The sequence below is a fragment of the Pholcus phalangioides genome, unplaced genomic scaffold (assembly GCF_987345545.1).
Source record: "Pholcus phalangioides strain wild (caught in Gottingen) unplaced genomic scaffold, Ppha-v1.0 ptg000010l_1, whole genome shotgun sequence".
In the NCBI taxonomy this organism is placed as follows: domain Eukaryota; kingdom Metazoa; phylum Arthropoda; class Arachnida; order Araneae; family Pholcidae; genus Pholcus; species Pholcus phalangioides.
This window is the reverse complement of record NW_028301603.1, coordinates 1,993,105-2,065,193: the sequence shown is the minus strand read 5'-3', so window position 1 is coordinate 2,065,193 and position 72,089 is coordinate 1,993,105. Positions and strand designations below refer to the sequence as shown.

General features: G+C 39.2%; 1 protein-coding gene across 1 annotated transcript; it reads right to left on the bottom strand.

Moving 5' to 3' along the window:
* Positions 1–40,625: 40,625 nt before the first annotated feature.
* LOC149080744 (vitellogenin-6-like) lies at positions 40,626–71,813 on the bottom strand. Its single transcript, XM_089237423.1, has 27 exons — positions 71,765–71,813; positions 69,707–69,727; positions 66,599–66,741; positions 64,036–64,179; positions 62,019–63,233; positions 61,713–61,910; positions 59,740–59,882; positions 57,865–58,048; positions 57,559–57,761; positions 55,605–55,773; positions 55,315–55,488; positions 54,398–54,595; positions 50,796–51,016; positions 50,567–50,673; positions 49,409–49,692; positions 49,176–49,296; positions 48,784–49,060; positions 48,373–48,661; positions 47,886–48,098; positions 47,498–47,785; positions 47,256–47,393; positions 46,361–46,579; positions 45,945–46,221; positions 44,824–44,981; positions 42,734–42,988; positions 42,412–42,610; positions 40,626–41,109 (listed from the first exon to the last, which is right to left on the bottom strand). The coding sequence occupies exons 1-27, from the start codon at positions 71,799–71,801 to the stop codon at positions 40,817–40,819; spliced, it is 6,168 nt and encodes a 2,055-aa protein (XP_089093549.1). The 5' UTR covers positions 71,802–71,813; the 3' UTR covers positions 40,626–40,816.
* Positions 71,814–72,089: the final 276 nt, after the last annotated feature.

Here is a 72,089-nt window from a genome sequence, read left to right as displayed (position 1 = left end):
CAGATAGCTTATTAACAAGAAGTATTCACTTGAGAAACATCAAATTTGTAACAAAGTTTTTATCCTTTGTCAGTGTGCACAGTCTCACCACGTATTCAAGTTAACATTGAATTAGTCGAATTTGACCACAGTCGAAATGCTTGAGTCGACATAAAAAAAACAACTTCCCTCTCTTTATGTTGTATCTTATCTATTATTCGATGAACCGGATTTAGCCGATTACTTGAAATGATTGCCTTGCTTTTATAAGTATCTCGGAACTTGAAGATATTTAATGACTTTTACGTGAAAGTCAACGCGTACGCGCGTGTTTATACGCATAATGAAGGGAGAGAAATTCGATACACACGCGACGAGAATTCACTGAAAGAGAGTTGTTGTTGACGGTCAAGGTGATCGATCACTAAAAATAAGTGCATATCTCTCTCTCTCAAGAGATAAGATAACAAGAAAGAAAGATAGAAGGAAGAAAAATCAAACACAGAAAATTGCGACAGCTTAGAGATAAGTTGTAGAATATTGATAAAAAGTCATGTTTCGCTGCTTTAGACTGAATTTATAACATCTTTTTACACACTAAGCTTTCTGCTGCTGATTATGATTTTGACTACTAATTGACGATTAATTAAATCTCTATAACCCAACGCCATTTTTCATACAAGATTCCCATGTAAAAGAATTCATTCATCCGCAAACCAGTGGGGAAAGTATTTTTGACTTAAAAAGGGTGGACGAAAATTTTCCAAAAAATACATTTTCCAATTTTTAAATACTATGGTATTTTCTGCGTCTAACTGTGTGTTGAAGTTTTATTCTACCTGTACACTATAAATATTTTTAAAATATTTCAATGTAAACTGTTAACAAGCATTACACGTGTTGATGCTTTTCACTAAAATAAATTTTCCTCAAAACTATGTTTTTTGTTAGATAAGGAACATTTTTTTCGAACACCACTCATTCAAATGTCTTGCAACTTTGTGTGTCTCTCAACACTATGGTGTTATATACTTTAGCCCGAGCATTTTTTACTAAAATTATTTAAAACATTTTTATGACACAAAATATGGATGAATTTTGATGATTTTTGAAAAAGTTGCATGTTGTTGGAGTTAAAAATTTCAATTAAAAAATAACCAATAATTAAAATCCTAAAAGCTCGTGTTCGAAGTATGTAACACCATAGTGTTGAGAGACACACAAACTTACAAGACATTTGAATGAGTGGTGTTCGAAAAAACGCGTTCCCTATCTAGAAAAACGCATTTTAGTGAAAAACATTAGCATGTGTATATATATATAATGTGTGCCTGCCAGCGGTATTATATTAAAATATTTGAAAAATATTTTTAGTACAGAAACTTGAACACAGACACAGAAAATTTCATAGCATTTAAAACTTGAAAAATATGTTTTTTGGAAAATTTGCGTTCACCAACCCCCGGTGACAGAAGCATACCTCCGCTCTTAACCCTTTTAAGGTATCCGACTACCTTTCTTGTCACTTTTCTTTAAAATAGTTCTGGAGTGAACTTTGAATACTATTTTTGATATAAAGTGTCTCGAAATGGTGAAAACAGTGACAAATTTTGGTCTATCTATTATATTTTCCATGAAAAAGTCGTTTTTATGTCAAATTGTAGGCAAAAATAATGCGATATTCGAAACACGATTGCAAAAACTTTTATCAATGAAATGCTTTGTGATTTTCACAGTGCATTTAGCTAGTAATGTTGCAGGTTATGAACCAAAATTTGAAGGATTGCAGGATATGTTCATAAATTAAACCAAAATATGTTTAAGTACGTGTGAATGTTTTTGAAATTTCATCCTACATTTTGTCTATAAGACACCGTAATTCACAAAATATATGTGATAGAGCTTAGATTTTGGTTCATAACCTCAACAATATATAGCAAAATATCACATTAAAATTTCGTAAGAATGCAATGCATCAATGTTTACAAATCATGCCACAAAGTCAAGTAAAATGTCAAAAATAGCACTCTTCGTAAAACACCTTTGAAAGTCTTTATTCGCGTATTACTTGTATGTAAAAACGCAACACTAAAGTGAAGGTAACTTTGATTCTAAGCATCATATAAACAAAACAAGGCCCGTTTTGCAATCACAAAAAATAGGGCTTTTATAAAAAATTAAAAACTTAAAAAATTAAAATCCATATTTTCTTCCAAAATGACGTTTTCAGCGTAGTCGGATACCTTAAACGGTTTTTAATTTTTTTTTTTTTTTTGATCCGCATCATAACTACCACAGTGGAAATCACAAAACTTTCTGGAAATTGCCACTTATTTTCAAGAATAATATTTTTCCCGATCTTCGTGAACTGATAAATGAGCCCCTCCCCTGCCCTCAGTATAAAATAATAATAAAAACAAGAAAGGATAAAAAAAATACTTTCGTTTTCTGTTATTTATGCCGTAAGCATAATTGTATACGTTACTGCCAAAGACCGAAATCGGACAGTTCGCGAACTGCCCTGACCGTCAAACCGAAAGATACAGAGGCCACATCGCCATATGACAATATCGGCTCATTGTCCTCAGGGACTGGATAACTCTGGCAATTTATTTATAAAAAAAAAACATAGATTACAAAACATACATTACAATCATAACAACTATAAAATCATGATCCAATTATAAAATCATAATCTAAGTATAAAATCAGTTGCGAGATCACAATCTACGTATACAATCGGAAATCAAGCATATGATCCTATATTACATATTAGATCTTAATTCGAATATAAAATCCTATATAAGTCGATATTGAAATCCATAATAAATCAGATATAAAAATCATAATCGATTTCATCCTCAATTTAAATCGTTCGATTTCCATGGCATTATACTGTTCTTGTGCCATCATTCAGTCTTCTTTATAGTTGATCAGTTTCTTTTTCTTTGTGAACTGCGATTTTGTGCAGTTTGTACTTGTGCTATTGGCTGATATGGTGTCTGTGGGATCACTTTGTCTTCATTGTCTTCTATCCATCTAATTATTTTCTTGACTTTATCCACTCTAGTTTTGTTTTTAAAAATCTCTCTGATCCAGAGTGTGGCATTTTCAGCAGCGGGCACAGCCGTGTGCCGTTAATTTACATGTTGTCAAGTAATGGATGGGAGTGCCCCGATTTCACCACAAAGGCAATGATCTGTTCCTCGTTTTTTGAAGCGGTGAAGGTAATTTGGAAAAGGTCTGTGATTGGTTGTAAAAAATCCAAATTCTTTGCTCCAATTTTTTGCGTTGTATGAAACTTTGGATACTATTTTGTGGACACTTCTTCCAGTTTTGGCATCATTCCATCGTGTTTGCCATTGATCGAGTATTTCTTTTCTTGCCTTTTGTTTTGCTGTAGATGATGGTAATAGTATTTTAATTAATTTTGTGTGAAATTGATTGTCGCTGCTTTGGCTATTGCGTCTGCTTCTTCGTTCCCCCACTCACACACGTGCGCTTTGATCCAAGTTATGCGAATTTGTGGGCTGCCGAACATATCCCTAGCTATGGCATTTATGGTCATCGGGTTCTGTATTGCATCTATACTTGAAAGGCTATCGCTATAGATTATAGTTGCTTGTTGGAATTCTTGAGCTTTTATGGTTGCCATATCCAGCATTCGATGACCTTATGAGCTTTCGCTACTACATAAGCTGATGCTGTTCCGGAGATAGTTTTCGAGCCATCTGTATATATATGAGTTCTTTGGTCTCCTATTTCTTTGTTTTGGTTATTCCTGATAGATACTTGGTGTTGATGCAGGTCTTCCGATGGGTGGATAGTTATTTGTTTTTCCCGTCGCTGATACTCTTCTGGAGCAAAGTTCAATGCACCAATCTTTGCTGGTCGGTGTAGACGTAACAATAGACCCATTTGTGCTTCATAATTCATTCATAGGCTCCAAGGCGGACAACCCGCAATGACATATAGTGCACTATTTGGTGTTGTATGGTACGCTCGTGTGATATATAATAACAAATTACGTTGCGCTGAGTCTTATTTCTGTTGCATGAAACTGCCCGGACCAATTGACCCGGTCCACGTCTGAATTTAGGCTTTCGCCAGGCTTTAGCTTACCCCAAAATAACGATCCTCAAGATATAAATATTCCGAGTCCTTTGATCGTTAGGGTTGTCATAGCTAACTATAGTAATAAATATCCGCGGATGATGTCACTCTCCGAACAGCTGGCTGACGCGAAGATATATTTTGGATAGAGAGAAAATTCAACTGCCCCTGCGGGGAATCGAATCCACGTCCTCTCACTTTCCGGGTGAATACCCTAGACCAGTAGACTACAGAGGCAACGAATATCGCAATCTTTCCTTGAAGCACTGAACGGGACCGTACATGGACGGTCGGACCCAACTCAGGCCAAAGCTCACAGGAAAGATTGAAATATTCGTTTCCTCTGTAGTCTAGTGGTCTAGACTCTAGGGCGTTCACCCGGAAAGTGAAATCCGGTTCGAATCCCCGCAGATGCAGTTGAATTTTCTCTCTTTCCAAAATATATCTTCGAACCAGCAAACTGTTAAAAAACTTTGTATAGTAATACAGGGTGATCAGCGAATAAGCCCTTATTTCAAAATGAAATATCTCTACAACAAAGATCAATAGAATTATGCGGTAAACGGTACGTTTATTAGCAAAACTGTAAAAATGTTGTACAGAAATTTCGAAAATTTAGTTTTTTTCAAAATTTTTTAAAATTTAAAAAAACAAAAAACAAAACTGGAGATTTTGTGGTTCCGAAAATCCTGATTTGTGTGAAGAGAAACCACTGCATTCGCCTAAAGTTACTGCATGGGCTGCGGTATGCGTCATGTGTGCTGACAAATTGTTCCAAAATTGTAACGTAATGTTCAGTAGTAATCGTTTCTCGCACGAAGAAGGGGCCGATAATGTCTCTGGCACATACCGCAGCCCATGCAGTAACTTTGGGCGAATGCAATGGTTTCTCTTCACGCAAATGAGGATTTTCGGAACCCCAAAATCTCCAGTTTTGTTTTCTTTTTTTTAAATTTTAAAAAATTAAAAAAAAACTAAATTTTCGAAATTTCTGTACAACATTCTTACAGTTTTGCTAATAAACGTACCGTTTACCGCATAATTCTATTGATCTTTGTTGTAGAGATATTTAATTTTGAAATAAGGGCTTATTCGCTGATCACCCTGTAAATAGTCATAGTTATATCATACAAATAAAATACGCATGCGTGTGGATAATCGCGAATCGTAGGGCTCGACATATAGGGATTTTTATTGATCGATATATAGGTGGCCGGCCAGAGTCCAGCGAAAGCCGGAAATTCGGACATTAGAGTTAGCTAATTTCAGGCTTTGGCAGTAATATATACACTGAAGAGCCAAAAAAACTGGTTCACCTGCCTAATATCATTTAGGGCCCCGCGAGCCCGCAGAAGTGCCGCAACACGACGTGGCATGGACTCGACTAATGTCTGAAGTACTGCTGGAGGTAATTGGCACCATGAATCCTGCAGGGCTGTCCATAAATCCGTAGGAGTAAGAGGGGGTGGAGATCTCTTCTGAACAGCACGTTGCAAGGCATCCCAGATATGTTCAATAATGTTCATGTCTGGGGATTTAGGTGGCCAGCGGAAGTGTCTAAAGTCAGAAGAGTGTTCCTGGAGCCACTTTATAGCAATTCTGGACGTGTGGGGAAATTGTCCTGCTGAAATTGTCCAAGTCCGTCGGAATGCACAATGGACATGAATGGGTGCAGGTGATCAGACAGGATGCTTACGTACCTGTCACCTGTCAGAGTCGTATCTAGACGTATCAGGGGTCCCATATCACGCCAACTGCACACGCCCCATACCATCACAGAGCCTCCACCAGCTTGAACAGTCCCCTGTTGACATGTAGGGTCCATGGATTCATGAGGTTGTCTCCATACCCGTACACGTTCATCAGCTCGAAGCAATTGGAACCGAGACTCGTCAGACCAGGCAACGTGTTTCCAGTCCTCAACAGTCCAATGTCGGTGTTGTCGGGCGCAGGCGAGGCGTAAAGCTTTGTGTCGTGCAGTCATCAAGGGTACACGAGTGGGCCTTCGGCTCCGAAAGCCCATATCGATGATGTTTCGTTGAATGGTTCGCACGCTGACACTTGTTGATGGCCCAGCATTGAAATTTGCGGAAGGGTTGCACGTCTGTCACGTTTAATGATTCTCGTCAGTCGTCCCGTTTTTGCATGATCTTTTTCCGGCCGCAGCGATGCCGTAGATTTAATTTTTTACCGGATTCCCGATATTCACGGTACACTCGTGAAATGGTCGGACGTGAAAATCCAAATTTCATCGCTACCTCGGAGATGCTATGTCCCATGTCCCATCTCTCGTGCGCCGACTATAACACCACGTTCAAACTCACTTAAATCTCGATAACCTGCCATTTTAGCAGCAGTAACCGATCTAACAACTATGCCAGACACTTGTTATATAGGCGTTGCCGACCGCAGCGCCGTACTCTGATTGGTTCCATATCTCCTTATTTACATACGCATGCCTGTACCAGTTTTTTTGGCTCTTCAGTCTACAACCTCGAAGTGGGAAAAGGAAAAAAAAAACATCCTTTCTTCCTATTCTGTAATCAGACTTTGAATAAAAGCTGACTCCGCCCACTGGAAGTTGATTGACGGAACGGGAGGGAGGGAAGAAAGGAAAACATGTTATCAGGAGAAGGAAATTTACAACGACGATATTGGGGCTTGGGGCAACTGCTCGGGGTGACCGTTATGAGAGAATTTTAAGAACCCGAGATATTTCGGGATTGCCGATATATTATGGTTTCAAGAATCCGAGATATCTCGGGATTGCTGCTGTGAAAGTTAAAGAGGCATTTTGAAGGGTAGAAGTCACAAGGTGACGGTGAACGGTTAAAATCGTGCCGCAAAATCCCTCTGTTAGGCATCCGATTAGCTCTTTGCCTTCTTCAAATAGCCGGACCTCTCTGCCCGGTGAGTCGGGACCACTATTCAACCAACATGACACCCATGCCAAAAAAAATTTGAGCGCAACACCGTCCTAATGTATAAAAGTTTCCCTTAAGGAAAGTTGAAGGTTTGTCTTGGCACATTTCCGGGGATCACTTAGATCGAATATAAGTTTCTGGTTGTGTCATGGGCCAGCCGTGAACATGGCCGTTTCAACAGCATGGGTTTTCGGGCAAAGTGCTGTTCTGGGGCTCATACTTAGCTGAGAGTAACAGCGAAAATATACATGTTTACACACGAAAATCATCGTGTCAAATCTTAACATGTGGGCCCCCAATGGGAACGAGGCCCTTTAACCTGCCCACATACATTCCGATAACCCTTGTTTTAAGGATAGCTTTGCTGATTTCCGAAAGTAGTTTCCCTTAAGGAATAATATATCCGCCATATTTCACTGGAAAGGTGTTTTTCTTCACACCTCGCTGTGGCCCAATTTACCACTTGCCATGGCTACCATTGATTTTAACCCGTGGACCCTTAGACACCCTAGGTCCGCGAAGGGGCCATGTGGCTCTAAGGTTGAGAACCACAGTTCTGAGCAACTTACTCTCCCATTACCTCAAATAAGGCAGGGTTGTGTCGGATAAATGTTAGCAAGGAGAGATTAATAGCAGTGGATTCTTGCTCGCACGATTCAAAACCTGGGCTACCACGCCCTAGTAAACTTGCAACCCAGGTGTTTCTAACCTCTGGGTCGCGACTCAAACTTTTGTCACAAGGGTTTTCTCCGAGAAAACGCAAAAATTCATTCACAGCTAGAGATTTCCGCACTATGGGTCACTACCTAAATTTGATTCTCAGGGGTCTGGGAATCAAAAGGGGGGGGGGGGGTTGTCGAGAAACAGTGTCCCGTGGATGTTGACCGCCTCCCCGCCACTTGTAAATGTGCATATAGGAATATAATAGTTCTGAATATATATATAAGTTACTGCCAAAGCCTGAAGTGTTGGCCACTTCGCGAACTGCCCAGCCCCAGTTTACCCGGCCAATGTTAGAAATTTCTGCGTTTTTCGTAGGCTATATATCGATCCCTATGATTCGGGGTCATTGCCTAGTTGGCGTACTTTTTTGTGTGATAATTAGGGCCCATTTTTATAATTTGCCATACTGAACCATAATTACTATGCTTAGCTATGGCAAGCCCTAACGATTAGAGGAATCTGAATATCGAAATCTTAGTGATCCATATATAGGGGGATGTATATGGGGGATCGACATATAGGGCCGGCCCAGAGGCGGATCTAGAGCTCGGATCTCGGAAGGGGTGATGCTACAAATCGCTAAAAGTAAATAAATTAGATGAACCGTGACCATATGTCCCCATTTTTGTCTCGTATTTTCCGTGATGGTGCCGTTTTACTCTGTTTTTATTTTTTCCCCCATCCCGTCTTTTTTGGAAAATGCCACGGAATTACCCGTTTTTTAGTCGAAGTTATCATGAATTTGTCGTCTAATTTGCTGCTGCAATGTTATCGTATAGAAATTTCATGAATTATCTCATTTTGTTTGGGGAGGGGGGTGATCGGGGTGACCACCCCCGAGGGGCAGCTCGAGCTTACCTACCGCCCGCGTGCGAAGTCTCTTATGCCGCCCTAATGATGACCCTTTCTTTCAAATCAAACACTGCCCAGGCTCTATCGGTTTTAGACCCTGGCAGGAGGATGACAGGGCTTCAGTGAAAGGGACCTTGAAATTAACCTGATTTTTTTTTTTTTTTCAGAAGGAAGCCGCACATCATCGTTTACCGACCAAAATTTACGTGACCATACGCCATGCTTTTGAAATAGAATTTTTCTGGGTTTTTTTTGTGTGTCCCAGGATTATTTTACCATTCTTGTATATATATATATGAGAATAGTCCCGGGTCCTTGTGGGGGGGGGGCGGCATGGGTGAGAGAACCAAAATGCACACTTGCCCCTCGTGATAGAGTACAGGGACATGCAGCCCACTGCGGCCGTACGGGGCGGAAGAGGGGTGCTAAAAAACGAATGGGTGAAAAAAAGTTTCTGGCCCCTAAAAATCAAAGAAAATATTTTCTGTCGGCTCTTGGAGGGGCGCAAAATCCGAGATGAAAGGGCGAAAAACTTTTTTTTTTTGATAAATTGTTAGGGAGGGGCATCACCCCCATGGGTAGGACTGACAGGTGTCGAGCTCGGAGGCCCGGGAATAAATACTTATAATTTTTCTCTTTTTTACGCTCCATAAATTAACTGTAGAAGGGGCTCCATGGAAAATCTGGCTTGGGCACGCGGAAGATTCCAACCTTAGGGTCCCTGTCGCTGGATGTAGGGATAATGGAAGGCAATGGGTAGGTAGGAGGGACAAAAAATAAGTCAGGTACACATTTTTTCTCGAGCCGCCCCGATAGCTTTCATTTGTGTTTCTGGTATTACGGTGAGGAGCCCCGTCTATTTTCTCAACTTTTCTGTTGTCCAGGTATGGCTCAAAGGAGTGATGTCATGTGAATTTTTACTTTGTTAAATTTTGGGGTCTTACCTGCACCCCCCCTTGTACCGTCGCGTATCCCGCCTCTGATCCCCCTCCCCTCATAGATCCATCCCTGGGTCAGCAAAACCCCGAATTTCGGACATCGGCCAGGTCAACTGGGTTGGACAGCTGGCGAAGTCGCCAACTTTGGGCTTTGTCAGTCACAAATGTGTATAATTATTCATAGTACCCATTCCAAATCGACCGTGTTTGAAATCGGCGTATTTTCTGATGGATAATCTGCAGTTTCGCACTGTTTTGAAGATTCTAGCTTCTTGTGTAACTTATGGAAAAGACTGCGGGTATAGTCAACAAAGTTATCTTTGATCACATACGTTATCTTGTTAAGAACCTGGCTGAAACGGCCCTTGTTTCTATCGTCGGAGAAATCCTTGATTAAGGTAGATAATGGACAACGGGCATAGCGCCATGACCGTTCGTGATTATATCGGATTCTGAGAAGATAGTGATAAACCTACGAATAGAAAAAACAAACAAACACTTGAATAGACAAAAAAAGTAGTTCTTTCTGTTTTCTATCACGAACTAGACACGTGAGCAAAGTTAGCGTCTAAACGCTATTCTGGGTAGAAACAGAGGAAATATCAACAAGAAATGACAATACCTTCGATAGCGACCGCCCCGCCTTACGAATTTTATTACTAATTAAGCTTTTATTAACGATTTTCCCTGCCTCGGCTAATGAATGCGGATTCGGCTAACGAACATTTTTGTTGATATAGATCAGTGGTTCCTAAAGTGGGCAACATCGCCCCCCCCCCCCACGAAGGGCGATGGAATGATCTGGGGGACGATAAAAGCTACGAGTGTAACATAGAATTCTATGGGTTCGCTTGAGTCGGGGGGCGAATAGAGAAATTCCTGAAGAAGGGGGTGATGGAACAAAAAGTTTGGGAAACTGTGATACAGATGCAAGAGCTAACATAAAACAGCCGCGTCGTCAGCTAAATTTTAGCGCCAATCATCACCAGAATTGCTGTCACTCAAGCCCGATTAACTTACGTCTAATTCGAAATCCCTTTACAGACAGGGCGTCGATGGGGAAAAAAAACAAAAACATTTGGGGGTAGGGGAGGCTGAAAGTTTCCAGTCGTCCCATGATTTGGAAGGGTACGTTACATGGATTGTTATATTCATTAATAATTAGTGGGAGGGAGGGGGGCTTATCCCAGCACAAAAATTTATTGGGGGGGGGGCTGAATGGCCTCAGCCCTCCTGGTTCCGGTGCCTATATTTACAGATGTACAGCACGCACAACTTTTAACCGAACGATGGCGATAATCTTGGGTTCTAAAAGTTGTAGAATGAAGCGGTTTTCACCAAAAATTATGGTTTGTGATTTTCTACCCGAGTATGTGCAATTCGTCTTGATTCGTCTAAGGCCGGTATTACACTACAAAAGTTTGATAAAAGTCCTATTGTAAAACTTGAAAAATGCAGCCAATGAGGTCAACGGTTGCATTTTCTAGAATGTAACCAATAACCTTATTGGTTAGATTTTTCAAGTTTTATAAAAGGGATTTTATTAAACTTTTATAGCGTAATACCGGCCTAAAACCTATATATTTATTATTGTTCAAACTTCAAAATCTTCGATGTAAACCCTATTTTCCCCATCTTATCTGATTTATCGCATTGCATTTACCCTAAAAATGAAATTTGATCGCTGTAAGTATAAAAATGAGAGAGATATGAGTGAAAATGTGTTTGGGGACGCTCTCAACATTGAGAAACTGAATTTCTCAAGGTTGATTCCAGGGGGAAAAAACACACACCAAACAAGTTTCGAACGATAATAATAATACACCATATGCTACGCGAGTGTTTGGATTTAGTGCTGTTAAAAAATAAATAGTTTTTATTTTATGGAGGTGAAAAAAACAAAAACTTTTTTCTGTTACTCTTCATTTTAGTGACTTTATATTCCGTGATTGAACGAATTATTTATACCATAATTATTCCAAACGATGTCTCACAAAGCGTCTGTTTGTGACGACAATTTCATCAATTTAGAAAAAAAATATAAGAATTTTCCGTCGAACATTGCACTATTTTACATTATAATTTAGTTTCATTTTGAAATTCCTCAATTTTTAATGCTTCAAAAATACGAATGAAACGAAATGCCGGGGTTTTAGTAGAGACGACTCCACCAATAGCCACTACCCTAAACTTGGTGCACACTAAGATGATTTACGCTATTGGGAGAACCGTCATTTATTGATTTTTACCTCCATAAATATGAACATCAATCTAATTGTATGGTATTAATTTGTGAATTCTTTGCACGTTATTATACTTACCATTTCAGCTAATAAATGCGGTCTAAGGAATGAAACAAATTTCTTAAATGGTGAAAAATTTCAAAATTTTGTTGCTTATTTGATTACTCGAATACTTGAAAAAAAATGTTTGAAAAACTGGATGGATGAATTGTTTATCGTATCCGTATACTTAAAACAATAATTGCCCATTTCAGTAAAAAGTTATGAGCTTCATATTTTAACATTTTCACATAATTTGTCATGAGAATTTTTCAATGAATTTCAAATTTATATCTAGTATATGGTCCCTATTCATATAATCGCTCATATCTCGCGAAACAGAGGTCAGATTGGAATGAAAATTAATTCTGTTGGGTTTTCGACTGTGCCGATTCGAATGAAGTAAAAATTAATGTATGCTTCTATTCGTAAATTTTCAAAATATGTTTTGGTAATTCATAACTCATATTTTAAAAAAGACAAATTCAAAACGAGTAATAAAATTATATTCGGCCCATTAGAATCTATCATTTGAAATAAAAATTAATGAGATACCTATATTATTTCAGTAATTACAGAAACAAAATGTTTCTGTTTAACATTACGACACTCAAATACAAATACAACGCCACAACAGGCAAAATGCCCAACGAGTTGGCTGAGAAATTGTTCAAAATTGATGAAGTTCGTTATTTCGGCATTTCTTGAGATACTAAATCCAAATATGGAAGCAAAAATAATGGGGATAACCATTGAACTTTCAAAAGTTAGATCTAGTTTTAACATGTAGATGACCCCTAAAGGAAATAGTAGAACAATAAATAGAACCCAAGATATCGCCATCGTTCGGTTAAAAGTTGTGCGTACTGTACCTCCACTAATAAACAACAATGGATTTCGAGAGCTGAGCGGTCGCTCATTTCGAATCTTGTATGTTTCTTTGAACCTATGGTCACCTATCACCGATAGGCCATATTTGGTCCTCGGGGAAATTTGCCGTAGCCCGAAGACAAAAAAGTGGGCGAGAAAATTTCGGTATTACGGAAAGAAATAATTTAAAAATAAATATAAAATAATCAAGGTGATATATCACCGTGTGTATGCGAATGATAATATGCAATCTTTAACGCATCAATAAATTCCGGTTTCGCCGGAGATGCCCGGGTCCCCTCGGGGGGAGGGGGGCGAAGTACTTACATTGCTTCTTGCAACAGAGCCTGGGTGTCTCGAAGTTCCTCCAGTTTCTCCAGATGTACTTTCCGAATATTTTTGAACCATTTCATGTAAAATTAATGAATTAATTTTTGAGTAATCGAGTTTTTTTTCTTCTGTCAGAGGTCCACATCAGTCTCTACCAAGCACAAATAGATGGCGCTTTCATTCCCAACTCCTCCAAATTGCTGTATGGCGATATGACCGGAGTTGGCGTGTGTGTGTGTCGAAGTGGTCCATCAATGTCCTCAGCAAGGGTGTAGAAGCCGAAGATCGTGGTTGCTCGTTCTCTATATAACTCAGGACATTTTCGTCATTAAAACAATGAATGTAAATACATTCTGTTAATTAAGAAGTCTGTCCTGTTGGAACCATTAGCTTAAATTAGCGGTCTTCAAAGCACGACCCGCGGGCAACATTTGTCCCTGGGAGGGATTTGCCATGGCCCGAAGACAAACTTTAGAAAATGGTTCAAAAAATTTAGGCATTAAGTAAGCAAATAATTTGAAGATAAATATAAAATAAATAATTTTAGAATTAATGCGAGGGATAATTTTAGAATTTATGAAACAAATACTTCCAGAATGAATCGATGAATATTCAGAATTAACGAAAGAAATAATCTTTGGATTTTTGAAGCAAATAACTCTTCGCAATCAAGAGTTATTTGATTCAAATTTAAACTTGCAAATTTTTGCTAGAAATTATTTCACACCTAATAGATGGGGTAGTTGCATAATTATTGATTTGAAAGAAATGATTTTCATAATGAGAAAGGAAATAATTTCAGAATTACTGAAATAAATAATTAAAGAATCATTTTAAGTGATTTCAGATTAAAATTTGTCTCAGACTTCATTAACTTTTAATCAGAAATTAATCAGAAACTTTTTCAGAATCAGTGAAACAAATTATTCAAGAACTTAATTGATTAGTTCTTAAATTGTGATGACACTAATAAAATAAATAATTGAGAACAAATACAAATCTTCAATTGTTTTTGCAACTCGGGGTCCCATTGGCAATTTCTGTTAAGATGTCACTACTACTAAACCAGACATTTGTACCATATTCCTCTGCGGAACTTCTAACAAATTGGTACATGTTGGAATGAGTGTGTAGGTGTAGTGAAACCTGACGTGAAGTTTGTTTCTGTGTAATGCTTGCTAAGTGTAGCGCTGCCATCTGCCACAATTTTTTTCTAACTGTGAGTGAAGTGTAATGATTGAATAATTGTATCGGCCTATTGCTCTCTGTGGCGAGACTTTTCGATGGGGGAGATTGGCTCGCATTTGCGACTCGAAGTTGGGAACCAACTTCATCCGACCACCACTGCGGCGACGGTGGGATTCGAACCCGGATCCTCGCGACGCGAGTCCGTCACTATGACCACTCAACACCACAGTGGCTGTTGAGATGTCGCTGTAAATTATATGAGTAGGCCATTGTAAGTCTGTGTGTGTGGATTCTTACAACTGTAAATATTGTATGCCCGTACTGAGTTGGTCTCTGACCTTGACGCGCGAAGGGAGGGTTCATTTTCTAAGGAGAAGAAACTGTGGGAAAAAACTCTCTAAAATAGTGCAAAAGACGCGAATGGAAAATACCAACCTGCTTCTTTTCCTGCGACCTTTTTACCGAAGAAGATAAATGGAATCGCCCGTGTCGCGCGCGCGTGACGTTCCATGACGTAGCCAGAGCCCAACTCAGCGTGGGTTAGAACCCCTTGATACAAGAGGTTATATTGACTTCAATATATGAAGTCGTCTTATTAGCGTGGGTATAGCCACTAGAATAAGGGCTCCTTATCTAGTCGCCTTAAGCGTGGGTATACAATACCTCAGCTTGAGTTTGTGGTCCGTGAGCTTCGACGGCAATTTCAATTTGGCCCATTTTCATTTTGTCTGGAAGGTTGAAGATCTGTGTTTTGAATAATGATCACAAATTTATTTTAATACACGGTTCTGCTGTTGACCACAACTGTTTAAAACATCTTTTTCAAGAACATCACAGTGAGTTTTTTTTTTTTTAAATGGTCTACATTGTCATTTCCCTGTAAGGGGGGGGAGGGGAATAAATAAAAGTTTGTAAATAGTGGTCACAAATAACATTCTATGACCGTGGCCATTATACAGATTTCAAAAGAGCCCTATTCTCCTTCATCTTGGACTTCCTTAGATCAGGGGCCTCCAACCTTTTTCTGGACGCGAGCGCCCTCACGGCAAGTTTGACACACGAATGCATGAAATCAGTATGATTTTAATCCTTGAATACAATTTGTACAAGGTCTTTAATTGGGATGTTGATCAAGCGCTCGCGAGCACGAAATTTGACGTGAGCATCGAGCACTATGGGGGCCTTCAGGGAGCACCGTGGTGCTAGTGAGCAATAGGTTGGATATATGTCTGAATTAGATAATAATAATCCTTTACATTAGCATAAAAGATGGCATAAAATGATAATATTTGAAGTGGGGGAGGGGAAAGAAAAGAAATTAACATTTTGTCGCGAAACATTGTCTCATCCACAAGTTCGTCACATATTTGTAATGTTTCATTACAAATTTAATTTGTAATGAAACAAATTTTTTATTATATCAATTATTATCAAATATTATATTATATTTAAATTTTATATTAATTTTATATTTTTTATCATACAAACTTTCATTTAAGTATTTTTGCGAGAGATTTCCACCAACTAAACGTGGTTTGCGATGCCATGCTCTAAGGCAGAGGTCTTCAACTTTTTTCCAGTCGCGAGCACTGCCTGTACTTCATCATCAAAACAAGAGCACCCTTACGGCAAGTTTAACATACGAATGCATGAAATGACGGATTCCCATCGTTAAATACCCATGCATGGGTTCAAACCCACCCTCACGGTGTATCCCCCGCCGTGGCCTCCCACATGCTGCAGCAGGACTCCCAGACCAGACTTTTCATGGGTCCCTGCAAAGAGAATTTGTTGTAAGGTGAAAAACTGGGCTCCTGAGCTGGAGCAAAGCCTCCTAGATACTACTCTCTAGGAGGCTCCGGAGTCTCTCTGAAAGGCTTTGCCTGGAGCCCTGTCAGCCCCGAATTCGGGGAGCCATGATTCTCTTCACTCCCCAAGTAAATTCAAGTAAATTTACTAAATTGCATGCTATTGCGATTCAGTTCTGAGCATCTGTCAGACCAGACATTTACCGGGCTCTGTCTCTTCAGGTATATAAGCCCTTTGACTGTGTGGGCCATGCTGGGAAGTTCTGAGCATCTAGCGAGGACGTTTTAACAAATATTTTTCTTGCGTAATACAAGCGAAAAAACCAACTACTATGCTTGCGCAGTGCTTGTTCCACAAAATAAGAAGTTTAGTTTTTATTTGCACTAAACACATTATTTACGTTTGGGGGGAGGGCACGAAAAATCCAGGCCTGGGATTCAGTGAAAGAAGCAAGCCTGTAGCGGCGTGATACCAAGGTGTGGGGTCCCAGCATCAAGGGCGGCTCCTGACTAAACTGTCAATAGTGTGAGACGTAGTTTTGGCTCTCTTCTGGCGTATAAGTTGTAGAATGACCCTGAGAACCCGTCGCTGTATTTTTGAGCTAGATAAAAAATGCTTAAAAAAAATTATTTCTCTCCTACGAATCATTTACAGTTTGAATTTTATTGATACATAGGTGCTAGAACCTAGTGGCTGAGACCGTTTCAGCTCCTTCCCCCCAAATAAATTTTGCGAGGGGGGCTGAGTGTCAACAATAAATAATGAATATAAAATGCAACGCAACGTTTGTCCCTTCCCCAGTGTACGGGCTCGGGACCGGACGATTGGCAACTTCCACTCCCCTTAATGTTTTCTTCATGTTGGTGTCTCTGACTGACAAAATATTTTTTCCGAGTTTTTCTGCTAGAATTCTTCTATTTTTTTTTATTTAGCACCAAGAAGTGTCTAGCACCTTAAAGTTTTTACATAAAGGATTTTAAATAGCAGTGGTTTTCAAAGTGTGCCTCGAGGTTCCTTGGGGTGTCACTGCGAGTTTGCAACATTCTGATGCGTGTCAGTTCCGTGCTCTAATTTTTTTTTCTTTCTCTGAACTGTTCTAGAAGGCCGCGGAGAAACGATGGCTAGGAAAAAGAGGGTTGACAAAACTTCGAGAACCACTTGATACTGTATAAATGGAATTATTGCTCACCTTTTGCTTCAAAAAGATGGTCCAAACACCCAGAAGAAGTCTTATCTTTAACAGTTTAAAGGAAATGTCGAAGCCACTCTGTCATGATCACATAATCAAATTACCCCATATATCCGCCGGTATCAGTCACAAACAAGGAGACAAGTTTTTCTAAAAAAAAACAGCATTCTCTTCGGGCATTCTCTTGGTCCTCTGAATACACGTGTGTCTGGATCTACCCGTCAATGCAGAATTTCATTTATTGTAGATAAAACACGCTTTTACCCTTGAGGCAAAGGAGGGATGCCTGCTGAGACACAATCTAGAAAAAAAGGATGTATGCTCTTTCTTTCTCTACGAAAATACCCTTCCTAAACTGTGGGTGCTCAAGGAGCCATAGCACCCCCGGGCTCCGATACCACTGCTAAAACATATGGTGTCTCCCATCCTTTAGGCAAAAACCGGGAATCTTTGACACAAGAAAAAATTGTGAGAAGAAAGGTGGGCCCTCTGTATGTTCCTTTATAGGTTCCTTTAAAGGTTATATCAGTTGTTTTGGAACCACAGGCTCCAAATTCAAGACGCATTACGAGGGAAATAGGCAGTTCTTTTTTCTTTTGAATTTTTTCCACGTTCGGTATTTGGGAAAAAAATTTAAAATCGATGTATGAGATTTTTATGTCTGAATCAATTCTGTGGGTGCTCTGTCCCATTCTACACGAGAGTGTGGGTTCTCGAGCACCCACAGCACCCTCGGCTCCGACGCCACTGCGGTTTGGTCACTCACAGGCTTGCACACTGTTTTGGTCATTCACATGCTTGCACACTGTTTGGCCACTCACAGGCAGGCGCGGATCCAGGGTTATGTGTTGGGGGGGGGCGATTTTTTACAGAGAAGATATCGATCGGTGAGACCCAACCTAGTGTCCGCAGGTGCCGAACGTACTTAAAATAAAAACTAATAAAAATTAATTAAGAATTAAAATTGTTTAAAACTTTAATTTTAAATGAAAATTAATTGAACATTAAAATTAATTACGATTACATTTAATTAAAAATAAAAATTAATTTAAATGAAAATTAATTAAAAATTGAAGGCAGTTAATAATTAAAACTAAATTAAAATTTACATTGATAAAAATTATATTTTTTCAAATATGCAACATACTTATTTAAAAAATTTCTGGCAACAACTGGTGCTACAATTAATGAATAAGCTGTTTTTGATAATAAATTTGAATGTTTGTGCCGGCTACCCTCGCAAAAAATACCGTACGGAAAAAATGTTGAGGTGCAATGTTTATAGATATGTGCTATATCTATAAACATTGTGTGTGTGTGTGTAAGGAATTCTGATGCACATTACCAGCTAAAAATGTTTTTTATTAACAGCATCATGAGCAATTGTACAAATAAATAAAAACTTTGCAGATGAAAAGAGAGCAGAATATGAAAAGCATGTGAGAAGAATTATTATTTTTTAAAATGTTGCTAATAGAATCCTACTTCTTCCTCCTTCGCTTGATAAAAATTAAAGCTCACAGTTAACCGGACAAAACAATGTGGATAAATAAAAATTCATCCGGATGTATTCGATAAATGCTTTTTTTCCAGCTTTTCAAGTCAAAGTAGAGAGATACTTTCCGTTTAAATGTAATTTTTTTTTTTGATCCCTGTGAAAGTATTAAACGTTTCTCTTTGTGACGTTATGATAACAATTAGGCAAAATAATATGAATAAAATAAGGATCTCGGTCAACCAGAGGAAATGAGTTCTAAGCTAACTCGGATACAAGAAACCTCGTTTAATAGAGACAATCCTTGAACATTTGAAGGAAAAAAGTTATGCAAAGCCCTGACCGTGGCCTCCACATCCTAGAGCGGGGCCCCTAGGCTAAAGCCTCTGGTGGGCCCCCAGACCAGACTTTTCACGGGCCCCTTTATAGTTAATTTATACCTTAAAAAAACAAAAAAATGATGAGAATCATCCCTGCCCTGTCAGCTCTACCCTTGGGGGGGGGGGGGCATGATCTTAACGCACAACAACAAAGTAGTTATAAATAAAATAAATAGGTACTATACGCGCACACACAATGACCCTTACCCGTAACGGGTCGCACTGAGCTTGTGCAAAATTGTTGTGACCGCTCAAACTTTAAATCACCGCATGCTTTCAGGTAAAAAGCTGAACCTATGCGGGGTCCTATAGGGTCCCTAAAGTGGTCCCTCTGTGGACTATACTTGTTTCGCTCAATACCTTGTTCAGTATTTACTCATGATCTGCTTGGCGTATGCACTGAAAAGGTTCGGAACCAATGCTGGAAACTCAAGCATCCAAAGCCGAGCTACGCTCACTCCAGCAGCAACTTTTCGTGTTCCCGTATATGCTTCGAGGACTTGGCGATTGGTGTAGGGAACATTAAGCAGTCTTCTTTCAGTTACGTTCTAGACAGTTAATTTGTCTTTCTGCGAACTATTTTATAGCACACCAAACTTGTACCCTCTCTTAAAATGAAAATAAGTGTACTAAACACAATAAAACACCCATTTATGACATGTCTGTATTTACAAATAATACCTTTAACACTTCCTCATTTACCTCTTATAATTTTCAAACGAGACGATAAAATTAAAAAAAAAAATTAATTACAAATTTCCATCTTTGTACACCCGATTTATGAAACTTTTTGCGTCTGAAACCCATCTCTTTGTCTCTTCAAATAAAGTTTCCCATACTACTACGTATAGAGTCAGACTTTCAATAATCCCTCCATTAATCCGGTGTTTTTAGGCCGGTTTACTCCGAGCATAGAAGAGGAAAACATATCAGTGCGCACGGGTTTATGAGCAGAAGTTTGTTATTTAAATGGGCTTTTTCAATCAATTTGCAGTAATTCAGCGATTTCGTTAACCCAGTACACCCTGGTGTGATATGTACCAGATTAGCGAAAGTCTACTGCACTAATAATTCATATCTCTATTAGTTATAGAAAAATTCAATTCCATCAGCCTTTTTTTTTTGCTAGCATTTTTTGTTTTTTCCCCTCAATTTTTTTTCTTTTTTGCAAACCTGATTTTAAGCATCCGCATGCACCAAAGACAATGTACTATTTACAGGAGAACTAAGCGGGCTATAGCCCAGGGCGGCAAGTTCAGAAGGGCGGCAAATTTGAGGATTGAGTGACCAAGAAAACTAGCAAAATTTGAGAATAGAGCGGCGAAATTTTTATAACCCTCAAATAAACCCACCTCTCTCCAGACAGCAAGTGACCGGGTCAGTGAGTGACCTAGAATGTTTGCATGCACGGGAATGAGCAAAAGTGTGACTTAGAGCGTGAGTAAGAATGTGAATGACCAAATGAGTGACATAAAGAGTGAGGGACCACCAGTTCAGCGGCTAGAGTCAGCCGTCTGAAGCGTATAACTGAGCCCTCGGAAAAAGTAATTTTTCTGAGGCCCCCCTACCTGGCGAGACACGTTTACTTTCAAAAATTTAAACCAGAGGCCCCTCTGCATTTCAGGCCCCCGCCAGCGGGGAATGCGTTAAGACGGCATTGTCTATAGCGTGTGTAAATAACGAAACAATGACCAAAACCAGCAGCAAACACGTGAGTGACCAAAACGGGGTGCAAACATGTAAAAGTGACTAAAAAAGTGACTTTAACACAGGTGTACTTGCAGGAGTGGAAAGGGGGGGGGGAGGCTATAACATAGGATGGAAAATTCGTGGATAGAGTAGTCAAGAAAATTAGACTAGAGTGGAAGGGCGGTGAAATTCGTGTAGCCTACAGGCGGCAAAAGCGTAATTGCGCTTCTGACTGAACATCAAAATTACTCCCTCAATCTCCTAAACTGAATCTCTCGTTCGGTTTCAAATAAACAACTCATAAAGGATGAAAACTTTAATTTTGAACTTGGAACCACCTTAGTACGAGCTTCGGAGAATTACTAATCAGGAAATATAAAATCTTGGAAACACACAAATACACGAAATACTAAATGGTAAATCTTGCTTATTCGACTAGGACGTCAAGATAAAATATGAAAATGTTTTTAAATATGAAAATGTAGCATTGAAAAGTTATTGAAACAAGTATAGACTGTTTTCGATAACAAGAAATAATTGATGCATATTTCAATAAAATATGTAGGTACAAATCTGTCTGCATAATTAAGAAAAATTTAAGAGTAAAAAAACTTCCTAATGAAATTCTAATTGCACGATTTCAAATAATAAATTTGTTATTCAATTTTGTGCAGACTATATATGGTTGTCAAAAAATCCTATTCTATGAAAGGTGTACATTTTTTTGTCTCTCTACACGAGCCCTTAGGCGCTAGGGGTTGCAGCGAAAAGGCAGCAAGACGGCCGAATCGTATGGAATCCCTGTAGCACCTTGGTGGCAATACAATTGACCCTCCTCCGACTATGGCTTCTTTATTTTTTCGACTTTACCAGCAGAAGAAAGCTCAAGGTAGAATTTCTTCCAGTGTACAAATTTTAGGGAAAGGAACTTTGAGAAAAAAAGGAAATTAATTTTAAAAAATTATGGATTATAATAATGTTATATTATAATGTTGGATTATAATTATAATGTTGAAAGCTCTTGGGAGGGGCGATCGCCCTTTCACCTATTGTTTGAAGGTTCTTGGGGGGGGCGATCGCCCCCATCGCCCCCCCCCGGATCCGCCACTGCTCACAGGCCTACACATTGTTTTGGTCACTCACTGAGCTATTCCCTCGCTCTGTAGGTAACTCGTCTTGTCATTCACGCTCGCTCTCGCTCGTATGGTCAAGTCACTCACGCGTTTGCGAACTCTCTAGGTAACAGGCTTGATCACTCGCTGTCTGGGCAGAGGCGGATTTATTGAGGGTAGCACGAATTTCGCCACCCTTCTCCCATTCTACTAATTTTTTTGGCCACTCATTCCTCAAATAGGCTGCCCCTGGGCTATAGCCCTCTTAGCATCCCTGTGGATACGCTGGGTGCGAGCTATTAGCAATGCACCCTGTATACGAAATTGATTTTCTGTGCTGCTGTGAGTTTTCTCTGCGATTCTACAGTTTTAGACCAAATTTTATAAATAACACATAAAATACCGTATAACAAAGTTCCCGCGTCTGGCAATTTGCCCACAGAAATGTACGGTCTCTAAATATTGCGTTTTAAAGAATAAAAAAAGGATAGGAAAAAAACTCATCTAAAGATAAAAATAGATTAAATAATTTCTTTCATTAATAATGGAATAATTTATTTCATCGATTCTGGAATTATCTTCATTAATTACTATTATTTATTTCATTAATTATTGTTATTTCAATCATTAGTTCTAGAATAATTTATTTCATCAATTCCAGATTTGTTTGTTTCATTAATGCTGAAATTATTTCTTTTATTAATGCTGAAATTATTTCTTTTATTAATGCTGAAATAATTTCTTTCATTAATGCTGGAATAATTTATTTCATGGATTCTGGAATTATCCTTGATTTGTTCTGGAACTATCTTTCATTTATTCTGGAACTATCCTTCATTTATTCTGGAACTATCCTTCATTAATTCTAGAAAATAATTTCTTTCATCAATTCTGGATTTAATTGTTTCATTAATGCTGAAATTATTTCACGGATTCTGGAATTATCCTTCATTAATTACTATTATTTATTTCATTAATTATTATTATTTATTTCATTAATTATTATTATTTATTTCATTAATTATTATTATTTATTTCATTAATTATTATTATTTATTTCATTAATTCTAGAATAATTTCTTTCATCAATTCTGGTCACTTTTTAAACTGAAACCATACGATGAACGGTTCATGAGATAAAGGCCGCATTAGCACTTACACGGCACCCTGTATCGTTTTAGGCCCGGGAAATAATCGGAAAAAAAAATGTAAGGCTTCTGGACGGACTGAATAAGCACAGATAATGTTTTGCAAGTTGCATAGTTTTTGCAATTTATTTCCCATAAGGTCTCTCGTGTAATAAAAACATGATATTATGCAAATAGACCATAATAATAATAATAGCAGGAGATAGACGAGAGGTCATTAAACTTGATGATAATTCGTGGAATCGGGGATGCCCTTTTTCTCTACCTCCTCACGATTTATAACATTGTACTGACAAGGAGGTAGAGGCTCTCTCTCGTGTTTTCCAACAACCTTTCAGAAACACGGGAAAGCCTTGTATCAATCACGACCCGCAGTAAACACACGAGATTAATTGATAGAAGAGATCGACGGAAAATGGCAGCCACGTCTCGTCTCCTCAACCTACATTCATATTTTTGGATACGTTTTTGTAACGCGATGGAATCCGTGTCAGTCCCTAAAATAACATCATCGACATAGATTCGTCCCCATAAACATGGAATAATTAATCATTTGTAAAATGTTTACTGGGTGACCTAATATGGTCCAAGTCAATCATACGCTGTAAAGCCTTTGTATGGCAGACATTGGCGGAACAAAAAAAAAATCGTTTCTCTCTCTCTCGCTCCGAAATGAAGAAAAAAATGTTTTTATTTGAAAGTGAGCGAAATTATGACAATATAAGATACGTGACTTGCAAACGGTTTCCAGGTTATTAGGCCGTGGGCTAGGAGATTTTCTTCTTGACGTTTCGCCCACATCTGTGGCAGACATCATCTGAGGTTATTTGGACGTAATTCTCCGCGGCAAGCGAGAATAATTTTTTCCGTTTTTGGCGCACCGAATAAGATGCCATTAAGAATATTTCATATCTTCAATCTTCATAAAGGGTGGTTGATGACGTAAGCATCATCCAAACCCCCCCCCCCTTTTGTCATCAAACGTCAGCAAATCGGAAACTCCCTCCCACCATCGATGCTTACGTAATACTTGAAGCACCCCATTTAAGGCCCCTTTCTCACGGAGCGGATGCGGACGCGGGTCCGCATACCCTTTCAAACGAGCACTGAAGATGCGGGCGAATCGTCCGCATCTTTAGTTCGAAATTCGTGCATAAAAACTGTTTTTTCGCAATTTTTGTAATTATTTTTCTCCTTCACCCCTGATTCAGTGCCCATAGGCAGCCTAGAGGCATTCTTTGGTGGTTTTTATCATTGAGCCTAAAGATGCCTCCATTCCGATCCTCACAAGTAGTCGATGGGAGAAAATATCTTAAAATATTTTCAAAAAATTTTGAAAAAAAATCTGTCTTTTCGGAAAAATATGAAAGAAAATTCCAAAAACATCCAATGTTCGAAAAATCCAATCCAAAAACATTCGATGTTCCAAAAAAAAAAAAAAAAAAATTCAGGAGATATCAAAGAATTTGCAAGTATAAAAAAAGGGAGGGGTTGGGACTTTCAAAATGTCTGTGCTTAGAAATATTCACATCACAATTCTGTCTTAGGCCGGGATTACACTATAAAAGTTTTGTAAAAGCTCTTTGATAAAACGTGAAAAATTCAACCATTAAGATCACCGGTTGAATTTGCTTGAATGCAACCGATGCGCCTATTGGTTGAATTTTTAACTTTTATAAAAGATCTTTTACAAAACTTTATGGTATAATCCCGGCCTCAAGTACGGATTACACTATAAAAATTTTATAATAATTATTTTAAAAAAGCAACTAATATATTTATCGGTTGCACTTGCAATTTATTAGTTGCTTTTTTCAAGTTTTATAAAATAACTTTCATAAACCTTTTAGAGGGAAATCCCATCCTTAGATTAGTCACTTCTGAAATATAAAATTTCATTTTTTTAAGTTTATAGACTAAATATTGAGTAAAATATACTTGTAGGTATTCGGGGGGAACCACCAAAACTATTCAAGCGCTAGGGTCTTCAAACGTCTTAATCCGGCCCTGAGTGAACACGGTACGTCGATAACGTTGTTTAATAAAAGTATTTTTTTTTTAAGTTTAAAAAAATTAACAGATTAAAAATTTAAAAAAATAACAAATATTTAAAATAATATTTCAGATATTTTTAAATAATTTTAAAAATTTAAAAAGAAAAAAATTAAAATTTTTAAATTAAATTTAAAAGTTATTAAAGTATTTAGTCAATTAAATATTCGTAATGAACAGAACTGGTGGTCCCGTCAGTGGCCGTTGTTAGCAGGTTTTATTGTATAAAATTGTGAAATATGGACAAAAGGCAGTTGAAGTTGCTATATCTCAATCTCAGAAGGAAACGAAGGGATACACGTATGTAGGTACATTATATTAATGAGCAGGGACCATCATATGGTGTTTTTAAGGGTATTTATGGCGAATAATTAAAAAAATTCCGTGAAAAATCACCTTCAAAAAGTAGCCAAAGATGCGGACGAATTCGCTCCGCATCCGCATCGTGTGAATAGGTCCGAATAAACCTATTGTCAAAACTTCTATGTGCGGATGCGGAGCCCGCACTTAGGTTTTGACACATGCGGACGACGTCCGGACCCGCATGAACATTTCCTAGGTGCGGAGATTTTTCGGCTCGTCTGAAAGGCGCAGTATATTCCAATTGTTAAAACTTCTTCCGGACCCGCATCCGCATCCGCTCCGTGTGAAAGGGCCCTAATTCTCTCACTTAATTGTGTTGAAAGTTGTATAAAAATGAAATTTTTAGTTGTGTGTGTTCTTAAACTAAAAAAAAAAGAATTTCACTGGGAGAAGCAATTTAAAAAACAAACTAAAAAACTAAACTCACCATGGGCAATTTTACTACCGTCAAACCGAAAGATACCCAGGCCACATCGCCATATGGCAATATCGGCTCATTGTCCTCGCGGACTGGATACCTCTGGCAATTTGTTCATAAAAAAGCATACATTACAAAACATACATTACAATCATAACAACTATAAAATCATAATCCAAGTATAAAATCAGTTGCGAGATAGCAATCTGCGTATACAATCGGAAAAATCAAGCGTATAATCCTATATTACATATTAAATCTTAATTCACATATAAAATCCTAAAAATCGCATATTGAAATCAATAATAAATCAAATAAAATTCATAATCGATTTCATTTTGAAGGGCATTCATCATTTAATTTCATCATTTTCAACGGCAATTTACTATCGAGTGAGTTGTGCCGGAAGTGTGAATGCGCGTACCTACGTAAAAACAGTCTGAGTGCGTATATATTGCTGTGTCTGATTTTTTTTTGTCAATGCTGCCACCTATATTTCAGGAGTGAAATTATTGAAGTGCAATGATTGAATGCTTGTACCATTGTAGGACTGCTGTCCCCTGTGGCGAGACTTAACTAGGCGATCGGCTGTGGCATTCCCAATTTCAGCCGACCACCACCACTGTGGCGACGATGCGAGTCCGTGGCTTTAGGGCCTACTAAAAAATAGAGAGAACTCTAAACATTTTACATTTTTGTTCAAAATAGGTAACAATCATATTTTTGATAATTATTTTGACAATTACAGAACTTTGAATGCAATTTACGTTCCGCAACCACACCCTCAGTCATTAGCGACAAATGTTGCACATCTAAAAGTCCACACACCCACACACACACACACAGTGGCGTCGGAGCCGGGGGTGCTCGAGCACCCACACCAAGGTTTCTGGAATACACACACACACTCTCTTGTAGAATGGAGCAGAGCACCCACAGAATTGTTTCACAAATAAAAATCTCATACATCGATTTTCAATTTTTTTCCCAAATACCGAACGTGGAAAAAATTGAAAAGGAAAAAGAACTGCCTATTTTTTCCCTCATAATGCGTCTTGAATCTTGCTGGAGCCTGTGGTTTCAAAACAACTGAAATAACCTTTAAAGGAACCTATAAAGGAAGATACAGAGGGCCCACCTTTCTTCTCACAATTTTTGCTTGTGTCAAAGATTCCCGGTTTTTGCCTAAAGGATGGGAGACACCATATGTTTTAGCAGTGGTATCGGAGCCCGGGGGTGCTATGGCTACTTGAGCACCCACAGTTTAGAACGGAAACCATTTACTCATTGTTTTCGCAAAAAAACCAACAAAAAATTTTTTTTTTTCACCCTATACACTAGTCTTATTCTGTCTATTTGTTTTATCTATACACGTGTCCAGTAGTTAATTGCATGGTCAAGCACCTACGAAGGGTATTTTCGTAGAGAAAGAAAGAGCATACATCCTTTTTTTCTAGATTGTGTCTCAGCAGGCATTCCTTCTTTGCCTCAAGGGTAAAAGCGTGTTTTATCTACAATAAATGAAATTCTGCATTGACGGGTAGATCCAGACACACGTGTATTCAGAGGACCAAGAGAATGCCCGAAGAGAATGCTGTTTTTTTTAGAAAAACTTGCCTCCTTGTTTGTGACTGATACCGGCGGATATATGGGGTAATTTGCTTATGTGATCTTGACAGAGTGGCTTCGACATTTATGCCGTTCATTTCCTTTAAACTGTTAAAGATAAGACTTCTTCTGGGTGTTTGGACCATCTTTTTGAAGCAAGTAGGTAAGCAATAACTCCATTTATACAGTATCAAGTGGTTCTCGAAGTTTTGTCAACCCTCTTTTTCCTAGCCATCGTTTCTCCGCGGCCTTCTAGAACGGTTCAGAGAAAGAAAAAAAATTTAGAGCACGGAACTGACACGCATGAGAATGTTGCAAACTCGCAGTGACACCCCAAGGAACCTCGAGGCACACTTTGAAAACCACTGCTATTTAAAATCCTTTATGTAAAAACTTTGTATTAATACATAGCAAAAGGTTTTATGCTGGGCAGGGGCGGTTTTGGTGCTAAATATAAAAAAAACAGAAGAATTCTAGCAGAAAAACTCGGAAAAAATATTTTGCCAGTCGGAGACACCAACATGAAGAAAACATTAAGGGTAGTGAAAGTTGCCAGTAGTCCGGTCCCGAGCCCGTACAGTGGGGAAGGGACAAACGCCACGTTGCCTTTTATATTCATTAATTATTGTTGGCGTTTAGCCCCCTTCACAAAATTTATTTAAGGGAAGGAGCTGAAACGGTCTCAGCCACTAGGTTCTAGCACCTATGTATCAATAAAATTCAAACTGTAAATGATTCGTAGGAGAGAAATAATTTTTTTTAAGCATTTTATCTAGCTCAAAAATACAGCGGCGAGTTCTCGGTCACTTTACAACTTATACGCCAGAAGAGAGCCAAAACTACGTCTCACACTATTGACAGTTTAGTCAGGAGCCGCCCTTGATGCTGGGACCCCACACCTTGGTATCAAGCCGCTCCAGGCTTGCTTCTTTCACTGAATCCCAGGCCTGGATTTTTCGTGCCTACCCCCCCCCCCCCAAATGTAAATACTGTGTTTAGTGCAAAATAAAACTAAACTTCCTATTTTTTGGAACAAGCACTGCGTCAGCATAGTAGTTAGTCTTTTCGCTTGTATTACGCAAGAAAAATATTTGTTAAAACGTCCTCGCTAGATGCTCAGAACTTCCCAGCATGGCCCACACAGTCAAAGGGCTTATATCCCTGAAGAGACAGAGCCCGGGCCATGTCTGGTCTGACAGATGCTTAGAACTGAATCGCAATAGCATGCAATTTAGTAAATTTACTTGAATTTACTTGGGGAGTGGAGAGAATCATTGCTCCCCGAATTCGGGGCTGACAGGGCTCCAGCCAAAGCCTCCTAGAGAGACTCCAGAGCCTCCTAGAGAGTAGTATCTAGGAGGCTTTGCTCCAGCCCAGGGGCCCAGTTTTTCACCTTACAACAAATTCTCTTTGCAGGGACCCATGAAAAGTCTGGTCTGGGAGTCCTGCTGCAGCATGTGGGAGGCCATGGCGGGGGGGATACAGGGAATATCTTACGGAAAATCTTGCATTACTAACGTTAAAAAATTAGCATTTCAAGATGAAGGAATGTAATTAAAATATTATAGATATTCTTCTTCGAATTTTTTAAACCATCTATTTCTGATCACCCGAGGAAGAGCCGTCTTTGTCTCTTCTCTGCGTGCGCTTCTGGAGCCATGGTTTCATTTCAAGCGATATTTTTGACTTTCGAAATTAAACAGTGCCGAGTAGAGTAGTGATTCCTGAAGAGGTGTGCCGTGAGATAGGTCAGCGCAGGGTGTCGCTATACAGTATTTCCGAGGTAGAATTCATTGGCAGCTCCTGGCAGGAAATTTTTTTCAGGATGGGGGGGGGGGGGTTTGTTGAATCAAATATTAATTGTTAGATACGGGGGGGGGGAAGAGGTCAATTTTCAAAAACATTATTCTTTTAACTAACTTTGATAACTAGTTCTAATTTTTTTGTCATGCTTTATGTCATCCACACTCGAATACATTGAATTATGATTTAGACGTTTCAGGGCATTATATAAACTGATGGCTCTAGGAGGGGGGGGGGGAGGGCTCCTTTGTGATGATGTTTGTGAAAGAAGACAAAATTCCTAATCCCAATGGGAAATGTTTTGTTATGTCCTTTCATGGTCAAACATATAATTAGCTATTTTCTCAGTGCTTCTTCCCACCCCACTGGCATCTGCGCGTGTTGTCTTTAATTTGGCGGAACTTGCCAGCATACCAAACAAAACCTGTCGTTGCCTTCCAGGCATAACAATCACCATTTGAACCCCCCCCCCCCGAATATGTCACCGACAGATCTCTTCCGCATTTTTAAAAGAAAAAAATGTTTCGACTGTGAAACTCTATCTGTAAAACTATATTGGACTGATGATTTTCGGAGAAAACTAATTTCTGTTAGATTGGGCTGGGGAACTTCCCTAAATTACCATTATAAGGATCGTTAGAGGTGTCACGAGTTCGATACCCAATTCGTCCTTGTCAGAACCATTCCTGGCACAGCGGGAACAACAGAAACGACCACATGACCACAGTAAAAGATTTCCACTGGGGAAGTCCCACACCGAGGAGTTAGCGCACCAGCCTCTCGGTGAGTATAAAAAAGGCTGGCATTCGCAATCGGCAATAAATTGTAGATCCCGGTCTAATTAGCCCTCGCGAGTAGAAAATGACAGTGGTGGACAAATATACGGAAAACAAATATACGATAAAACATTTTATCTAGCTGAAAAATGTTGACCAATGTTTCGCATGGATGAAAATTTTCTCTTATTTCACCCTGCCCAAAACTTTTTTCGTGACGCGAGCTCTTTTCAGTACATTATTTCCATGACGGAGCACCGCACACAAGCCTCTTTCTATTTATCAGATTCACTGATTTGCTTTATTGCCCTGGAGCAACCGGGAGCTCCTGAGAAGTGCACATGGAACCATAAGGGCTCCGCGGAGTACTGGTTGAGAACCGCTGTTATACAGTGTTTCTACAAAAATATAGACAGGAAAAAAATCAAAATATTTTTTTTTATAAATACATTTTCAATTTTTTATATCCTTCAGAGACTAACACACTGGTGTACGGGAGGGGGGGGTGTGTCCCCCCCCCCACAGTACACCAGTGTGAGCACCCACGTGTGGAAAATACTTCCGACGCCCCTGCACACACACACCGTTTTTTGCAAATGACTTAACAGAACAGAATCTACATTTCTCACGAAATGGATTTTTTACCATACAGGGTCAGCATAAAAAAGGTAAATTTTTTTCTATTTCTGTTAATATGTATACGACCCCCCGATAAACTTGAAATTAACAATTTGGAATCACCTATACATAGGGATAGAATTGTCTCAGCCTCTAGTCAATATTTTGGGAACGGTAGCTCTCATTTCAAGACAGGAACATCTAAAGCTAGGTGTCCTGATCCAGTTGTCACTGGGCAAAGCTTTTTGCTGTCATAAGTAAGCAAAACGTCCCATTATTGCTTATACGCATGATGTATGCTACGGATATGTATTTGGTTTTTTCCCGTGGTTATTCCCAAATGATTTCCAGCTTTTCTTTTCCATTCCATCATCGAATAAATTACTTGCGCGTTCCGATCTCTTTCATTTAATTGTTCCCTTCACTTCTGAAGTCCCTCCACTTGTCCGGCATTACGTAGTAATAGCGTGGTAATTGGGGTTGAGAAAGCAACTCGATCGATTTTTAGTAGTCCCATCTATTACCAAATAAATATCTAATACTGTATCATAGAATGAGCCAATTTTTTTAAAATTAGATTTGCCAAATGTGTTAAAAATGCCCCCAAGGAGACAACTAGCAGATGTAAGTTATAAAATATAAAATTTGTATGGAGAAAAGAGAAAGAGCAAAATTTAAAATATCATAAAAGTAAAATATTTTATATCAGTATAAAAATAATAATGCATATTTTTTATAAATTGGGCTTAGATTAGTTAGCGCCTGGTGTACTGATTACATGTTGGTACATCATGTGAAGAATGATGCAAAAAAACTGAGAATGTCAAAAATGTATATCGTACCTCTCATTTTGACACCTAATTTTCATCAGCTTTCCCTCTGAGAAATGTATCGCGAGAAATTTGAATGCCCCACTTCGAAGGGATTTAGAAAGCATATGCTCTTATATGCAGAGGCGGATCAAGGTCGCTTGTGGCCCCGGGCGCAGAAAAAAAAAAAATATTAGACCCTCTAAAATATATAATATATAGACCCTCTTAAAGTCGAAAAAGTGTAAAAGTTAAGGTTTAATACGCACGTATTTAAACGGAATTTCAGAACTATTATTTAGAACACTTCGTGTGTGTGTGTGATCAGTTGGAACCATTTCCAAAGCTAGAGAAGACAGCTTTGAAAAACTTCTACACTACTTTGTGGAATAGGGTTTCCATCATTTCCGCCTGTGAAAACAATAACCACAAATCGCTTGGATGTAGGTGATGATACGCAGGTAGCTTTTTGCAAAGAGAGAACCTCAATTTGAAAATGTCATTCATTTATTTTATTCATTGTATTATGAAAACAAGTTAGTCACTAAAAGTCGATACGTACAGTAATTTTGATTTTGTAGCATTGATACCCGTTGCATTTTTTTTCTTCGATAAATTGATTTTGCAATTTAGAAGGTGAATATTATACGTTTGAAATTTTTATAACAATTAATTTTTAGATAACATAATCAATTACAGTATCTAAATTTTCAACAAAAAAAGACAACACAATACTCAAGGGGGGGAGCGGCACGAGATAGGAAAAGGGTATAGAACCACTAGTCTAGTGCGATAAGTCCATAAGTGTCTCATGAAATGTGACTTTCCTTCTTTCAAACCGAGCACGACTCCGATCTATCGCCATGCGCAATTTATTGTATGCCCATACTGAGTTGGCCTCTGACCTTGATGAGAAGGTTCATTTCTCAACGAGGGAAAAAGAGGGAAAAAAACTCGCTAAAATCGCGCAAAAGACACCGACGGAAAATACTAACCTGCTCCTTTTCCCAGCGACTTTTTTTACCGAAAAAAGATAAATGGAATCGCCCATCGTGACGTTTTATGACGCGAGGCCAACTCACCGTGGGTGTACAATACCACCGAGTGAGTTGTGCCGGAAGCGCGAGTGTGTGTGTATAATTAACAGTCTGAGTGCGTATATAGTGTTATGTGGCTCATACACCGAAGGTTTTTAACAACTGGCTGTTGCGAAGATGAAATTTTGGAAAGAGAGAAAATTCAACTGCCTTTGCGGGAATCGAACAAACGCCCTAGACCACTAGGCTGCAAAGGTTACGGATCTCTCAATATTCCCTTGGGGCTCGTGTGCACTGAACAGGGCCGTACATGGACGGCCGTACCTGACTCAGGCCAAGCTCACAACTGCTGACGCTGCCACCAGATGGCGACTTATACAAGGAGGACGTCACTCTCTGCTGCCGAATACGAAGGTTTTTTAACAACTGGCTGTTCAGTGCACACGAGCCGAAGGAAAGATTGAGCGATTCGTTGCCTTTGTAGTCTAGGACGTTGGTTCGATTCCCCGCAAAGGCAGTTGAATTTTCTCTTTCCGAAATTTCGTCTTCGCAACAGCCAGTTGTTAAAAACCTTCGTATGGTAGCAGAGAGTGACGCCATCCTCGCTCATGCACTACCTGTTCCATTTATTCCACACGGTTACGATTTTTTCTGTTTTCAATTCTGGCTTTGCGCTCAACTACCAGATCAGTCTGGCCAAGATGGCGGCAAGTAAGTCTGTTGGACCGACCAGCTTCTCTAATTAAGGCGTATGATGTCACTTATCTCGAAAAAAAACAACAATCAGAAATTTTTGCGCGTGGTTCGAAGTCTGCCAGCAAGACTAACAGAAAATTATGATGAATTTTGTTAAGAGCGAAGATATTAGTGCTCCAGAATGGTGTAAGACATTTATCTCGAGCTTACATCGAACCCAATAAAATCATTCGAGCTCGAATTTCAATCATTTGCATAGCATTTCAAATGATATTTACATATCCTGTGTTTCGAGGTCGCTTATTGATAGAAATTAGGAGAACGGATCAAGAAACAAATTAATCCAATGTGTCGGATTTGAAATACACTCTATCTTGGTGTTCATCGACCTTTTTGTCTCTGGAAGAATAATTTCCCATGGAAGAATTTCTATATCTCAGGGTATCCTTGAAGTAATGCTCACGTGTGAGGGAACCCTCGAAATTGTAAACGTATTCTAAGAAGCAACTAAAAAAAAATCTCCATAGTGCTGAATGGTTTTTGAAAGGTTGTCTGCATTTGAAGTTGCCAAAAGGTATATGATGATATGATAGTATATGTGAAAGGTGTAGTAAGCTTATGATGTGTTTCAGAAAGTATATATGATCATTATACAGGGTGATTATAAAAAAACTATCCCGACATATGGGCCCCTAACTATCATACCATTCACAGAAACTGAATGAAATTTTGGCATAAGGTATTTTGATGTATGCGCTCAAGAATGATATGGAAAACAACAGTGTCACTTTAACAGTTACGGTTACAGTGAGAAAATTTCGAAAATATCAAATGGCAACACCAAGTTTTTTGTATTGGAATGCGATCTCCATTGTGAAAAACCCTAAATAGCGTTCGAACGGCAACTGTAGCATGGAAATCACCGGCGGTAGATAGGCTAAAAGTGAGGACAACCAATAAGGACAGAGAAGCAGCATAAAATAAAGCATTTTATTGTGTTTTCCACATGACCTTGTGGAGAACTAATCAGGCTGGGATCTCAGCCGAAGAAACAACGGTGTGACGAATGAAACGAACATTAATGCTCTGGTGCACGGCAAAGTCCTTTTTCCTTGCCTAGCTCCGGGGATTTTCATGCTACAGTTGCCATTCGAACGCTATTTAGTGTTTTTCAGTGTGGAGATCGCATTCCAATACAAAAGAACTTGGTGTTGCCATTTGATATTTTCGAAATTTTCTCACTGTAACCGTAACTGTTAGAGTGACACTGTTGTTTTCCATATCATTCTTGAGCGCATACATCAAAATACCTTATGCCAAAATTTCATTCAGTTTCTGTGAATGGTATGATAGTTAGGGGCCCATATGTCGGGATAGTTTTTTTTATAATCACCCCGTATTTAGTAATAAACACTGTAGTTTCTGCTACGATGTCATCCTGAGGGATTCTTGATCATTTTCTTTGTTGATCAAGGGGTACTCCGACGAGTACTGATTTAGAAACATTGATTGATCAAGGTAACCATCGAAATAATATGAATTTTCTATAGAATCCATATAGAGGGATTTTCATCTGGGAAGTGACTCCCATGTGTTCTGGGGAATTGTTTGAAGTTTCCTATACGTTCTCTGATGTCGCCTAAACGATAATGGCACTTGGAAGATCTTGGAATTGAGTATATAAAATGTTCAACGAATAAGTTTTGTGTTTTTGGGTACCACAAAAAAAACCTTCTTAGGATCACACATCATGTTCTCCACAATTATTTGTCAATGCTATTTTCACTCCTTTTTGCGGAACCCGTGCTCTTCAAGGGAGACACGGGTTCCTCTGGGGTCCTCAGGGATGACCCTAATGATTGATAAAACCCTTGTTAACCTTTTATAAGGCCGTGGGAAGTACACTTCCCACCAAATTCATCAATTTTTAAATGCCCATGGTAAGCTATTCCACCACCTCTCATTACAGCTACCGACTAGTAATAACGTCAGAAAAAGTACATGAAAGTTTAATTTATCTAAATAATTTAAAAAAGCAATTAATTAATTAATTAATTAGAATATATTTATAATTAATTTAACGATTAATAAATTATTTAATCAATTTTTAAAAAAATTAATTTCACCTAATAAAATCTAGATCAGTGATTCCCAACGTGGGCGTTAACGCCGCCCGGGGGGAGCGATGGAATATTCCAGGGGGGCGGTAGAAGCTACGGATATAACAGGATCCTATGGGTTTGATTGCGTTGGGGGGGGGGGCGATGGGGAAAAAATATCTGAAGAAGGGGCCGATGAGACAGAAAAGGTTGGGAAACTATGATCTAGATGCATTTCTTTACTTAAATCAATCTGAATCCCAAGGACATTTTAATACGTATATCATTGCTAGAAAAAAAGTCTTTTCTATCCTGCCAAATTATGAATCAAGTTTTTCTAGCGTTGAGAAATTCAGTGATTAATTAAATGTGTTGCGACATGTTTGAAGTGTCATCCAATCAACACAAGAAGTACCTAATCTAAGGAATGGCAGCAAGGAGACCAGGGGAAGAAAAAATTTACTTATCAGATCCCACAAAAGTTGAGCTTATCTCGATGCTGCTCCTTTCCACGGGATATGTAGTAAATTTTTATAACTGGGCATATTAATGTCAAGTGGCGAAATAAGGGATAAGGCATACGTTATGATAAACGGCGTCGACAAAAAAAAAAGTTTCTGTTCGGTTATCAGTGAGTCCACAAGCCAAATCGATAAGTGACCAGGAAAATTGGAAAAAAGAATTGGCCATTGTGTTTACGTGTTTACGAACGCGTTATAGCTGGTCATGTTGTTTCTTGCACCCTCTTCCGATGCACGTGTGAGCCCCCGTTGATTGAATTAGTTGTAGCTAGTTATGATGCGTGTGATTAATACAGGGTGTGCCATAAATTCGTAAACACTTCATAAAAATTGAAGGAATTGGTATATTTGAATGCGGTTTGCAAAAAAAAAAGTTATTCTCACGAAGGGGGATTGTTTTTAAACAGAAAGAAAAAAAATGTTCGGATGTGTTTAGTGCGTAGAGAGAGGGTCTTGCACGTGTGGCGACATCGTCCACCACGGGATGGCGCTGTCCGCGTGAGAGGGAAAAGCGCGCCTGCGCAATAGAGGAACTGAACTTAGCGCAAACCAGACAGTCACACGGTCCGAACTGTGAAGGAAGTGTTGACTCATAAATGTTTCATTATGTTCAAATTGTGTGTGTGAAGGAAGTGTTGACTCATAAATGTTTAATTATGTTTGAATTGTGTGTGTTTGTGTGTGAAGGAAGTGTTGACTCATTCCTTCTACAAGACACGCCAATCCAGCAGGAGTAATTTAACCCGAACCTTTTTTCAATCTCTTCTGCGTCCAAAATATTCGTGAAGCTTGTCATTTGTGGATGAGGTAAAATTTCCTCAATACTGCTTTAACCACCCGATGTCAACATGACAATGTAAATCTTATGTGAGCTCCAGTAACAGGAAAATTCAGAAATGAGCTGTTAATCGTACACCCCCTCCATGTTATGAGACTCTAATACGCATATTTAAAGTGGATTTTCTTTCGTGTGTCGCTCTCTTTCGATAAAAATTTCAACTGTTTTTTTTTTTCTGTGCTATAAAAAAAATCCCTTTCATGACAATAACTTTTGTTTTTCGCAAAGCGCATTGGAATATACAAATTTCTTCAATATTTTCATGAATTTTCAAACTACTTACGAATTTATGGGACACCCTGTGTGTTTCTATACCCAACGGTTCACGAGTTATTTGAGTTAAAACGACTCGAGTTTTCATCCTGTATATGTGGAGTAAATACAGATAGATGTTCAATCTTTTTCATACAGGGTTTTATATAGTATAAAAAAATCGACGAGGGAGTGTTGTAACCATTTTGCCATAAAACTGATCAATATCTCTACCTAATTAGAGAAACCAAGACGAGAGCTCAGTGCTCGGTACTTCACACTAACTAGCAACGACAACATGCGGAGTAAATAAACCTGCTCATGCATAATGCAGTGAGTAGTTCCCAAACTTTTTGAAGCACGGTCTCCTTGCATATACAAATACAAATACAAATACAACACCACAACAGGCAAAATGCCCAACGAGGTGGCTGATAAAAAGATGCCCATAAAAATATGGTTGTCATATGTTTCAAAATTACAGCAACCCAATTAAAAATGCAATTAACACAAATTACAAACAATATATACACATGATAAAATATTATACAATGCCCATAAAGAATACTTATGGTTGTCTTATTCTAAGAATGGATAGCTTCTCGATTTACCCCAACATGTTTATCGTATTTCTTTTTAAACGTGTCAAAGCAGTCAAACCTCGTTAGTGCGTCGCCCGGTTAACACGTCACTCCACTTACCGGGTCACTTTTTGGAAGTCCCAATTGTCCTCAGGCAGGAATTGGAACAGCTATGGCTGACTCCGTTTAACGAGTCACTCCGCATACTAAGTCATATTTTTGCTCTCCCAAGAGTGACTCATTAACGAGGTTTGACTGTATCTCCACAACCGCGCACATGCCCCAGTTGTCAGGGACATTCTAGATTTTTTTTTTTGCCAGCAAATGCGTTGTCTCAAAAGCGCTTTCAGGAAGCCTGTTTGTCTCAGTTTTCATTTGGTGACATTGACTTTTAAAGATATTTATTATTTTTCAACAGTATTTTATTGTGGGATTTTTAGTTACGGCTTTGTCTTTTTTGATCAGTAGAAGCTCTGTAGCAGGCATGGGAATGAATTATATCAAATTAAGATATAGAAAGATAATAACGGTTGTTATCGGAGAGCAATGGCAGGAAAATCCACGTTTTCCCATGTCTGTCAGTGTATAATCTTGTGCTTTATATGTTTTGTGCGCGTAATAAATTTATAAAAAAAACTGATATATTGTGTTTTTCTCTGTGAGGAGCCCACAGAGGAAATGAGGTTTCACCAACCGGGATTTGAATTCGTCAAATTTGGATGCGATGGCAAATCGTCTTGATTAGAGTTTAGTTTTCGTGTGGTTGCACACGATTGCAGGCCAACGATAGCGCGCGAATCATCCTGATTCGATTTTGATCTTCGAGGGAGACGGCCTGCTTCAAAATCCCCTCGAAAGTTTCGTCTGCGCGGGATTGTGCCAAAGATTTCGCCCGACGCTGTGATAGCGGGTCGTCCACACTCGAAAAGTTCGCGATAAGTGTTTTGCGCTCGTGAGAAAAAAAAAGTGTTTTGATGCAAAGTACATTGCAGTTACGTGTAACTGCTTTGAGTTTCTCTTATAGTGATATCTCCGATTGCATTGTGATTATATATATATTTATTAATATTTATTTTATAATTAATCCAAAATTTATCTTTTACGAATTGAGCATTTTGCAAAAGGTCTCTATCTCTTATTTGGCAAAGGGTGTAAAAGAGGACTTGAAGGTGCTCTTCCCAGTTTCAAAATCATAGATCTCAAAAAGGAAATTCTTGAAAGCAAAGAATATGATGAGAAATTTTGCAAAGAGTTTCTGAGCACTATCATAGGTGATAGAAAGGAAGATCAGAGCGGTGGAAAGACGCGGAGGCAATGGAAGAGCAGTGGAGGAAGGATGAGATTGAGGAGCAGCGCAGGAAGGATGAGATTGAGGAGCAGCGGAGGAAGGATGAGATTGAGGAGCAGCGGAGGAAGGATGAGATTTAGGAGCAGCGGAGGAAAGACGCAATGGAAGAACAGCGTATGAGACTAGAGAAATCGGGAAACTGAAAACTGAGTTAGAATCCCCATGAAATGGGAGGACCCAGTTTGAAAACATTACAAGACCAAGTAGAGAGTTCCAAAATCTGATGCAGAGGTTGGATAAGAGCGACGATATAAGTCTCTACCTTTGAGTGACAAGCTCGCCGTGTATCGCTACCAAAGGAGGAAAGGGTCACTCGTGAGTGAAGCCCAGTGGATTTCCGGGCTTATCATTTAGACGAGTGAAGTAATTTTGTGTCTCCCAGTGAGCTATCAGAAAAATTTGACGATTACCAAAGTGTTAAGAGACCTGTCAAAACATAGCATGCTTGTGAGTGGGAACGTCAAAAATTACCAAAGCCAACCTTCTGAAACTTTTATGATAAGTTCGGCAGAAACAAAGAAAGGGTAGATGAAGGATATGGGAAGGTGTGCCCCTGGAAGCAGAAGAAGTGAGAAAAACGACAGACAGAGTCAAGTAAGATGCTACAGACGCGGTAACTTCGACCATTTGAATTTCCGATGCCCCGAGTTATCCAGGAAAGACTATTGCTCAACATCGTTCAACAAGGACAGCGTCAAGGAGAGAATGCCATTTACAGCTGGAAGCTGAAAAAGTTACCCAAAGGAAGTAAAGCTGTCATTTACAGCAAAAAGAATTTGCCAAATGCGAGTAAAGTTGTCAATTACCCCAATAAAAATGTCGAAGGAAAAAGTTAAGTTGTCGATTACAGCCAAAAAATTGTCAAAGGTAAGTAAATGTGCCCACCCCCACTCTCCCTTTCACATCCTCCGGCCCGAGTACATGCAGGCGTACTATTAACAATTAGTCAAGTAGTGAACTGCATTCGATAATTTTTGTTTACGAAATTATTTTTCGCATTATCTGTATATCTATGCAGTATAAAAATGGTAATGCTCTATAAACGCAACATGAACGTAAATAATTTGCGCAATGAGCCTTATCGATATCTTAACGTTAGCGTTGGTAATCATTAATTAGATCCAGCAGTTGCCATCGTCAATGGTTTTTCGCTAATTGTGAAAGTTCGTGTTCTTTTTAATATTATATTCTAATGATAAAGTTCTAAGCATATATATAATATTTTTTTTTTAATATTCAAATGTATTCTAATTGAAAAAATACAAAAGATACGACATATTTTAAAAATAGCTGATAGATGGCAGCATCAACATCCGCGGCGCGTTTTTTTTTTTTTTTTGCGTGGCGAAAACGAGCGTATAGTACCTTGTGTTAACTCTATCTTCCTTCTCCCGTGTTTCTCAGTAATAAGTGTATCTCGTTTCGGTGCAGGTCGGTGCCTAAAGAGGAAAGAAGAACACGTATCTCTCCATGGAAAGCTCCGCCGAACTTTGACCATATGACCCGTACTTTACGGGACACTTTTTTTTTTGAAAATATTTCTTTTCTAATTTAACAAATTCATTCGGAAAAAAAGAAAAGAAATTCAATTGTATTAAGTTGGTACCAAATCCATTTGAGTTATTAAATGAATGACTTGAAATTTTCAAGGGGGGTGAATGCCGCTGCGCCTCCTTCACCAGCCGCACCTGATCCTAAGATAAGAGAAATTCTTAACCCAAATTTCGGTTAGGAGCGAACAATAAGTTCTGATGCAACACTGAAAAAAATCCACAGAAACAGGTCATTTTTTTACAACAAAACGATTTTTTTTTATTGCTTTTGTAGCTAGTTTTATATACACACAGAATTCACTTTTTTCCCCCATAAACAAAAATAATTAATTAATCAGTTCTTAATTGTAATCGACTCCATACATATTTTGCAGCTGCCTTTGAAAGACTCATTTAGAAAAAAAGAAAGAAAGAAAACGTTTTTTAGGCCCGATAGCAGTTTTCAGCAACGTCGACGTCGACCTCGAAGTCCTGCTTCTTGCGTTGGATCTCGTACAGGATGCGTTCTCCGTGGGCTTGTTCCAATTCCTTGGCGGTGCGTTCGCCGGCGTTCAGGCAGTGCACGCCGACTCGCTGCGAGACGGTACGTGTGGGCAGGCATCCAGGCTTGCAGGTTTGGACGGGGCGCACGGTGAAGCACGTCAGTGGGATTCTTCTGGTGGGTATCGAGACGACCTTGTTCTTCAGGTAGAGGCAGCTTGTCTCTTCGGTATCGACTGCGAGAGAATTACAAACGTATATTACGACTGATATATATGCAAAACTTATCGATTCATGGCACAATGGTATGTGCAGTACTGGAGTCTTGCAAATGTATATACATATGCATTCAATGGATTAGAGAGGTTTTAATGTTAATAATATGGTTTCAGTTACACTCCTGTGCGGCTTCTGAAACGCGTTCTAACATAATTATGGCTTCACGACTCGAGTTATCATAGTTAAATGGGAGAATAACAGTTCACTCTAGATGAATGGGGGCACTCCATCTATGAAGTTTTTCTACAATGTATACGGTGTTCCAAGAATACCTCAAACCAGACATTATCTCCCACCATGAATGACACAACAGCCAGGCCACATCTGCATATGATGGTGGTAACAGCACCTTTTTTACCAGAATTGTCTATGCCAATAGGCAAACATACTCCGTCAAAAAAGCATACGCATTCAATGAGTGCAATTCAGTGCAACGAAAAATCTGTGGTGATGAGATGTGGAAGTGCAAGGCCGACAACGATGCCTCCATCTATAGCACGGTATCGACAGCTGGGCTATCTTGGGTTAAAATACGGTTAAATTATCACATTGATTGGATCCTGGATCACTGTATAAAGGTAGTTTGATTCGAGTATGACACAGGCCTAATGAGGTTGAATTACACACAAGGCCCTGATGAAACTGATGGTGGATCCATATTGGTGCAGGAGTGTTTGCATGTTATAATTAGGTCCTATGGTCAAATCGAACCTGTCATTGACAGTGGATTAAAAAGTTCATCATCTTTTTGACAAGCTAGATTATTTCTGTACCCCTCAAAATGATGATCCAGGATGATAATGCCCCATGTCACCAGACTACGATTGTTCGGTTTTAGACTGGTTTGAGGATCATTATTATGGACAATCATAATGAACTTTATCACGAACCTCGTTTTGAAAGGTTCATTCATGAACACGATCCTAAACCTGCAACAACCACGCCAGTGTGAGGATTTATCGGGACTGCGTGGATAGACAACCCTTAAGTCTACCGACTGGTCAGGTCCATGTCAACTTGTTGGTGGTTGCTACTTTCCTCTAGGCTGCAGAAGGTCAAACACAATACACGCCCGTTATCCATCGACAAAAGGAAGGTCGCACACCATATCAAGATGGTCTGTCTGGGCAATCAGCTATCCATTAACTTCTGGCAGCACTTCGGTATATAACCACAACTATTAGTCCCTGGCCTGGCTCCCAATTCCGTCAACACAAAACTATGGAAATAATTCAAACGCGAAGACAGTACACACTCACCGTGTCCCCGTCTATGCTCACGGGTGTATTCTCCCAGCTGAGGCACCGCGTCGCAATCTTCGGATGGGACGACGTATCTGTAGGCGTGTGCGTATTCTCTAGCCACTGCGTAATCGTATCTCAGATCGTAGTCGTCATGTTTCTGTCCATTGTAGTTACCGCACAGTCCGCATAGTTTGGATCGGTAGTAGATCGAGTTCTGAAATAAAGCGAGATGCGTTATGGAGTACTATTTTACTACAGGAATTATTCATTTGATCGCTCTTCATCAAAATGTATCCTAGACATGCATTTTTTCAAGTACTATGTACATCCAGCTTACCACGAAATACACAACTCGGCCATCAGTAACAGCGGCGATTCCATAGAACTCGGACTCGATGGTGTAGAATGATGTAGCCTTATGCACGGAGAAGATTGGTTCACTCCTGTCACTCTTCTCGTTCTTGTAATAATAATAATAGGGTTGCTGCTCGTTGACTGGAACCCTCTGTCCGTCTACGAAAACGGCGAGTTCTGAATCGGCAGTGACTGGGACGATTTCGACCTTGTGATCGCCTAGGATGACCTTGATGGCCTGGAGAAGAGGAACACACATATGTATGAGAAAAATCATTATGAGATATGAATGTGATCGGGGTACTGACTACTAAGAAGCTTCACTTTTTCAGATCATGCTAAAAGTGTCATCTAATGTGGTTTGTGAGTTAGATAATGCCATACGCACACAACAAGGGTGCTCGACCTTTAGGAGAGTGCGGACCACTTCACTGGTTTGAAAACTTATCGTGGGACACTTAAGTAATCTGCAAATGGGCCGCGGCCCACTTGACTCACGTGGAAATGTGGCGTAGGCCGCTTGAGTGGTGTGGAGATGTATCTCGGGTGACAAAAATTATGTGTAACCGCATCGCGGGTCCCTGAAGTGCTCTGGAACTTCAGTGGTGCCACAGACCAATTAAGTTATGGAACTGCGCCGTGGTGCCGCAGTGATATGAAACTGCAAGGCGAGCAGCTTCAGCATTCAACCAATCTTTCGAGATCAGTTGTAAATTTTGCCAGTAGATTACGCTGCAAGAAATGTGATTACTATATTTTTAATACATTCAGCAAGAAGTTATCGAGATTTGCATCTTGCAGTAACCACATGCCGTGTTCGTATATCGATATTCGTGGATACCTGTGGCATTAGTCTAGAGCGCAGTGTTTCTCAAAGTGAGCGTCACGACGGCTCTTGAGGGCATTACCAACCTTTGTCTGGGGGGGGGGAGGATCACGGGGAAGCTGGAGATATTGATTTGTGTGGCTATTTATGCCTTGAAGTGGTTCTTTTATGTGGGGAAAATATGTACCACAAACTATTCTGGGGAGACGCATGTGAACCATGAATTGAGCAAGGGAGCCGAGCGTGACAAAAATTCGAGAAAATTCGTTGGGAATCATTGGTTTGTTGGAATTCGTTGTGGCAAAAATTCGTTGGGAATCACTGGTCTAGATTCTAGACCAGTGATTCCTAACGTGGGCATTTACGCCCCTTCGGGGGCGATGGTAGAAGCTACGAGTATAACATAAGACTCTATGGGATGTAATTGCGTTGGGGGCGATGTGGGAGAAAAAAACTTCTGAAGAAGGGGACGATGGGACAAAAAGGTTGGGAAATTGTGATGTAAACCAAGGGTGCTCAACCTTCAGAAGATTAAATACGAATGTGTATTAATTCCAAACAAATATTTCTTTCAGTAATTCTGGAAATATTTTTAATGAATTATGAATTTTTTTCATACCTTATCAAACAGTTTTGTCCACTAATTCTGAAATTATTTCTCATTAATTCTGAAATTATTTCTCATTAATTCTGAAATTATTTCTCATTAATTCTGAAATTATTTCTCATTAATAATAACGTTAATAACGTGATCCTCACGTATTCCCAAGGGAATCAGCATGATCCGTCCAGGGAATTTGAAATTCTGAAATTATTTCTTATTAATTCTGAAATTATTTCTCATTAATTATGAGGTTATTTCTGAAAGTTTTAAAACTATTTTTTTTCCAAATTTTGGAATAGTTTTTCCCTTCAAAAATTCTACGAGTTCTGTAACTGTGTAAGCCTTTCCTCGGCGGGCCATTGCAAAAAAGCCTTGAGGGCCATATTGGCCTGCGGGATATGCATTGAAATACTACCTCTTCTGTACGTAGTTATAAGTACAATATTGACTGTTTTTTTTTTCTTTTTGGGTACATGCATATCTGTCAGTCTCTTTACAAGTTAATTATATATATAAGTCATATGAAGTAATCATAATTCCCATGTTTGTTTTTTGCGGAGTTTGAATGCGTATGCGTACTTGATGTCCGTGCGTTATGAAAACTCCTAATTTGTTTTTAAATGATGATCATGCGATCACTCACCCTGTTGAACTGCAGGTGCTCGATCGCCTTGGTGAGTACGACGAAGTTCTCGCTGGGTGAACAGTCCTTGGCGAGGACGGCGTAGCAGCTTGTCCTGGGAACATCGTACACGTATTTGTCCAGGGTCTTGATACTGTCTCCATCAAGCAGACAGAAGTCTACGGGAAAGTAACGAGCGATTAGTTGAATGAATGGTACTGCATGTAGAATACTTCCGAGGATATTATGTGTTAGGGTAAATGTAATCAAAAAATCCGGTTATTATGCATATTCGCCGACCATTGCGAATTTGATAAATTTCCCTAAATTTGACATTTTTACCAGCGGTCATGTACAATACCCAAGCGTCGTTGGTATAAACATGGTAAATCGTACTAAATTCGTCATATTAACGGTTACTATGCATAACCGCCATTTCGTCTTGCTGAATATGATAAATCGGTGTCATTGGCGTGATACGATTTATTATTTAGGTGACCGTACTTGTGAGTCAGGGTCTCAACCGGATATAATGAACTCTGATTTAACGATATTTTCAGGACATCTCCGAGATAATCCCTATAATCAAATTCTATTTGACGAATTCTGCAATCGGACCTCGATATAATTAACTCATATTTAAGAAACTTTACATGATATAACGAACATTTTGCGACCATACCCCGATGCAATGATCTGTCATTTAACAAATTTTTGATCTAACCCGATATGATGAACTCTTATTTAACAAATTTAGCTATCGTACCCCGATGTAACGAATTTTCATTTGTTAAATTTTTAAATTTAACGAATTTTTACACGTTTTTGTGTTTATGAATTCAGACCCCAATGTGACACACTCCTATTCAACGAATTCTAATATCGGACTCCGATATACTCATTCCACATTTATCAGATTCACCAATTACACTAGGATATCACGCATAATCACCGGTAAGAGCGATAAATTCCAATTACATATCAAATTAATGAGGTACGCTTGGGTGTTATGTATAATCACCGGTAAAAGTGATAAATTTGTCGAACCCACAGAGACTCTTGTCGATTTTGCATAATAACAGATTTATCCCATTTGCCTAACATAAACAGTACGCAGTACACACACACGTTCTGATACTCACGGTCGTTAACTGACTTCTTGATGTCGAATTCCCTGCTCAATGGATACGACATGAATGGAGTGTATGCTGGTACGAGTACATCGGTATATTGGCTTTCTGATTGAGGTTTCTTGAAATAGATGTCGCCGATTGGTTTGTTGACGGAGAAGTTGGCGTAGAAAGCGAATTCGTCTTCGGGGTTGTGGACGTCTACGTAGTCGTGCTCGCCGTGAGGATAGAGAGCGATTTTGAGCAGGTCGTCGAATTTGTGAAGGAAATACCTGAAGAATTCTGGCACCTGGAAACGTTAAGAGATTTTTATTTCACTCTATTTGAACAACACTGGCAAAAATTTCCGCGTGCAACATTGATTGGGTCTGAATGGTACATGCGCATCTCCGGAATAATATATATGTCAAAACAAAATGCCCACTTACATTCTGGTGCTTAACTTGGAACGTGTATTGGTGGAATTGCAGGTACTTCTCCATGTATTCGATGCAGTGTTCAGGGAATTGGCCCTCTTGTTTCTCTTGGATGCATTTCTGGTAATAATAAGCCAATGGGTTTTCATATTTGGCATCGTATCTTTCGTTTCTGTGTTGGTTGAAGAAGACCTGCTCCTCGCTTGGCTCGAACTTGGTTTCGACGACGACCTGCAATGCACGCAGAATGATTATGGTATCCCATATATTACTACTAAACAAAACACGTGCAACTCGTCCTTCCGCAGAAGAATATGGACTAACGATATATTCACGTGTTATGAATATATCGCAAAGATTGTTTCTGTGTAACGCTTGTTATGTGTGTGGTGCTGCCATCTGTCATCAATTTTTTAAACTATGAGTGAAGTTTAATGATTGAATAGTTGTTTGATCATTTAATCATTTTTGTCGCCCCATGGCCATTTTCTGCACATGAGGGCTAATTAGACCGGGACCTACAATTTAGTGCCGATTCCGAATGGCGGCCTTTTTATCACCGAGAAGTTGGTGCGCTAACCATTGGGTGTGGACAAAGTTTTTCTGCGGTCATGTCTCCGTTTCTGTTGTATCTCCGCGTCAGAAAAGTTTCTGACAAGGACGAACCGTGTAGCGAACTCGCAACACCTTTGAAAACCGTCGTTTGGTACTTTCGGTGAGTATATTATCGACCTGGGCTACCACGTTCTTGAATAATTGTACCGTTGTATGCCGGTTGTTCTCCGTGGCGAGACTTTTTGACAGGGAGATCGGCTCACAGAAAATCAGATATATTGGATTACAATAAACTACAATAAAGCATGTAGAATTATTGACAAGGTACCATAAAAGTGATTTTTGTACTCACCTTGGCGTCGTCGTGGCAGTTCTTTCCGAAGTGGATCTTTGCCTTTCCTTGTGCGACCTTGTTGATATCGGAAACGTCAAGGGTCATAAGCTTGCTGTCATCGTATTCAGGGTATTGGAAATAGCCACTGTAGCAGAGCTGTGTTGGTACACCATAGAGTGGAATTAATTCGATAACTTTTCCATAAGAACAATGAAACAACAAGATACCTATGACCATCATATCACGCAATATTTACTTACCTTGAAACCTTCAGTTTCGTAACGAGCGAATGGGGTTCTCTCAAAGTGCATGTCAAATTTGTGGTATACGCCGCTGATGTGTCTTGCATAGACCGCCAGTAATTGCGAGCGCCTCTCGACATCCCCGTTGGCTACGATCTCAGCCCTGATGACGCTTTTCTGGAAGTCTTCAGTAACACCGGAAAGGCTGAAACCCTGGTAGCCTTCTTCACCCGAGTGTACATCGGAATCGGCATCGTCGGTGCTGTCAAGATCTCTGTAGAAGTCGTATTGGAACTGAACTTCGATCTGGAGGGAGGAAAGCGTTCGTAAAAAGTTCTGATCCCATATATTTCACTTCATGTCATTCAAACAACACGTAAATCATAGAGAGTTTACGCATACTTACGCTTCTGGTTGCATCCCGATCAGCTGGTTCGAATACGATATCAAGATGGTAAGGTTCCAGCTCCGGATTAGCTTGTACCTCGAACAAGAAGTTTCTTGGATCCTGGGTGACGAAGAAATCGAACAGGGACTGGAAGAAGTGACGGTGGACATCGTAATCGGCATCGACGTGGAACCCGACGCCAAGTTCTTCATGGAAGTAATCGTAGGCAACCTGAAACGAATTCTGAAGCAGTTAATACCCTTCCGGTTGATTTGAACGATTTTGAAACACAATAAGACCAGCTATAATGGAGATACTTTTTGTATCTCTGGAAACTGGCCCTCCACAGAGTAGGCAGATGGCCTACTTAATAGAGGTGAACTAACGCACATGTATATGAAAAAAATTTTGGGCCAGTAAAAAACCAGCCTTATTGGAAGGTTTAACTGATTTATATTACAATGATTTTAAAACTGGAATGTGTTCGTGACACACACACACTAACCTGTTTCTGGGATTGCTCGCCGTTCAACGGGTAGTAGGTCTCTTCTTGAAGGACGGGCACGCCGTTTTCGTACGAGTCGACGAACGTGTATGGCTCGGTGTGATAGTGGAATATTTCATGAGGTACGATCGGAGTGTACTTGTGGCTGAATTTACCATTGCCGAGATCCAAGGCGAACTCCGCTCTGACCGGCAGAGACAGGGTGTGGCGTTCATTGATACCGACACCGAAGATCTTCTGGTCGAAAGGAACGACTACGCCGATGGATTCGACGGTTTGGTGATCGAGTCTGAATAAGAAAACAGATATATTAAGACACAAGAAGAAAGCCAGATTGTTAGAGAACATTTAAATCACTGAATTGCTTTAGTTTTTCCACCTAAAGACAGTCTGTTTCGGCGTGGAACTTACATGACGTGTGTTTCAACCTTGAATTGGACCTCTCCGTTGAGTCCACGCTGTTGTTGGTCCTGACGGGTAACCGCTGACGCTCCTAGGCTGAATTGGGACTCCTTGATGTGGTTGTAAACGTGCACGGGCTGCTTCTGTTCGAATAACAATGCTAGACCGGCTTCGCTAGGCAGTACGTATGTCTGATCCTCGGCCAAGATGAAATGCTGGAAGCGGTAGGTGGGAAGGTCGAAATTCATTGGAGCGAGGGGACCTCTTGCGAAAGCTGGTGAGAGAACTGTAAAAAAAGCATTAATACGAATAGTTTTAAAGTATATTTAAGGCTATAAGCAACTGTATTTACATTATTCTCATTAGTCACATCATCTCATAGCATCAGATTCAAAACTTACGTTGGTGCAAGATTCCACCGAGAGAATGTTCATCAAAGTAGAAGAAAGGCAAGTCGCGTCCCTTCAGCTTCAGGAATACCTCGCCGTGTATTGGTTCGTATTCTTCTACGGGCAGGTTGAGCTGGAATAACATATACAGACATAACACGTGAGAAACTTGCTTTTGGTCTTCTTATGCTCGAGACGCTGCTGAGCTTGGATGGGAAAAGGAACATGACCGTCGTTACACCTACCTTCTCGTTTATCACCATCCTTTCCTGCTCGACGTCGTTGTCGGTGTTCTGCTGGTATGTTCTGGAAAGACCTCCGAAGACGGTGTTTTTGTTGATTTTGCCCTCTGGTCCGACGAACTTGTCGAAGTACTTTTCGAGTCCATACTGTCTGAAGCCGAAACCGAAAGTGTTGGCGTACTTTCCTCGAAGGAAATCGCTCACTTCAAAATACAGCTTCCTGGGAATGTATCCCGTGTCACTGGCGACGTGATCCAAGAGGAAGTTGCTTCCGTAGTTGTAGTCATCTATGGTGTAGAGAGCATCAAATTAGTGGCTATAAAAGATGTTTCACTTATAAAGTCAAACTCTCGGTTGTAACGGCATCAAATATTCCACGAAATTGTGTCGTTACAACCGAAGTTGAAGTTTTTTTAGAAATTTTTCAACGAAAAATGCAATCGGAAGAAGCAATCAAAAACTTTGCATGAAGAAGTTTTTAATTCTTTATTATTTGGACAGTGTTTCTCAAAGTGTGCGTCGCGGCTTCTAGAGGCTTCGCTAATATTCCTTGAGGGAGTTATGAGGAAACGGTGACAGTAATTCCTGCTCAGTGCTTTAAAGAGGCCTCCTCTCTAGACCGTTCTGGGGAGACGCAGATGAAATTTCAGTCAGTAGCTATACAGGGTGCAAAGCTACCTGACCACACCGCATTTTACGGGCGAACTGTTGACCGTGGTATACTTCCAGTTAGGAAAAGTATTCATATAACGTGTGGATGTGTATTCATATCATAGAACGTGTATTCATATTGCAAGGGGTTGGGTAGTTATTAAAAAAATTATACGGGCACCCGGTGCTCAAAAGAAAAATCAAATTAAAAAGTTGTTGCCCCTATTTCTCCTGAGGCCAAACAGTTTCTATTCTATAAGTGCAATATTCACTGAGATTTTTGAATTCATAAAACGGAGAAATTTGGCAAAATACAGGATAAGTGGGGGTAAAACGTAATTTTTACCGGCATTTATTTTTTATTTTAATGACTATACAATCCCTTGCAACACGAATGACGTATCTGAGTTCCACACGTTATTTGGATACTTTTTCTAATTGCAAGTACACCACTGGGATCAACAGGTAGCCATGCACCCTGTATATGATTCGATGCAGAAATCTACTCACCATCGTGAGCTCCGTAGTAATGGATCTTGGAGTAAGTGTGGTCGTATTTCTCGAACTCTTCGTGGTAGCGCTCCAGGCTTGCCAGTGCGTATTTAGCTGCGTGAGACCTAAAATAAGATTTAATTTCGTTTCAATCGAAAACTCGAAATCTCGTTAAATTACGAATCATAGGCGAAGAAATTATCCAAAAGATCGAACATAAATTCAAGTGGTCATGGCGGAGACTCACAGTTTGCGATCGCAGTAATGAGTCGACCTGGCCAAAGCTGCCAACGCACTATACACGTAAGAACGGACTTGATCGTCTTCATCATCGAGCAGAGACTTGGCGATCGTTTCCAGCTGGTAGGTCTGTGGCACAAGCTTCAAGATCTGAACGAATGCCGCGATACGTACTTCGTGGTGCTCGTCGCTCTGGTTGAGGAAGACTGGCAACAACGTGTGGTAGACCTGAAATGAAGTCGAGGAAGGAAATGTGTGAAAACCAGTCAAAAACGTCTACGTATTGATGCAGCGGTTCCCAAATACTTTTAGTTGTGGAACCCCCCCCCCCCGCCCTTCATGGATCCCTACCGGATCCCCAGTAAAAAGACGATGGGCCCCCTAGGAGGTTCAGGCCTCCCAATTGGGAACCATCGTTATAATGTAAGCCTAAGGCCGGCATTACATTGCGAACGTTTGAAAAAGATCTTTGATAAAACTTGAAAAATGTAACTAATAAGCGTAACAATTACATCCCAGTGAATGTATCCAACAGGCTTATTAGTTGTTTTTTTAAGTTTTCTAAAAGATATTTTATGCAACTTTTACAGTGTGATCCTGATCTTAGGCCGGTATTACACTATAAAAGTTTGATAAAAGTTCTTCTATAAAACTTCAAAAATGCAACCAATAAGCACATCGGTTACGAATGTAACCAATGCGCTTATTGACTGTTTCAAGTTTTACAAAATATCTTTTATCAAACTTTTATAGTGTAATCCAGGCCTTAAGCCGGTATTAAACTATAAAAGTTTTACAAAAATTATTTTATAAAATTTGACAAAGGCAGCTAATTGGTCGCATTTGCTCGCATATAAACGATACGCTCATAGTTTGCATTTTGCAAGTTTTATAAAAGGACTTTTATAAAACTTTTATAGTGTAATCCCGACCTAAGAAACAAGTTTTAAATGTCATCCATTTTATTCACTGACATCAACAGATAAGCAATAATTTCATACGTACAAAATTCCGTTATTTTTATATAGTAGACACCACTTATTAGAATCATGGAAATGTTATCATTCGGGTATTCTTATCACTTTCACAAACTACGGAACGGACCAGTATCATGACATCGGAAAAAATTTGTTTATAGTTATCAGAACTTCTCAGTTTTATGTCATCAATTCTTTTCGTCCAAAGTGTTTTCTTTTTTTGCATATTTTAATGGTAATGTTGAACCAGACTCATTTTTTACTATAAGTTATCGTTATCAATCTACTCAGTTCAAAATCGGGCCGAAAGAGTCGCTACCCGTACGTTTATCGCTGCTCTCGGAAGTTCTTCCCCATAATTAATAGAGAGGAGTGTGTACAGTAGAAATAAAACTCCTTTTCTTCAGCTCATGGTCAGTGCACCGCAAGGGTGGATTCACGTCTACAGACAATCACCGTGTCGTGTCAGACACGGCAAACATTCTTTAACATAAAAATATCTGTGAGCGCATGCGCAGCCACGATACGATATATATGAATACTTTGTCGTGTCTAACCAGCACCTTCTAGAGATGGAAGACCTCCTCACGGGTTGCCAAGTCATCTGAACATCACGAAAGTGGCCCGGTAAGACTACCTAGCAAGTTTGTCGCATATTTTGAACCACAGCATCCTATTTCGTATCTTCTTATTTTGGCGTAGAATCTTCTTGGTTGGCTCACAAATACCGCATGGTGATTGGATGTGGAACGTAGAAATCGCCAATTCTGAGCCTGGTAGTTTCTTTTCCGCACAACGATGATACTAGCACGTGCAGTTGATTTTTTTTCTCTGAATGTTCAAAGTGATGATGGACTACTTACGTGACGTCACGGGCAGCGTTCGCGGAGGCATTCTATGGCTAGGAGGTGCTGGTCTGACTCGACACGGTGAGGGTCTGTAGATGTGAATTCACCCTTATTCCTAACGAAACCATGCTGCAGAACCAAAGAAATGTAGCGCCATCTACTAGAATAGATTTTTATATCTCGAATAATATGTTCTTATTGAACAGAAAAAGATTGTGTTAGTTATATAGGAAAAAAATTAAAATCCCAAATCAATTTTTGCAATTGACGTTCTATTTTCTTATAGTCTTCCCATGTTTTAATCAACGTTCATGTAATATGTAAGTAAAATTTAATATATACCAACTTCATTTAATAATGTAAGCTCAAATATTTTATATGCAATTGTCATGAAATATGAAGTTGCAAACTCTTCTCAATTATTCCATGTTCTCGTTTGCCCGCGGGCCACCAGTTCATGTAATTTTGTGACATCTTAACGGAAGGGGGACCGCGGGTAAAAAAGATTTTTCTTTACAGGCAATCTGAGTAGGTTTTTATGCCGAAAGTCATCCCCTGAGGGCGGACTCAGCTCAAACTTCAATTCTTGTTTAAAAATATTGGAAGAGCAGCATATTATCGACGCCAAATGCTAGAAAGTGGTTGCATATCTAAATGATCCGTCGTTAGTATCATAAGCTGTTTCATTTCTTGGCAACTTAGCACGTAGCAGTCGAATAATAAATAATTCAGTAGTTCACCGGATCTACTCATCTAAAGCCAGGGCCAAACTCTAGTCAAGCCTGGCCCAACAGCCATTCGCAAGTATTTGCTTCCAACATTTGCCTTTCCCTGATGCAAAGAAACCGCATAGGCTGGGTATACACTGGCCCAGCTTGGCCCAATATTCCTTGGCGAATATTTGCCCGAGAACGGCACCGATTTTCCAGAACACTCTTCGTGTCACTATTGGCGTTCTTCGACCAATGTGTGGTCAGACGAATTGAAAGATCGGGAAAGAAGGCTACCCTTTTACTTAGGTTGGAAGATACTTCACCGCACACCAACTCAGGTCATATATCGCCATACGGCAATTTTCAACCAGTAGAGTTGGATGGGAAATAAAGGGTCCATCCATCGGTGGTCGCCCTAGACTCGGTAGGTAAAGAACTTGCTGCTGACGTTCTATGCCCGGATTCGAACCCATGGACCTTGATGGTAACCTTCATAGTGGACGACGAGCATCCAAGAACTGCGCCACTCGGACACTAGGTTGGAAGCTGGAAAGTACTCGACCAGCATCAAATATCTCCCAGACTCCGGTATTTTAATGATCATTGCCAATGGCGGAGTGGCCACACTAGTTGGTCGTGGAACGTATTGATCCGGCCAGCCTCGCCGCGAGCCATGGCTCAAAGAAATGTGGTGATCGAGCGAAAATGACCGGTGTGTCTAATAATAAATGATCTCATTGCGTCACTGGTTTGACTAATTACGAAAAACAAACAGGGGTAGATCTTATTGTTGATTTTGGGTAGGGACCGAAAAGGGTTAAGAACCCCTCCATTAAATGATAGGCGTATAATTTTAGGATATCATTTTAATTTTTCAAACACTACGTGTTATCGTCAACTAATTTTTCTCAAGCGCAAATCCAGAAATAACTCTCTTTAACTCCTGATTGACCTCATTGAATTCTTTTCCCGTGTTAAATTTAATGGAAAACTATCCGGCTAAATCATATATCTTTGTGACCGGGAGCTCCGAAGGACAAAAGGGGAAAATGCAAGAATATAAGGATATACCTCTTCGGGGTAGTTCTGTCCGATGGCTTCGACGGCATCGATGGCAGCCACTCGTTCGTACAGCGAAGGTCTCCCGTGGCCGTGGATGGTGTCTTTCAAGATGTCCAAAGATTCTCTCACTCCCAGCAAACCGATCGCCCTCAAGAAAGCGATCTTCTCCTGTTCGTTCTCTACTCGTTCGTAGACGGTGGCGATGTACTGTGAGAAACATTTCAGAAACAAAAAAAAAAACATCAGCAATTATACAAAACAAGATGACATAACAATTTCTTATTTCTCTCATTATGCAGTGCGAACTCGATTTTACGATATACTGCAGGAACCAAGAAAAATTATCGTTGTAAAGGGATTATCATTATATCGAGAGGTGACATTATCATTACGTGCCATCAGGTTTATGCTGCTGGTGGCATCTTTTCTAACTCGGCGTTGCTGGCACCACCACCAAAAAAAAAAACCCATGCTTTTGAGTATTTATCCGGCACCAAAAAGTTTAGTTGATTAACAAAATTTATCAAGGGTAGTTTAACATGAAACTACAGGCAATTTCAAACAAGATTTGAAAAAAATATCGTTATAGAAATATTTATCGTTATATCGAGTATCGTTGTAGTGAGGTTTTACTGTAACTCATTTTGATCTGATTTTCACCATGACCTACTTAGAATTTCTCAGTACCACAAGGAGCCTCTGCCTTATAGACCTAGGTTGAGAAGAACTGCAGTGGTACACCATACTGGTAATGACCAAAGAGCCAATGAATATTAACTTGGAGGTAACCACATGTGATGCTCAAAAAATCGGGATGGCATTTGAAATATCTATGCTGACTTTCCAATGACATCGGTTTTGCTCTGCTGGATGGATGTTATTTTAGCATTCAAAGACTATTACATGTAATAGTTATCTGAACTTACCCTCAAATACTTCACGGCAGTGTCGTCGAAGCACGAGTATCGGTCCGGTTGCGTCTCGTAGTATCGAGCAACGTTCTTCGCACCGCATCGATCATAAACGATGCTTGCCAGAGTGTAATAACATCCTGTGTATGTTGAGGTGCTTTCTTTGACGTAGTCGGTTTCGCAGGTGTCCTGTGGAAATATATAACGAAAGTGTTGTTTGAAATGTGCAAATTCTCATTGTAGATATTTGGCTGCCGTTACCGCCATTGTGTATTTTAAGTGGAATATAAAAACGCGCAACTTACGAGAATTTCGTCCAGGAGAGCCTCAGTGACTTCCTTTACGTGGTACCTCAAGCTGCTGAAGAAGTAAATGACGTCTTCGGTGGAAACCTTGCGGTTCTTGATGAGGTACTTCTGGAAGAGGATGGCGGGGTTTGTGCCGGTGGCTACGAGCACGTCGTTGAATAAGTACCTGGTGGAATGGGAACAGGTATCATCAGTTTTATGAAATCTCTCGTTAAGTACAGCATAGACTCTCAAGCTTTACTCGACCCACCCTGATAGGGCATGCGAGAAGATACATGAAGAAGAAAAGTATAACATATACAGGGGGTTCATAGACTTTTTTAGAAAAAATTGGAGGGGTGATAGCACCCATCAAGACGAACGATATTAACAATGGAATCTATGGTCGCGATCCACCCAGTGTGACTGAAAAGCAAAATTCAGAAAAGACTTACTCACTTCTGATGTTATTTCTGCTCTGCCGGAGAACAGCAATTATTTCTCCTGAACGTAACTGATAATTATATTCGCCGCATGCAAATTTCTAGTAAGACATGTCCTGAATGCCAGATTTTCCGGACGGTGGACCTGTGTCGGGGAGTCAGTGGAAGATCTCGTCGCCGAAGAATACCTTGTTGCAGCGGACAAGATCAATTCGAAGCCAGGAGTCTACGAGGGGGTGCGCCAGTCTTTCATTCACCAATATGAATTGCACAGCAACACCCTTGGACGCCTGATCTTCCCGGAATTGTGCACCTTATGATTTGTCGTTGTATGTGTTGTTGTTTTTTTTTCACTATTGAAACGTCAACGTGGACAGTTTACTTGACGCTTTTATGACACTCTCCGAGTGGATTGTGACCATAGGTTTCATTGTAAATATTGTTCACATTGATAGGTACTAACACGGTCCCCCGCCTCTAATTTCTTCTAAACAAGTTACAGGCACCTTATATGTGTAATCAAAATCGCTTAAACATACAGGCTGTTTCAATGTAATTGACCGAAAAGTATGTAAATTCTATGGTTCATTTTAAATTTCACAAAAAATCCAGTCTTCGTTATATCTTGTATTAACAAGTGGAGAGCGACATTCATGTCATAAAAATATAAAAATTAATCAGCAAAGAGAACGAAATTTATCTGTGACAGAGTTGAAACACACTCCCATCCAAAAACAAAATCATTATTTGGGGAAATACAAAATTTAAAATTTGTATACAGCCCATAATTAAAAAAAAATGTCAATTGCACCTGTAATGTAAATTAAATTTTGCACCTTTCTCTACGAAACTGAAAGAAATTCACCCCGTAAAATTTATAGATCATAATTCCATGAGATATTACAGTTTTTCCTCATCTAACGGTATTTGGGGGACATGAAAAAGGTAAACACCAATAATAATAATAAATAAAACATTACTGCAGGAAAAAGCAGGATTTTTCTGAATGAACAGGATAAATTATCAATAATTATTTCAATGATTATTTCTTTACCAACAACAATTTAGAGATAGATATTTACGAATGTATGAGATATTACGAATTCCAGCATTTTTAGACACATCAATTAATTGATGTTCCCCATTTGGCTCCTGGAGGTTCTAAATCGACTTGGAAAAAGTTTCCTTGAAAAATGCCAAAAATGCCAAGTTTTGACTATCAATATCTCGACGAATTTTGATCCGAATTGTACGGGGTAAATTTCTTTGAGTTTCATAGAGAAAGGCAAAAAAACTGGCATTTTTTTAGATTATGGGGCGTATGCAAATTTTAAATTTTGTCTTTCCCATAATGATTTTTATGGTGGGGTGTTCTCAATTGCCGCAGGTAAATTTCGTTCTCTTTGCTCATCGTTTTTCATATTTTGGTTTGGATTTTAAAATGAGCCATAGAATTTATATTACTTTCGGTCAGTCATGGTTAAACAGCCCGTATACAGGCATTTGTTGAAATTTCGATCTTCCCTCACCTGATGGCGTCCAGTTTCTGCTCGTCCTGCTGTTGTCTGTCGTATCCTAAGGTCTCGTAGATGTCCTTGATTTCTTCGTAGCCCAAAGTACTGAATTGTCTGACGAGTTCCAAGAAAGCGACTGGGTGGTTCTTCTTCTGCACTCTCTGCTCGTAAGTCTCGTCTTCGTAGACTTGGAGCAAATCTTCGAAAATACTGATGATCTGGAAAAGAAGAGGTTAAAATGATAGATATTTCGGTATCCTGTCTGATTGAATCCAAGAGCCTGCATAGTGCACAGTAAAACGAAAATGCATATGCGCTTACCCCTTCTTTGTCAGCTTTCTTCTCAAGAACGTCGTATAAATAGTGCGGTCTCTTCAGGTCAACTTGTGCCTTGAACGGGACCCTGTAAGGGATCTCGAACTGCAGGCTCATGTAAGAGTCGAATGGTCCTTCGGGCTCGAAGTCCTTTTCTGCGTACTTCTCGTCCAAAAGCTCCAGTGTTCGGCTGTAAAAAGATACACGGGTATTTATAACTTCTGGTCTACGTATTGAAAAGGCATATTGACCATACGGAACCCGGATTTACAGGGGCTTCTCGTGTAATTTACAGTGAAATCTAGTTTAATAAATTGAAATCTGAATAGAAGACCCAATGTGAGTTGAACGGGGGCAAAAATAATTGATGACTTTTATTTGTTCTGAAATTATTTCTCTCATTAATTATATTATAATCATTAGTTCAAAAATCACTTTTTTCTCCAATTCCGGCGAAATTTCTGATTAATTAATTCTGACTGAAATTACTTCTGTCATTAATTCCGAAATTATTTCTTTCATTAATTCCGAAATTATTTCTTTCATTAATTCCGAAATTATTTCTTTCATTAATTCCGAAATTATTTCTTTCATTAATTCCGAAATTATTTCTTTCATTCATTTTAGAATTAATCATCTTTCAATGTTCTCAACCATGTTCTGAAAATGACCGGCAGGCTACGACAGAATGCTTCGAGGGAAAGATGTGGCCCTGCTGGCCATGAGGTGAAGACCCCTGATTTAACCCATTTGCATCTACGACCGGAATGGTTCCCACACTTACATTTTCTATTTATACGATTAATTTTATCGTTATAAGAGATAATTCTTATTAAACAGAATTAGTGTTTCTTGAGGTAAATAAAAATACGTGGAGGTTATAACTCGACTGGGCTCAACTAATTTTCAAACAAATTCAAATACGGGGTGTCCCATAAAGCCGTAAACAGTTTAAAAATTCATAAAAATTGAAGTAATCTGTGTATTTGAATGTGGTTTGAGAAAGAGTTAACTTCACGAAAGGTGATTTATTTGGTACAGAAAAGAAAATTAAACTTTTCTGTCGATAGAGGACGACGCAACACAAAAGCAAATCACTGGAAATATGAAAATCAGAGTCCTATAAAATGCAGGGTATACGATTAACAGCTTATTTCTGGATTTTTTAAGTCACGGGCACTGAGGTAAATTTTTCATTGTGATGTTGACCATTGGTGGATAAACTTCGCGAACATATCGGACACAGAAGAGATTGAAGAAAGAGATTAAGGTCCAATATACCAATTACTTCAATTTTTGTGAGTTTTTAAACGGTGTTTTCAAAGGGATATCAATTTTCTTCACCAAAGGCAATATCATATGGCTGTAATGTCACTAGTTTCGTTATCGATGAATGTTGATATAGACTAGCTGTAGGTCGATCGCATCGGATTGATTTACTAGCGTATTCAGAGAGGTGATGCAAACGGATTAATGTGTTGTGCTTTCACCCAGCTACCACTCCCGAGTGTTACCCAATGCTGACAATGACGACAATGCTCCAAAATACAAATACAAATACAACGCCACAACAGGCAAAATGCCCAAGGAGGTGGCTGATAAAAAGATGCCCATAAAAATATGGATGTCATATATTTTAAAAATACAGCAACCCAATTAAAAATGCAATTAACACAAATTATAAACAATGTATACACATGATAAAATATTATACAACGCCCATAAAGAATACTTATGGTTGTCCGATTCTAAGTATGGATAGCTTCTCGATTTACCCCAACATGTTTATCGTACATATGAATAACTGAGAACCGTACCGCACGCGCGGAGAATTTAGAGCTTTTGTGCACGCAATGCAAGTGAATAATTACATAAACGTACTTGGTATACACAGCGGCGGATTGCCCTTTCATCGGGTAAGGCGTGTAGGATACTTCATTTTCAGCAACCATTCGTTCGATGACGTAATCTCTCATATCCCCTCGGATGCTGTATCGGTAGTATGCGTTACCGTGATGCACTTGCTGGAATAAATGGACATGAACAATCGTTACAAATGTCGCTATAGTGTATTGAGTGGTCATATTTATTCACAACTAACTCAACGTTACAAATATCATTGATTTACGAAACCTCTTCGTGCATTAAATTGTCATATACTTAATTGATATAAAAGAATTACGTATATTATAATCAACATTAATGCAACACGCTGCATTCAGTTTAACACAAAAAGAATAGATAACGTGCTTTTAAGAGTGCTAATTTCAATTAATATTAACAAAAAATATATATTTTTTTGTTATTGCATATATATTAATAATATTGAAAGATATCGCCGCTAAATACTGTATATTAGAAATGAATATTATATTCGTATAATGTGTATGTGCACAGGATGGTCCCAGAACACTACAGCTAGAATGAGAGAGGGTTACAGTACATGTAAAAAAATGAAGTTCGCAGTAAAACCCAGTGTCACAACCAAATATTCGAGCACTACATGCATTTTCCACTTCAGTTTGCCGAAATATGGCAAACCCTTGCTTACATCACGAGGATTAAAAAAAATGTTTCTCTTTCGATCAGTGTCCGAGAATATGCGTACGCATCAGAATTCAATTTTACTTCTCCAAATTTCGTTTAAGGAGGAACAATCCTTAAAATTTTAGGTATTTTTTATTTCAATTACTGATTAAGAACAACCCTCTTTTTCACAAAAAGTACCCCTTAAAATTCTATAGAGGAGTGAAATTACACTTTTCAAATAATACTGCTTTCGATGATGTGTGTGTGTTAGGCCGGGATAACACTATAAAAGTTTGATAAAATTCCTTTTATAAAACTTTAAAAATCCAACCAACAAAGCTAATAGGTTACTTTCGAGCAAATGCAACCGGTAATCTTGTTGGTTGAATTTTTCAAATTTTATAAAAGAACTTTTAAAAAACTTTTATAGTGTAATCCCGGCCTAAGAGGAATGAAAATATGGCATGTAGTTACTTTAGGAATTTTCATTTCTCTCTCTATTTTGGCGTCAGCAGCTTGAATTGCACGTTAACATGCGATAAGAAAAAAAAAGTCATTTGCGACCCTGTGTTTCTTCGATGGAAAAATTGTTCGCCTTACTATCACTCCTTTAATTTCAGCGGTGGAAATCTGAAACTTGACTTTTCTACTACACCCTGTAGGAAATGGAAAATTTGCCTATTTTTTGTTGATTTTATGCTGATCGGCCGCACGCATTGGAGTTTATGGTTATGGTGAGTCTCTTCCAAAGAGGGATTGATCAGACCACCAACATGAACGATCCTACGATCAGACATTTTTTTAATCATAATATAGAAGGTAGATGACAGCGTCTTTCTTACAAATATCGTACAGAATACTAGAATCCCGTAGCCTTTTTTAGGTTTCTGAATGATGCTTCCTTTAAGGGGAAAGGTCTTCTGTTGCAGCAACCTGACGCAGTTCTTTTAACCTTACGGACAATAATGGCTCGGTGATTGTTTCAGCACCAGCAAGAACACGAAACAAGCACAACTCTGACAATGCAAAAATGTAAGAGCCACGCATATGTAGACAGCATGTTCCGGCATGCACCGACTCGTTAGAGAAATTCCGCATAGGGATTCGTACGAGTTGCATATACGGTTAGGCGCGGTGTCCGCCGAAGCGATGCGACATCGACACGGATTGGTTAAAAACATGAAACCGGTGTTGATTTCAGGTTTCTAACCAATCCGTGTCGATTTCACGGTCGTATCATTTCAGTGTGCACCACGCCTCAAGTAGTAGTAGTAGTAGTGGTAGTAGTCTGACGCAGAAAAAAGAATTGTCACCAAAATACTCACTGCGTGTTCCTTCTCGTCTGAGAGGTCGTCACCGGGGCATTTCTCTCCGGTTGAAGTGACAAAGAAATGAGCTGGAATCTGACGGCACCTGTGAAGGTTCCTGGACTTGGTTACGTTCAGGACTCGCTCGTAGGGAGCGCTGACGTGTGGCAGATGCTCGATGACGTACTCAGTCTCGCACTCGCCCAAAAGGCTTTCCTGTGAAAGAAAATGACGTCGTTAGCTTCTCCGAAAGTTAAACATGATTGTGATGTGCAAAACTGAGTTATATTTTCCTATGTTATCGAGAATGGAGAGTTAAAGTACCTCAAGCGTCCTATACTGTCCATGAGGTCCTTCGAAGTCCCGTTGACGTCTTTCTTGTTCGTACTGGGATCGATCAGTTTCGGCATGTCTCTTGGACCTGTCGTGTGATCTCTCGTATTCGTTCTGTCTCTGCGCGTATCTTCGGTACTCTTCCTCATCTCGGCCGGTGAAGCGCCTTGGGTACTCGTCGCCGAAACGCTGGTCCCGTGAGTAGTCTCGGAGATGCTGGTTCCTTGATTCATCATCGAAGTACCTGTTCCTGGATTCCTCGCCCGAGTGCTGGTCCCTCGACTGGTCGCGGAAATGCTGGCGTCTGGATTCGTCACCGAATTTCTGGCTTTCATAGTCGCGGTCGAAGCGCTGGTTCTTGAATTCGTCATCACTGACGTGTCGGTCTCGGCGCCCATGATCGAAACGTTGGTTTTCGTATTCCTTGTCGAAGGGCTGGCTTTTGTATTCCTTGTCGAAGGGATGCCTGTTGTATTCCTTGTCGAAGGGCTGGCTTTTGTATTCCTTGTCGAAGGGATGCCTGTTGTATTCCTTGTCGAAGGGCTGGCTTTTGTATTCCTTGTCGAAGGGATGCCTGTTGTATTCCTTGTCGAAAGGCTGGCTTTTGTATTCCTTGTCAAAGGGTTGGTTTTTGTAATCTTTTTCGAAGCGCTGGTTCTTGTATTCAGGGTCGTAGCGCTGGTTCTTGTATTCAGGGTCGTAGTGCTGGTTCTTGTATTCAGGGTCGTAGTGCTGGTTCTTGTATTCAGGGTCGTAGTGCTGGTTCTTGTATTCAGGGTCGTAGTGCTGGTTCTTGTATTCAGGATCGTAGCGCTGAGTTTTGAATTCATCGTCGTATTTGTTGTAGTTCTGGTTGTGTCCCTCTCTGTGCGATTCGTATTGGCTTCTCTCTTCGTCGTACCTGCGTGGCACATTCGGGTACCTCTGCTGATAGTAACTTTGACGGTTACCATATCCTCTCATCAGATACTCGTACTGCGATCCGTACCTCTGGTCCCTGCGATCGCCGAACTTCCTGTCGTAATCGGATTGGTACCTTGACTGGTCGTACCCGTGATAGTTAGGGTACTGCTTCTCGTAATCTCGTCCAGGGTACCGGGGTGATTGTTGGGCGCTGTCGAAGTCGAGGTGGAACAACGAGATCAGACCACGTTTCAGGTTAACTGAGTGAGTTGGCTCGTCTTTTCTCACTTGGAATCCCACAACCTTCAGGAGAATTGAAATAAGAAAATAAGTCGGCCATCGGAGTGTAATTAGAAATTAAATATTTTATATGCATTCAGCTGTAAAACATTAGACCAGGGGGTTTTCAACTTTTTAGATATTGTGGACCGAAAAAGAAATTTTTGTGTAGCCAGAGGGCCAACAAGTCATGCTGCGGTATCTAGATTCACACAGTTACATCTTAGCAGGTGGGGCCCATCAGGACTCGGGGCTCCAAATCAAACAATGAGACTTAGACTCCTTGGTCCGTGTTTCAAGCCTTATATTACTGGCGAATTTAATTTATTCTGAGATTTTTTCCATTGAATATCGGTTTTCATTATTCTGAAATTATTCTTTCATTAATTCTTAAATTATTCTTTCATTAATTCTGAAATTATTCTTTCATTAGTTCTAAAATTTTTCCATAAATTCTGAAGATATAAATCTTCACTAATTGTGAAAACATTTCTCCTATTAGAGTTCTGGTCATTCTTTCAATAATTATGAAATAAATTCTTTCAATAATTGTTAAAATGTTTCTCATTAATTCTGAAATTTTTCTCATTGTTCGGAAATTATTATTTTTCATTAGTTCGGCATGTGACCCGCGAACCATGCGATGAAGACCCCTGCACATAAGACCATTAGATATTCTCATGGTCTATAACCATTGTCTCTCATGGAAAATTTTTGCAACCTTTTTACTTTAGCGAAATTAATATTCCCCCCAATAATTATACTAAAACAATATATTTGAACATGTACACATTGGTTAGAATCAATAAAAATCTTCTCATGTTACCTGGCCATTTTTGAAGTACACCTTGAATGGTTGTTCAATGTATGCAGCATTTTCGGGTACGTCTCTGTATTCGTACTGCTGCTGCTGGACAACTTCATCGGGGTTTCCGTTCAGAAGTGCGTACGCATATTTTGCATCTTCGATCTGTTAAAAAAAATGGAAAAATTTATCCGCGAATATTAAATTGATATTACAGTGAAACCTTTCTTTTACGGACACCAACGGAAGGAGGGGGCTACCGTTACTCAAGGGTTTGAAATGCATACTTTTGTTATGCAATGGGAAATTATTATATTTGTCCGCAAAAGAGGGGAGACCGTTAAGAGGGGTTTTTTTTGCCGTACCATTGTTTCTTGATGTGATCCTTTGTCAATTCCACCTCGACATGGAACAGCAAGCGGCTCCCGGAAGTACCCAGAGTGCTCGATGGTCGTTCCCGATTTCGTGCTCGCGAGCACTTGATCAACGTTCCAAGTAAACACCTTGTACAAAATTCTATTGAAGGATTGAAATTATCCTGATTTCATGCATTGGTATGTCAAAGTTGCCGTAAGGGTGCTCTTGTTTTGATGATGGGTACAGAGAGTGCTCGCGAAAGGTTGAAGACCTCTGATCTATTACTTTGGCGGGCAATTAATTAACAAAGAATCGCTTGGCAAACCCTTACCATTCAGTGCAAATACTTATTGTACACTTTACTGTGTCAGTAATATTTGAACATTTTTTTCTCGGAACTGTAAATTGGTGCTAATTTGGATAAGAGATAGGTAAAATGCGTTCGCGTTTAGAGTAGTGAGCTTGCAATCATTAGATTCTACGTTTCTTTAGCTATTTATTAAGTTGGGAGAAAGTGTTCTTTGCTGTGTATATTTCGAGGTTAGATTAAAAGATCGCCACAAGGTGTCGTTTTGGGCAATTCCGAACACTTTGTTAAGTGGTGCAGAAACTGCAGAAAATTTTATTTGTGATTTTTGTAGGCAGCGTTAGGTTTTAAACCAGTTTCAACTCTGCTACTAAATGTTATTTTTGCTATTTTTTAAGAATGTAGGTGTAAATGTTGCTCAAATTTTTGGAACACGAAAGGTATCCATATCGATTAAAAAGAATTACTAGCTTTATGTTCACCTTAGTTGTATATTTTCACAGAAACAATTGATTCTAGAGTTGATTGTGCTCTATTTAAGTAATTTAATTAATTAATTTCATAAAAAACTACATAATGGAAGCTACATTCCTTACTTAACTGACCCCGTTTCCGAACAGTGTAAGCTCTTGCAGAAAATAATTTTCTATGAAAACTTTAATTGTAAAGTCAAATATTTTGTGTTTTTTTCAGTAGGTAGTGAAACAGGGTATCTATACCTATAGTAAACTTTTTCTTGAACTAATAGCAAGTAATTGACAATTAGAGATTTCCCTTAAGTGTTCGGCATTATCCCCCGCTCTCGCTTACTCATTTACTACACTGTACATGTTAATGGCAAGAAATTTAATTTCTATCCACCATGTCTTACGGTAGGCCCCACATTATTCATCTCTTCGGGTGTGAAATGTCATAATTGAGTGATATATTTTTAATTTTTTTTAAATTAAATTCTCAATCATGACAAAAATTTCACTTCACTTCAATGCCAATTTTCGGATTTTATACCAATTTTTTAAAATGCATCAGTGACATTTGGCACGGCCTGTATATTTTAAATAATCGATCTACCACGTTATCGCTTTCTCCAATTTTTGAATTCGAATATCTCGGTGAATATCTCATAAAATTGGAATTTGTTTATGGGCCTCAGGAGAGACAGGGCAACAACTTTTTAATTGAATGTTAAAGGACATGGGGACCGTATAAAAATTTTTATCGTTTTTATTTTGCGATACACTGCATTTCCAGTCTCAAAACTTGTGCAGAGGAAGAAACTATGATAAAAACCACCTTAGGACTTTACAGTACACCCTATATATGGACGATACCTTCAACTTTGAATATAATTTAAAATTTCAAAAAAATAGCTTGATTTAAACAAAAAAAAAAAACATTCAAGTTTAAAAATTCAATTATAAATAAGGGTAGGGTTTTTATGACCTAAAAACTGATAGAAAATGCTCTGTATAAAAAAATGCATTCACAAATGCAAATACGAAGGCCACAATTAGGCAAACAGTCCAACGAGGTGTCCATAAAAATATGGATGGCAAATAGAAATATAAATACTTCGCGTGCAAAAAGAAAAAAATTCATGCCCTAAAAATAAAAAAATATGCCCTATAATGCCAAAAAACATCTAAAATTTTCCTATTTTATTTCCGGTATTATATTAATTTCAGTGACATTATATGAGAATGAAAAATATTAATGCATTATTAATTAATTTTCATTTCGAAAATGCAAATAAAAATGCTCGAAAAATGTGAAAATAATATGCCTTAGTAAAATGGCGAAAAAATGCTCCATTGCGTGAAAATAATGAAATGTGAAAATTTGTAGATGTCCTGGCTCTGATCATAAATAATTGCCAATCGAGAGAGATAATTAAGAAAGATTCATTTCGAAACGACTCACCTTGAAAACGGAATATTCTCCTTTGGGCTGAACCCTGACGATAGTGTCGTATACTTTGGCTGAGTACTGTCGCTGTTCCTTGTCCGGGAACCCGGCAAGTACTTGCCCGCTATACCTATACACGTACTCACGACCACGTGAGTCTGTAATGCGGAAAAAAAAACAAATATTGTATATGAATAAAAAAAGAATTTATCGAAGTACATATCGATAAAAGATTACCATCGATATAAAATTAGCACACAAGCCTTTTTTTTTTTTTTGTAATTAGTGATTTCGCATAGACGTGAGTGTCCAGAAAATGGGTATCGTAACACAGGACTACTTTGCAACGTTTTGACATATCCATGGGTAAAGCACGACCATATGTAACAAAGTCGTTGCGTGTCTTCTCAAATCTGCATTGTTTAGCACACCCGGGAATCAAGAAATCCTTGATTTTGGTGAAAGAGAGATTTGTCTGTCCATCAATCAATAAAGACTGTCCTGAGTGGGCCAAGACATGCCTTGACTGTCAGCGAAGTAAAATAGTGAAACATTCGAAATCCGAACTGGGTAAATACGATTTACCAACATCACGGTTCCAACACATACACTGCGACTTGGTAGGAGGCCCTTTGCCAGAATCCGAAGGCAAGACCCACTGCTTAACAGTCATGATCGATCGACTCGGTGGCCGGAGGCGTATCCAATAGTGAATTTACTGACCAGGGTAGACACTTCGAATCATGCCAGTTCGATGAACTGACTAAACTATTGGGGATCGAAAGAAAACGAACTGTATGACCCAAAATTCAATGGTTTGATAGAAAATTTACACCGTCCTCTAAAATGTGCAATAAAGTCTCTTAGTTCTTTAAGGTGGGCAGAATCACTGCCGACAATCCTTTTAGGCTTCCGAGCGTCCAGGCGAGTCCAGCTGAACTGGTGTATGGCTCAACCATTCCGGGAGAATTCCTCGAGACTTCAACGCAACTGAGAGATCCGAATACCTATGTAGTGAGGTTGAGGCGACTGTTGAAGGTCATCTGACGGTTCCACAGATATCTTCATCCACAAGGGCCTCGCAAGATGCTCACGTGTGTGTTCTTGTGGATCAACCGAGTGAGAGGTCCCTTGGAATCACCGTATGAAGGCCCTTATCTGGTGCTACAGTGGAAGAAAGATGTCTTCAAGATACTGAAGAAGGGAAAGCCGTACGTCGTGTTCATCTATCGAACCAAGCCCGCTTTCACACCTCAAGATGCCGAAGTCCCACCGTCATCAAGCCGAGTTGTACGCACCAGCGACCCACCAGAAGACCCACGAATGAAGGACATTCGAAAGACGCGGTCCGGTCGCAAAGTCAAGTTTGTGGACAGGTTCGTGCCTGCCTTAACGTGTTCAAGAACACTGCGAAGGGGGTACTGCGGTGACGCCTCCAACAAATAAAAACTGAAAGCTGTGACGTCACGGACGATGTATGTGTGTGTGTGTGTGTGTGTGCCAGCATGAGGGAAAAGCAGAGTCAGTCGATCGCTAAACGCCGAGGCGTGTAAATGCCAGTGAGGCCTGCGTGCCGTTAATTTCTTAAGATGTAAATAAAAAATTATATTTTTTTAATTAAGAAACTATGCCATAAATTATCGAAGTCAATTCGCCTCCTTGAACGACGAGACGTTGCAACTCTACAGCATTTTTTGATTGAAATTAAATTTTCATCAATTTTGAAATTATTATTTTTAGTAACTCTAAAATTATTTCGTACTTTGAGGTGTTTTTTTGGCATTTCTCTGTAAATTCTCTAGTTATGTATGCCTTTTGGATGCCGAATTCTATCTCTGGAAGTACTGCATATGAAATCATGTCTCAAACAGTGTCACGGCTCTTGGTCCCCGAATTCGTTACGACAGCTCTTTTATTGCATCAAAAATGCTATGTATGCATTACTATTGAATTTAGAAAGTACCTCACGGTTCTAACTGCAGCAGTACAAAATTCAGTGGCCAGTGTTCTTTTATGATTTTTTTTAGTAATATAATCGTTTTCCTATCTCAAATAGCTATTTTCTCGAAATAGTCGGCGGCCACCGCAAAAAAAGCTCCGAAGGCCATAAGTTGAAGACACAAGCATGGAACCGTATATGTATTTCGTGAAATCGATGTTCTCTCATTAACTCATGCATGCCGAAAAAAATCTCTGTGCGTATAATTGCTTGGTCCTAACTTGTCTATGATTTAGTTCATGTTTCAAAAGTGCTGCCATCTGTACCTCATAATAAAGTTTGCAGATGCCTTACTGGTAAAACTGGTCAAATGTGCCAACAGGAATCGTAATCAAATCATTTGCAAGGCTTGAAAATTAAAGTATAATGAACTATTTTTGCTGTATATATAACTGGAACTAACATCGTTATTTGACAGGTTATAAAGCCACTGTAGGAATACCTACACGCATTATGATAAAACATGCAAAACGTTATACTCAGGAACACGCTTTACTTTTATCGTGTTTTGGCGTAAATGTGAGACGTTATTGCTATTTACTGCCTTAATTAATGCTAATGTACCATATTGCAAATCGCCAAGACCAAGGAGAATAGGGCTCTTTTACGCTTGGTGCTCTGTATAAGATCCAACCAGTCACGTATAAAATTAATATACAGTGATACTGCAACTTTCGTCAGTAATACATTCTAAAAGTAACGACGCACGTCGAAGAAAGACGTAAGTCAAAGTTAAATTTCTCAATGATGCATAGTTTAAAATAATGAGGTGATTAAACATCATCCATATTTAATGGCTGTGATCGATTGTATTTAACTATCACTCTTTTTTGTTTCTACCGATGCTGGATGACGTAAGAGAACGGCTAAAATATAGGAAATGTTACATAAATTATGGTGGTCACCCCCATATATTCTTCCTTATCTTTCATCTCTTCATTGTGACTTTTGCGGGAAGACTTTTCCTTTCTATAAGAACGGGACGTCTAGCGTTCAAGTTTTGCTAAAATTGCGTACAATTAAAAAAAAAATTGGATGTGACGTAAATGTGGGCTGACGCAAGTCGAGAGTATGCAAGTTGCGGCACTACTATAAATGAATAATACTAATAATGTTGTACTTACCATAGTTAGCGGCGGCGGTAACTAGAAAAGAAGAACAAAACCATTAAATGTCAAATTATTGACAATGTTCAAAATTGAAGAAAATTTTCAAATTATTAATAATACAGAATCATGTTTCAGAGCTCAAAACTTGAATTCAGTACGCTGACTATAGTACCTAATAAGCGAATAGTATGCCCTTCCGTGGTAGGTTTTTACCCGTCGTTGGTAGGTTTTTAGAATGCAATTAAAAAAAAAAACCATTCTTCTATTTCAACTAAGCATCATGAAACGTTAAGGTGCTAGACTTAGGTGATCCCATTTCTCATCTGCCACCATGAGAGTTACTACGGGTTCAAAACCGCGGAAGAACATCAAGTTCTCTACCCCGAGCCAGAGGCGACCACCGATAGATGGCTCCTTCATTTCCCACCCATCTCCACTTGTTGGAAATTGCCTCAAGGCGATATGCGAGCGGAGTTGGTGTGAGGTAGAGTAGTACAGAAAACACAGAATACGTAGAGGATTTGAAAAGGACAACAAAGGAAACATGTGACTTAATGACGTTTGGATACAAAATACAATACGATATACACCATAGTTTCCCAAAATTTTTGTTCCATCCCCCCCCCCCCAAATTCAAAATTTTCTTCTTCTCATCACCCTACGAATCAAAACAACCCATAGGGTCCTATACTAAGCCCAAAGCTTCTATCCTCCCCCCATCAGGACCATTCCATCGCCCCCAGGGAGCGATTGTCTGCTTTGTGATTTGGTCCATATCTTACGGCAGCCGTTCCCAAATACTTTTGGATCCCCAAAAATCATGGTGTCTGCCATGGACACCCCTTATTAGTCCTGTACCCCCGAAAAATTGGTCCCGGCTACGGATCCCCATTTAAAGCAGCAGAAACAACTATAGTAAAACCTCGTTTAGTTTTCGCCCTAATAAATAGTCACTTCGGTGAAGTTGTCGTTTTTCATCGATCCAGTCTTTCTTTCATACATAAAACTGCTCATAAACCCTCTTTTACTCGTCGCTAATTTCGGTTAACTCGACACTCTGGAACAGTTTGAGAAAGAGGAACATATTATTTCTATGGCTCTCTTTAAAGAAAGAGCTTGATAACCGCATATTGCCATGTGTTCAAAACTGGCCATAAAAGCCTTATGCAACTAATTAGAATAGCTCAAGTAACGAAAGTTAGGCTAGGGAAGTCAATTTGTCAACTAAAAACAAAAATTATTGAAACGTTTGGAACTGTTTAAGCTGGGCCTGATTCCCACTAATTTGGGGCTTCAAATTGCAACAAAATATCTTTCGTCATTTTTATACATTTTTCTCCACGTTGAGGCCACCTTATCGCAGCTTTTCCCCGCGTTGGGACCCTCAAGTCAAAAATGAGCCCTATATTCGAGATCACCTTGTAGTTGTATCATAAACTACTGATGAAGAATTCCAATCTTTGATAGTAAATGGCATGTATATGTAAAACTAATGTGAAATAATACATGCAGTTCTGTTGTAGAGAAAGGCTAACAGTTGCTATGATAAGTCTAAATTAAAAATACCTAGTACAAATCATAAGTGTACCAGTATTAAAATTAATACTAAAAGCTCAAAAAAATTTAAAAAATTCCTTTTGTGATCTATAAATTTTGTTAACATTGTGATTTTATTTCAATAAATTTTATATTACTGTAAATTTATACGATTTTCACAATACTGAACATTGAAAGTAACGGAATTTCACTTAAGTCGTCACACCGTTTAAGCCGTCATGATTCTTCTATAAACGTAACGACTTATCGAGGTTTTACGGTATCTATCAACGAGAAATAAAATTTCTCAATAAATGAAGACTATATTATATTATCCAGTACTAGTAAATGCGATGCGATAGTCAAAGTCAAAGCCTTCAATGCGTTTATTTCCGTTATTGAAATTTGCATAAATTTGTTCTCTTTTTTTTCCATGTCAAGAAAGCTGAATCATAGAAAATTCAATATACAAAATTAATTTTAAATATGCATATAAATGATCAGGAATTTACATATGAATAAATATCAATGACTTACCCGCCAAAAAGGCGAACAGAAGCGAGAGGCTGAACATTGCGGCTCTCCACGACTCGACTTCCAATGGCCACGGGACTCACCTTATATACGGTTTTCCCGATATTGGACTTTGCCACCACCGAGAAATAACTCCCCTCAAATTACTAATTATAATCGCTTATTATCATTAGTATCTTCTGGGGAACATTTTTTTTTTTGTGAAATTTATTTTTAGTTGTTATTCCAGTGGATTCTTTCCAATGGAGAAGAAAGAAAAGTCGAGAAGGTGAAACGAGGGCCGCATAAGATTTCTATCGATGATAGATATTACTTTTTTTTTTTAATA

Excerpts from the sequence above, each read along its gene's own strand:
- LOC149080744 (XM_089237423.1), bottom strand. The coding sequence starts at position 71,801 with ATGTTCAGCCTCTCGCTTCTGTTCGCCTTTTTGGCGG. Across the intron at positions 57,762-57,864 it reads AGAAAGCTGACAAAGAAGGG|ATCATCAGTATTTTCGAAGA; the intron begins GTAAGCGCATAT and ends CTTCTTTTCCAG. Across the intron at positions 48,662-48,783 it reads AAGGTTGAAACACACGTCAT|ACTCGATCACCAAACCGTCG; the intron begins GTAAGTTCCACG and ends TTTCTTATTCAG.